Here is a 56,648-nt window from a genome sequence, read left to right as displayed (position 1 = left end):
CCTGCCCGAAAGAGGGGCCGTCCTAAATCCCACAGCTCTAGCTTAGAAGAGCCTCCCTCAAGACTTTCACCGAAGGCTATACCAGCTGAGGTGCCTCCTCTGGGGTGTAACGGGATTCAGAAAGCCCCTGTATTGGAGCCAAGTCCAATACTGCAGTGTGCCGCTCCATCTAAATCCAGCCCCAAGAAGCGTGGCCGTCCTCCCAAACGACCCCTCCCCGAGGACCAGAGTGGAGATGCACTGAATCACAATGATGATACAGACAGGAGTAAAGATTTTCACCCTCCTGAAAAGGGGAACAGGCAGCTAAAGATCAGGCGGCTGATTAATGAGATGAAGAAAAGAAAGAAGAGGAGACTTCACAAGGTAATGCTGTCTGGGTATGTCGGAGAGGAGGCAAGGGGAGGCGAGGCAGCAGATGGCGAGACCTCTCTGAGAATGTGTAAATCAATAGAGGCTACAACAGTACACACACTCTCAGCCCTGTCCTCGTCCTTTGGGAGTAAGCTGGGCCCTCAGATCAATGTGAGTAAGAGAGGCACCATCTACATGGGGAAGAGGCGAGGACGCAAGCCTAAAGTCCAAACGGCTAACCTGAACTCCAACTCCCAGAACCCCACTCAGTCGTCGTCTCTGTTCACCAATCCCTCTGAAACTTCTCTCTTCTTGTCCGCTCAGCCCCAGCCTCCTCCCTCTCACCCCTTTCCCTCTCCGTCTCTTACCCACTCCAGTGGGGCCCAGAGCCCTTACAGTGAGGGCAGCCTCACAGAACCACAGTCATCGTCCTCCTTACTTTTCCCTCACCCCTTCTCCCTCCCTTCGCCGTCATCCTCCTGTACCTCCCCGCGTCCTCCCTCCTCATCCTCCCTCTCTCCCTTTGTGAAGAAGAGCTGTCCATGTCAGGGGAGGCATCACTTCCCATTTCACCAGTCGTCATGTAAGCTCGCCTGTCCCACCCCTCCGCTGCATCACACGCCTGGCTCCCCTGGCCACTTGAAAGAGGCCACCCCCTCCCCGAGGAGTGAGTCTCACAGCGAAGAAACGCTGCCCAGCGACAGTGGCATTGGAACGGATAACAACAGCGTTTCGGAGAGAGGGGAGATGAGGGGAGCTCGAGGCATTCTCAGGTTGGGTCAGGGGTCGGGGATGATGCACGGGGGTCAAAGACACCCCCCCTCTCTTGTGGACCGTCCCTCTCCTGTCTCCTCACCCCCCTCTCATATTCCCAGACACGCTAACCCAATCAGCAAGTCAAGTCCTGTGGAGCGGCACCGAGACAGACACCGGCACAGGCGGAGGGATTACGACTGCTCGTCTTCATGCACTTGCCTGTGCCCCTGCCCCTGCCCGGGACACAATACGTGCACTCATTCGGACTATTATCCATGCCTTGGGCACAATGCACTGAAGAGACAGAAAAATAAACATAAGAAGAAGCACCAGCAGCTGCACATGCAGGATCCAGAGTTCCTGGCCGAACTAGAAGATCTGATCGGCCAGTTCAGCGAGGTCCATATCGGGCGGCGAAGTTGGGTGAGGACTGGACTGGGACAGGGCTTTGACGGGAGTGGGAATGCTCCTGGAGGAAGGCGCCATCACCCCTCCTCCCATTCTCTCCGCTCTAATATCTTCAGGATCAACCTGAATGGGTTCTACTCGCCTCACCCTTCGTCTTACCCCGCTAATCCCTCCTTCTCCCCCCAGCCTTTCTACCCCTGCCAGCCAGTGCATTGTAACAGGAAGCCGGACCGCAGACAGTGTGGCTGCCCGTCAAAGTTCCAAGAGACCATTGAAAATATGGGCTTTTACAGCAGCTATCCCCCAGCCACAACACTTTACCACCACCTCCCCAGCTCCTACCCCCTTCCATCTCCTCACCAGTATGCGCCCCATCAGCCCCACCATGCCCACTTCCTCCTCAACCCTGCCAGATTCCACAGGCGCAGGAGCAGGTTGCTGAGAGAGGGCACTTTGGGAGGAGAGGTGGAGGGAGATATGGGAGGAGGCAGCGGAGGAGGCCCACATCTCAGCTCAGGGTTCACATCCAGCCTCTCCTGTGGCTGTGGGAGGAGCGAACACAAACACAAACATAAACACCGGCACCGGCACTGCGAGAGGGACATGGATGACGAGGAGGAGCTGCACGAGGACGAGGACGAAGACGGCATGGAGAGAGAGGGGTTGGCCGGTTCAAAGCCGAGGACTGGGTTCATTCTGGGGCAAGGAGAAGGAGGAAGGAAGGGGACAAGAGGAATGGGGAGCATGCTGTCCAAAGAATCGCCCTGGTTATGTGAGAACGGAAACGATTCCTTCTCGTCCGCAGCTGCCGCGGCATCGTCATCCTCGGCGGAGAGGTACAAACACTCCTCTCTCACCTCTGTGGGGCTGGGCTCCTCTCACCTGTCGTCATTCGGAGGAGGCTGGGGAGGCCTGGGCCAGAGCTGGATGAAATTCGGGGGTCTCGGGGGGTCAGGATTTGGAAACTCAAACTCCAGCTGGAGAAGCTTCAGCGGGGAGCAACGTGCAGGCAGGCTGATCGCGTCAGACGGAGAGGACGAAGACGGCGAGGACGATCAAGAGTCACACCTGTACAGGGCGTCTCCCTCCCCGACACACACCAACCTGTTCACATCCGCTGCCATGGCAACAGGTGGGAGGGGTTCAAGGAGCGGATTGGCCAGTAGGAACTCAGGAAGTGAAGAGAGGTCATGGAGGAGAGATGAGCCGGCTTGGAGAGAGAGGAGAGAAGCAGGTGAGGATGCTCCAAACTATTTCATTAATAGATATGTGAATGAATAGATCAGTGACATGTCTGTGCTTCTGTTTGATGACTCACAATGAGGTAATGTTAGCATTAGAGCTAAAGCTGGTGCAGATACTTGGACAGAGAAGCAGTGTTTGTGTTTCACTGACTGGAAGTGAATGAGCTGTGAATGCACTGTTGAATTCTGCTTTTTTTTTCATCTCCAGAAATTATCAACATGTCGAATACTGACAGTAATCTAGACACTATGGGAAATCTAACATCAACCGCAATAGAAATACAACAGTAGCAACCAAATAATGACAGCAAGCTGAGTGGGGAGGTTTTATGCCAAGAGCCTCTTTTCACTCGCTGCGTATGACAGATTTTTTATATTTGCACAATGTGGAGACGAGGCTGTGGCACTAAGACTTTGCCCGCTATAGTGAGTGGCAGCGTTGCTTTTTCTCAGGTGTTGTTGAGCCACACATCAAAGCCTGGAGGGTGTCTGAGAGGAAATCAGACTCCGTTCTTTTTATAGCCAATTTCAGACTGCCTGTGCTGTGCAGTGGACGTGCCTGACACACACGCACAAACGCAACCGCTCAGCAACCACTCTCAGTTGGAATTTTTTAAAAAGTGTTATAGCAGGAGGGCATCATCTTGATGGGAATCTGCCAGAAAAATCTTTGAAACCTTTCCCCGTCTGCAGCAAACCACACACTGTTGCAGCCCGGGGCTACCCAGTGAACACAGTCATTAGTTAACCACCAGATTGGCTATTTAAAGCCTGGCCTATCCCTCACTGCTCGCCAACAGGGCCTATTTGACTTGGAAAAATCCAATAAGGAAAGAGTGGTCAGTCTTGTCAGGGACTGTGGAAAATGGAACAAAAAGATAGATGACCTCAGGAGTGATTGATGAAGGAATAGCACTGGGGTCAGGATGGGGGCAAAGAGAACTCATGAGGGGAAAATTTTTGTTTTTGCAAGAAGTGGAATACATTTGCCATCAGTTCATCGTCTAACTAAACACACATGTGTTTTAAAGTACAGCATACTTACAGGGGCAGACACACACACACTTTTCTCTCTCTCTATCTCTGTCTGCTCAGCTCTTCGAGATCATGAGCCACATTAACTGAATGTGCAAAAACAATTTGTGCAAAAGAGTGCATACGTGTGCACGCTCGCGTTAAAAACTATGCATGGCACACAGTGTTTTTGTCCATTCTTGTGGGGTTTTTTCTGCTGCGTGTGTGAGTGCGTACATAAATCACTTGTTAATGCATTTCCCAGAAGTGATCTGGTCAGAGGAAATGTGTCGTGACTCACCTAATCTGTGGGCCATCTGCATGACTCAGCCTAGACTGGCCTCACCTCACACCTCCTGCCGCCTCGATTGCTGATCCACATCTGTCTCATTTCCCCTCCGCCACTTAAACACCCCCACCCCACCCCCTCCGTCCCCCTCAAACCCCCCCCACCCCACCCCTCCCTCTTTTTATTCCAATGACTGCAGGTTTACAAGGTGACTCAAGGAGCCGGGGGCAGCAGAAAAGTGTGCCAGCACCAGACAGCGTGGTGGTCAAAAACAAAAGAAGGCCAGGACGGCCCAGGAAGCACCCACTGCCCTTCACTGCATCCTCCCCCACACACTCATCCGCAGCTCCTTCCATGTCATCGCTCGACCTCTTGCCAGGACGCAGCCAAAGCAGAGAGGGAAGAGAAGTGGGAGGGAGGAAAGACGAGCGAGCGCCAGAGAGAGACGGAGGGGGCGACACAGTGCAGCAGGTGACAGAGCTGGAGCTGCAGGCCAGGAGGAAGAGAGGACGGAAGAGAAAACATGGTGACTCCCCCTGTCATCAGAGGTAAACAAGCACAACTGCATTAAAAAAAAAACAACTAAAAAAAACACCTGAGCTGGTTGATTTGAAAATTCAATACAACCACTCACTATTGCTATATTAACCTATTGTTTTCAGCACTGTGTGCTAAACCAGTGCCTTTTCTTTCTTTCTCTTTTTCCTCTCTATCATTCTATCTCTCTCTTCATGCTTTCCTTTTAGTGTCGCCGTGGATAAACCTGACAGTGACACCCCCCCTGAATGCTTTAGCCAATCGGATGTGGACCAGGCTTCGTCCCAGCCAGTAACCATCCAAAGAGAGGAGAGAGCAGATGGTCCTCCCAGGAAGAAGTTTCTGATGGCCGGTCTTTACTCAGACGATTACAAGACTACAGAGTGAGTTGATAGATTTCATAAACATTTCACAACATTTTTTTTTCAGTTATTGGGTTTTGTGTTTATTTATGTACTTATGTCTTCCAGCCCTCCATCTAATGGCCAGCAGGTTTGCAAAGAGAGTTTGGAGTACACTCCAGGGGAGCACGAGTACACCCTGTTACCTGCTCCCCTACATGTTGGTGAGTATGTCGGAAAACGCAAACACTGCTGCTCACTGCTGTTGCAGCTGTGTCTGTCCAGCTAAACTGCCTGTGTGTCCTCTAGGGAAATACCTGAGGCTGAAGCGGATTCATTTCCAGTTACCATATGACGTTATGTGGCTGTGGCAGAACAACCAGGTATTGTTTTTGCCCCTTGACACAGACGTAGATTTGTGGAGTGTTACAAATATACATGGATGTAATTCTCGCGTTGTTTGATGGCAGCTTCACAGTCAGCCTGCTGTCCCACTGAAGAGGAAGCGGCGTTACTGTGAGTTGCCACTATCAGACGTGTTATCTTCCGCTCTACTTGATGGGTCAAATCAATACCCTCGTACTACATCTAACTGTTTTTCTTTCTCTGTTTCACGCAGGCCGGATGAAGGAGAGGATGGTTTCCTCTCATAAGATAACGGTAAGTTCACGTTGTTTTATGTCTGTCAAGATTGTAACTTTAATAGATAATTATCTGAAACTGTGAAACAAACTTCCTCCGTTTGTTTTTGTTTTATCGTACAGGAAGAGAGCTCTAGTGACATCACCAGCCTGTTCCCTCACCTCGACATGGAGCCTTTGACCAGCAGTGAGAGGTATGGAAAGAATTCACATTTCGAGTCACTGCTGAACTAATGTCACCTAACATTTCTCCCCCCCCCCCCTCCCTGTGTGCTGGGCCAGGAGCTTTGTGGTGAAACACCACGTGTTCCTCGTGAGGAACTGGGAGCTCGTGAGAGACAGACAGATCCGACTGAGGATAGAGAGGGAGAGGGAGAGAGACGCAGAGGGGGAGGAGACGGACTCACAACATCTGTCCTATGATGGAGCCAATGGGGACGACAGCCACATCAAGTCAGGTCCATGAAGCAAGTGTGTGTGTTAGTTTTTGTTTCTGTAGGTGTTTGTGTATGTATACGTGTATGTGGTTGAACTCTACTCTACATTTTTCATTTTTTTTTACTATACATCTGTACAGACTTCCTTTTGTGTCCCGTGTTGGTGTCTTTTACTATATGTCTGCATGCATGTGTATGTGTGTGTGTGTGTGTGTGTGTGTGTGTGTATGTGTGTGTGTGTGCCTGTGATCTGCTCACAGCCCGTCATACTCATATTTGGCTTGTCTCTCTATATCATATTCAGCAGCACAAACTAAGCAGTTTTCCAACCACAGAATTTCAGCCTGCAGAAATGTTTCCCCATTTCTGTCATCCACTGCTGGTGTCCAACAACTCAGCAGGCATCAACTTTCCCCATTAGCAGTGAAACCACACAGTTTCCATCAAAGGCTCCCTGACTGATTGCGGCTAGGAATCAAGGAGAAATAAGGACATTGGCATAATTACAGCTATATCTGTAAAAGAGATGATGTGCTGTTTTTTTCCCTCTTCCACTCACGCCTTCGCTAACATACAGTTTGCCCTCTGACCCTCAGATCAGCATGTGGGGGTGGAGGTGACGGTTATCAGCAGTGACCCCCACCATCAGAGTCAGGACACCTCCAGCTCGCTCACTGCCAGCCCCTGTGTGAGTTAACAACACTGCCCACGTTGAAAAAACAACAAAAATCCCTTAATGAATGCAAATTTCCACAAGGATACAAAATCTGCTTCTGCAATTAGTTGTACATACTTGTTGACCACAGCACACCAAAACCCAGAGCAGAGAAGAGGAGGAGGGAGAGGAAGAAAAACGAGGGGAGGAAGAGGTCTGCAGCAGAGAACAGAGGAGGAGACGGCTCAATGATTTACTTTTGACCCTGCAGCATTCATAAGCTAACAGAGGGAGGTAAGTAGTGCATCGGATACAGAGAGAGGGTTGACTCCGTATTGGTAAAGTAATATGCATTGTTTTACTGATAGTGTCTTGCCTTTATGTAGGTGGGACCACTCTGACAAAGGGACCAGGCCCACCACCGGACAGATGGACACAAACTGATGTCTCAGCCACTGCTATCGACAGCAGTTAGTGCCGCAAAGAAGGAAGCAGAGGATGGAGAAGGGATATGGGGAGAATTATTGAGACTGCAAAATGCAAGAAAGACATCTCACACACTGACAGATGAGTGTGTTGAACCTAGCGCTCTGAAGGGCATCACACCAAGGATGGAACCATGGCAACGCATCTTTTGTCCAAGCGGCGAGGGATGAGAGAGGCAGAGACAGACTGTCCCGGATAAGAGAGAGAGAGAAACAGACCAGCTGAAATGAATTTGCACTAGTGCTGGATGAACAAGCACACTAAAGACTGTATGTATGCTGAGTGGACACACTATAAACGCACACACATACACTTTGATCGCTCTGACTTCAGCACCTTAAGCAAACTGGGAAAGACAGACATCGCGCGGAGATTGAAAGTGGACATATATAGTACTCAGCATTTCGGCTCTGAAGTTTCCGAGAGACAAGGAGCTCACAAGCTGCCCGGGGGAACAAAAAATGTAGCCTGGGCCCCTAAGTAGGTCAAAATTGAACCCTCATTTACTCGTTAGGGTTTCAAAGTCATATTGCACCTTTGGGAAATGACACAAGGAGAAGTGAGCTGGTTAAACTCTGTTGAGACAGTGTTAGGGTTTTTTTTTTCTTCACTTTACCAAGACAGTGTCTGCTATGTACCAGTGAATAGGCAGGGGAGGGGGTGGGCTTAGTGATAGGAATTTTGGCATCGCTGCAAGAGAATTTCTAATGAGGTTTTAAGAAAGAAGTTATTTTTGAAAAAAAAAAGAGAAAAAAGAGCTTGAGAAATGTCTGCTAAAGAAATGGACAAAATATATTCATGATAGGAATGTTTATTGTTGACTATTTTCAGTATTGCTTCCTGGGGAAGGGAGAGAGGGGTAAAAAAAAGTGTTTCTGTTTACTTCAGACTGCCTTTGAGAATGTTTAGCTCTTTGCTTCAGAGCATTGACAATCAGAATGTCCTCGGGGGGAGAAAGGAGAGAGGAAAGGCAATGAAAACTAGAATTGATTCGCCCCAAATGCTCTGTAGAAGTGCCATGTTGTCTTGTGTACGTACCTAAGCGAACTCATGCAGTCTTTAAAAGCAATATCTCTGATAAGGACTATATAAGGACTTCTTTTGTTATGTTGTTGTGTTTTTTGTTTTTTTTTAAGTTGTGAATATTTGAGGATTGGAGGTCATTTTTTCTGTACAGATGCATCGTAGATTGTTCTCATCTTAGGAACATTGGGCTAATCCACCTAGTGGAAGTAACCATAAGCGTTTAGTTTCATGTGAATGTACATAGAGAGAGACCTGTTTTCCTTCTATCAGCAGTAGCGTGTAAAATTAGTACTATACATTACAATATTATTGGGATTATACATAAAGGTTAATAATCAAATCTTTCATTTTACTAAGACGTTTTTAACCAGTTATACAGCTGACCAATATATCAGACATTTCTCCTTAAAATTGACTATGATTGTATATGATTTTTTTCTTTTTTTTTGTAGGATTGCATAATTTGTCTTTTTTTTTTTAGCTGAGTGTACTTTTTTTAATTGGTCAGACAATCAGTGACGGTGAGTTAGTTTTTCCAGTGTTAAATTTCTGCTCTCTTTCAGTAGTGTGGCTTCTAATAACAAGCCAAGAAAGTGCAATTTCTTTGACTGTTTACATACTGTATGTATATTTTTCCTCTTTCCTTTTTTAACTAAGAGCACTACATTATTGCCAGTGGATGATTAACTTTATAGCAAAGGTACATATAAAGAGTTATTTATCTAGTTTGCATGACATGTAACCTTTGCCTGTTGCCTCTGATAATGTGCATCTGTAAAACAAAACATCAAAAACAGTTATAACTCAACGCCATAGAATGTCAGCTCAGACCTTTTGCCTATCCATAATAATAAAAGCATTTTATGTCTACTAGTACTAAATCCTGCAGAGTCTGTGTATCAGTCCACACAACAAGGCCTCCCTCTTGTTGTGTGTGTTTTTACTGCAGTGACGTTAATCAGCTTGAGCTAACAGTGCTATCTAGTGGTGTTAGATTGTATATCTCGCACCGTGTTGTCCTCCATAATGACCCACAATGGAGGACACTATCAAAGAAACACGGTTACAAGATGGGGGAGGGCTGCAGCTCGCTCTGGAGATTTACTCTCCTCTTCCTGTCCTTCACGACGGTCCGAGGGCATCCTTGAATCGTTTTGATCTGAGCAAAGAAAGCGAGACGAGTCTCCTGAAGTATTCCCTCAGCTCTAGCTCAAAAGGGGCCGAATGTTTCATTCGACATCTAGTGTTTTACAGAGAGCTCAATCACCAGTCTTCACTTCCTTTGCAATCTGATACATGCAGGTAGCTTCCTGTCACATTTCAGTCAACAACACATACAGGACGTCTCATTTATGTCAGATATTTTCAGAATTGAATCACCCCTTACTTTTGTTTTTCAGTGGCATCGTATAAACTGCTTATTAAAACTTTATTCCAACAATTATAGGGCAAAAATATGACTCAAACAGTTGAGCAAGACTGGTTTATAATGATGATTTTATTTGGTGTATTTACAAACAAGCACATGCAGGAGGAGGACAGTGACTGACACTAGAGGGGCACTCAACTAAATGCAATAGTAAGACACAGGGGGGAGGTCTACAGGCTACATGACACCAGTGAGAGAAAGAGAGGAGGAGAGGGAGGTACAGTACCCATTGTTACACACACACACATGCAAGTGAAAGTGCAGGAGGTGCAGACACGCGGATGTGCTCACACTCTTCCCTGCTTTCACTGCCTCATATGCTGCCATGTGCACGCTCGTACGCACTTACACACACACACACACACACACACACAAAACCCTAACCCAGATAGATAGAGAGACACTAGATGGGTGAGATAGAGCTATTCCTTTCATAAAACCTCAAGATCAATAAATACTACATCCAATAAATTAACAGCTTTCAAACAAACCCATTTAGAGTTATAATCTCACATTTGGAAAAAATAAATCCACAAACAAAGAAAAAGGCATTAACACAACAGCATGTGTCAACTCATATATTCTGTTTATCTAGACCATATTTCTTGTAAACACCTAGGTATCCATTTGATGGCATTTTATTGTGATCACAAGTTACAAGTCATGAGCACTGGTTTTAACATAATGCTACTGGACTGTTGCCATAGTGACAGTAAGATCATGCTACATGGCATTGACACAATAACATGAAGAAGCTTTGAAGGATGAGCTTTCCCTGATCAATAGCACTGAAAGGTTCCTGCTGAATTCAATGGAGGCTTTTTAGTATCAGGCCTTTTTTTTTTTTCAGACTCTTATTTTCACTTTGAACTACACTGCCCTTCCAAAAGAAAAAAGTCACACACTCTAATATTTCGTTGGACCGCCTTTAGCTTTGATTACGACACGCATTTGCTGTGGCATCGTTTCGATAAGCTTCTGCAATGTCACAACATTTATTTCTGTCCAGAGTTGCATTAATGTTTCAAAGATTCTCATTGGGGTTAAGGTCTGGACTCTGTGGTCACACTGGACCACATGTCTTCCTTGAAGATGATGGTTCCCCACTGTCCTTCCAGTTTGTTAATAATGCATTGGACAGTTCTTAACTCAATTTAGTAGTCTCAGAAATCTCCTTAGATGTTTTATTTGCTTGATTCATGCCAATAATTTGACCCTTCTGAAACAGATCAACATCTTTTCCACGACCACAAGATGTGTCTTCTGACATGGTTGTTTAAGAAATGAGACTACATCAGTTACGGTTAAATAAGTTGTTGCCATCTGAAACATAATCATCCATGCAGTAATTAGGCCTATCCAATGGGAGGCTCTTACCTATTAGCTTAGTTGAATCCAAGTGGTGACTTTTTTTTTTTTTTTGGACGGGCAGTAATTTTAGGCCTTTAGGTGGCAACTTGCATGAGAACATAAAAATATAATCATGACTTTGTGTAAAATAAACAAAAAGAGGATTTCAGTTGAACATTTAACCATATGCATAGTCATAAATACAGAATCTAGAGAATAACTAATAAACTTATGACACAAAACAACATATTTCATATGCGCAACATTAGAGTCAACATATCACTTCCACCACTACCACTTCGACTACCACTATCATAATATCAATGATTATGATCAGCAAACATGGCGGGAAGGGGTCAAAGTTAAATACAAAAGCTGAGGTACGAGGTGAAGACCAGCCACCAAACCTACAGACTTTACAGTAGCAGTTATGAATTACATACATTATGGATTTTCTCATATAATTTCAATAAAGTTCAGATAGTGTTGAACAAGAGCTGAGCATAGTTTGGTGACCCACGTTGGCCCTGTGAGGTTCTGGACGAGTGGAGGGCTTAGCTACAGATTGCTGTTGTCTGATACTATCCTCTTATAACTGTTTGGAACAGATAGATATTTGATGGCATTAATTCAAAGCATTCATGGCACATTGCAATGCATACAGTGTTTAACGGTATGAATAACACTATGTCTAGTTATTTGATGAATATGATGTCAAGACAATGGCAATACATAAAGCACACAAGAGGGAAGATACTGGATTTCATACTTAAAACAAACACATACGCGTCTCTTTTTGCATGTATGACAACCACTTAACGTGTGTGGAAAGCTGCAGATGTGAAGATAAAGATTTAATCCATTCATTATTAATCATCCACTTCCTCGGTGTGGCCACAGTATTAAGCTGCTGCGTGTGTTTCACTACCTGCTTTCTCTTGCTCATCTATCTTTCTATCTATCTTGGTATTAACAATCTCAATTTATGTATCTATATTTATATATATATATTTTTTATGTATATTTATACAGTCAAATATAGTAGCAGAAACATGTCCAACACACATGAACCAGGCGATAAAAGGTGAGACGTCAAGAGGGGTGGAAGGTCAATAGAACACAGATCTACACAGCTACAATTCACTACATTACTACGCAGTATGCAACAGGAGCTATGGCCCCACACCCTGACATGCTCTCTCTCCCCTCGACAGCCCGCGAAGATGTTACTACCGGGCTGTCAACTGTCGCCTCCTCGCGACAAGCAGCCGTTGATCTGACACCACTTGAATCTGATCGGTGGTCGATTGCACAGAATTACCCCCTGTGATCGTTTTCTCAGATCAGTGGCTAAAGGCGAGGAGGGCCGATATTGAGAAAAGGGCATCTAAAGGGATATTTCACAAAGGTCTTCCAGCGTGAAATGGTCTGAATTTGACTTGAGTCATTATTTCACACCATCTGCTGCATTCCTGCTGCTAAAATCCATTAGTTGAATGCTACCAGACTGGATGGATTGTGATGGGTGGGAAAAAAAACCTCCCATATGTTCATAAAAGGGAGAGAGTGCTGCAGACTGCTCTTGATGAACGTAAAGCACAACAGATGGCGTTATGAACTCAACTCAAACTCCAACCAAGCAAGTGTGAAATATCCCTTTCAGAGTAGAGGAGCCTCACCATCACCTCTCAATACTCGCCTAAAATATATATATATATTTGTTTTTTTTTATTTGTTTTTTTTTTTATTGATTGAGTGCAGCATTTATGGTGCCGAAGTCACATGATGAGGGACGTGTAGCCAATCGGTACCAGCCCCTCTTTGTCTCCCTGACGACAGCGAATCCAGTCTTGATCGACGCCTCCTAACACCACCAGTTCCTCTCCTCTGCAGAAGCTGAGCTCCGAGCCCGTTCCAGAGTGGTCACACAGCGTTCGTACTGACCTGAGAACAGACAGTAAAGACCCATTTAGGCAAAATAGTCTACATTATACCACTATACACCAGCTGTCATCCTCAGCTTAGGATGTAGTCCAGTCTGCGAGCCGCAGAGCAGGATCACTCAAAATCAGACTGGCGTCACCGATTATAGTCTTTTAAAAAGCAAAGATTATCACCAGTCCCTAGCGTCACACCAGCTGGTGATGGGACACAGAAGTCATTTTCACATGGACAAATCATGACTCAACAAGAAACCCAGAGGACGGCATGATGGACCCGGCCTAATCTATTACTTTCCAATCCAATTTCATTCTATCTCAGCCAATTAAAATGCAAAGCTCCATCCTTCAAATGACCATGTCCATCATTTGACTTCTCCTTTACCTGAGTGGTCTGGGTCTGTCCTTCATCTCCAGTGTCTCGACCTCTTTCTCTGACTCTGGCTCACTGTCTCCCTGAGGCTCCCCGGCCCTCCTCATCATCGGGGTGGAGCTGCTGCTCACCATTCTGGTCAGGGCCGTAACACCGGGGGCCAACCACTGAGAGGGACGCCTGGAGAGAAGAGGAGAGGGGTGGAACATGAAAATCAGATTTCACTGCTGTATTGCACTGTATATCACAGCAGGTCAGCATATTACACATTCACTGACTAACCTGGTTGGAGGTGTGGGACCTGTTGGGCTGTTGGGGCTTTTGGTGGCTCCAAACAGCCGACCCAGACCCCAGGGAACCTGACCACCGCTGCTGACCGGAGCGTAGTCACTTCCTGTCTGGGTCTGGAGGTCCGGCAAATCTGTCTTCATTTCCTCCCTCTTCCCTGCAGACAGGCTCAGCTCAGACAGGTTCTGGCTCAGCCGGCCTCCCCAGCGAATCACAGCCCCCCACCCCTGCTGGATCGCCTATGATAAAAAACAAAGCATGTAAAATCTGCAGGATGACACAATCATAAATAATTAAAACACTGCATAGTCAAATAAAAGTGGCTACCTGTCCTGCCTGCTGAGCCAGGCTGTCCTCCTCAACATCAGGAGGAGGTAAAGCTCCAATTTCCTTCTCCTGCACCCACAACAGCTGAGGACTCGTCTCACTGAGAGAGACTGAAGCCTTTATGGGTGCAGCACCGACTTGAGTCGACTCCCATGATCCTCCGTTCTTTGGATCAGCCAGTGATGACTGATGTTCTGGGCTTCCAAAGTCCACCTCTGAGAGGCTTTCAATGTATCTGCTGCCTGTGACTTTGGGCTGGGGGCCTTTGGTTGACTTGCCTGCATCTTGACAGGGTGGGCTGGGGATCTCCGGGCTGTGGCTGTCCGGCTCCAAGTGGTGGTGCTGGAAAAGCAGATCGAGGTTGAAGGTCAACAGGCTGAGAGGCTGCAGCACGAGCAGCAGCTCCTCGAACAGAGACTGGTAGGTGGTCAGGGACAGGCGTATGAAGGAAGTGGGGCGGTAGTATGCCTCCAACACATCTGAGAAAAGAAGAAACCACTGTTACACATCTGTATGCTCAAAACAGTCATAACATGGAAGTGAGGGAAACTTACCACTGCAGGACTGGAGGTGAGACAGCCAGAAGTCAAGAGACTTGATACTAGAAAAAACAGAGACGAGAAAACTTAGAACTCAAATTGAACATCTGCAGTGAAATAAATGTAATTTATTTTCTGGAATACGTACTTCAGTAGGCCAAGGAGGAACGCATTGAACCTGTGTTTGCTCTGTCTGAGCTGGGGAAGATCCCCCACTCTGACTTGTAGACTGAACAACGCTTGTGTTTTAGGACCTTAAAATTGGGTGGAGGGATAGAAGAGAAAATACACATGTAGAGTCAACAGAGGAACTTACAGAGGCTAGGGAAAAATTGCAGTGAGGCTTGGCACTAAGAGGCCAATCGATATCTGCAGCTGCTGTTCACTTTATTCAGCATTTTAGGCATTAAAATCAACAAGTATTGACTGATGTGTAGACAACCACACAAAGTCCAGAGCTCATTATTATCTACCAGGGAATAAATCCACCAGAAATAAGGGCTTAATATCCAAATCTGAATATCCACATCTAAACAAGTTAATTTTTCTGTGATCCTCGCTATGCTACCTGGCCTGGTGGAGGCCTGGACCAGGCCCCAGGCAGAGTTTGGCCTCCTGCCTGCAATCAGGTCACTCTGGTGGGGTTTCAATCCATCGGTCAGCAAGCTGTGCAGGGCGGGGCAGAGGCACTGCAGCACCAGACGGCCCAGAGATGGATTTATAGTGCTGTCTCCTGATAACGCCTGAGAGGAGAGGAGTGGAGAGGAGAGGAGAGGAGAGGAATGAGGAGCATGGGAGGAACGCATGGTGGGGGTGAAGTGGGATGGGATATGGGAAAAGATGTGCAGTGATGTGGAGAGACAGGAGAAGAGATCAGAAAGGATGACCCAAGACAGGGAGGGAAGGAAAATGGGACACATACATGGGGGGTTGAGAGAAACGGAGCGGTGGAGGATCGGTATGATGTGATGAGAGGTGATTTGGGAAGGGAGTTTGGAGTTAGTTTACATAGAAATTATTGCATCTACGGGACTGGGTTATCTAAAGATATTCTAGTACCTTGTTAACTGAGAGAGACTGAAGAGAGACGGAACAAAACATGTGGAGTCAGAACAAGAAGAAAAGGGAGGGAGATCATTTTCAGAGATGCACAAGACATTCATCACAACATGACTACATACAAAGACATTGATAACATATAATTAGAATGAAATCTGCCTGGAGGACAAGCCTCTTGACGTGAAACAAACAAAAACAACTCAATTCAGTCATTCAACACCGACTGACCTTCTGAACGACAGTCCGAGAAGAGCTGAACTGGGCCAAAATGGCTTCCACTGCCACACTGACCGCACTGACCAGAGCTGGAAGAAGAACAATGGTGTACAGTTACACACAGAAAGGATGAGTCGGGTCAAAGACAGCGATGCACAGCTGGGCAGGCGACAACCCACACCTTTCTTCTCCTGCAGACACAGAGAGGACAGGCCCAGACCTCTCATTGGAAACTTCACATCTTCGCCCATCCAGGACGTCTCTGCCTTCTGTACGGAGCCGGCGAATGAGACACTGCGAACAGCTGACAGCGACAGTGAGAGAGTGATTACTTGGTGTACAAATTATAAGGGAAAAAAAATCCAACATAAGCAAAATTAATCACCACAGACAGAAATGCCGTAACTAAAATATATCAATGTTATTAGTAAAAGCAATTAAGCAGTGGAGAAGCATTGGATAAAAGGCAGATAGAAGCAGATGGTGCTACTGACAACAAACAGAGAGTGAACACATTCTTGTTGACTGTGGTGAGCGTTCAACATCTGGATCTGTGAAGACAACTTCTTGTCTGCATCAGGAATAAACAAGATCCCATGCATTAACCTCCACTCCCACAAATACACTCCCACAAACACTCGCACGTACTTGATAAAAGCATAAGCATACACAGGAGAAACTGCTGAGCAAGAAGGGAAACAACTGAGCTACCACAAGAATCGGGTAAGATAAAATAACACATGTGCAAAAGGTGGGTTTTGTATATACATACTCATGTTTATATAAAAAGGAGTTATATAAACCAGTTACGTAAATGCAAACATTCATCTCATGAATGGGATGCGGTGAGTCACATTTATTTAACACTCCAGCACCAGCAACCAGCTATTTGGGTTGTGCTTTGCATGAAATGCATGTGTCAATTTCAACACAGCGTGCAACAACACAGAAACAGACAAGACAAGATGGACACAAAGACAGACAGATAGCAGAGACAAAGACAGAGAGAGAGAGAGAGAGAGTGATGAGTGTGACTCTAGACAACCTCCAACAAGAACAGCTGTTACCCTTCTGAAGGCCTTTTGCAAATTTGAAAGGACAGCGTAGATAAGATGTATCAGATGACCTGCGGGGAGCTGGCTTCTGATGCATAAAGCAGCTAGTTTCCCCCGTTCTTTCAAATCTGCAAATCCCCCAGGTTGACAAAAGTGACAAAAAGTGTGAGGGCAACCATACCCACAGCAGAAAACAAAGACAGAAACAGATGGTAAGAGAGACAGAGAGACAGAGAGATGGACAGACAGACAGACAGACAGACAGACAGACAGACAGACGGACAGACGGACAGGCAGACCCACAGACAGACGGACAGGCAGACAGACAGACTGACATGCATGCAAGCTAGGTGTCAGACAAAGAGAGAGAATGTAAGATGTAGGGAGGCAGAAGAGAGAGAGAGAGAGAGAGAGAGAGAAATCTTACTCGCCACGCGTGACTGCGGAGGAGCCTGGTTGAGTTTTGGGGGTAGGGGGGGCGCCCTGGGCGGTATAGGAGGGTAGAGGTTTGGATAGTAGAGGGGAGCAGCGAGGGCAGGCAAGGTGTGCGAGCGGGGGAAAAGCGGTGAGCTGAGGCAGGAGCCTGCTGAGCCTGGGGGGGGCGCTCCGGGACGGTGGGGAGGGGAGAGGGCTCCGATGGGGGAGAGACGAGGAGGAGCGCCCCTGTGCAGGGGGCAGTTCTTAGGGTGGTACAGGTAATAGGTGGGGAGAGGAGGAAGCTCTTTGGACGTCCTGGCCTTGTTGATGTTGTGGGTTTTGTGTGAGCGTGAGCCCTTCTCTGAATACAGGGAATCCTTAGCACTGATCCTGTTTGAATGCGTCATCATGACATCTATGTTCTTGTATGGAGTGGTGCAGCCTGGTGGCTCAGAGGTGCCGCCACAGACAGGTGTATCTGCTTCAGTGTGTGTGTCATGCTTCTGCTCTGAGTCACTGCAGTAGAGAGAGTCCAAATTACTAATAGAGTCAGACACAAACTCCCTTTCATTAGTTTTGGAATCGCTGATGGATTGGTTTGCAGAGAGTGTGTTTTGCTTCTCATAATCATGAGGCGAGTTTACGCCGAAATCAGCCAGGGAATCGCAGTTAAACCCAGGGCTTATATCAGTGCTGGAATCATCTCTGTGGATACGAGTCGAGCTGGCAGCGGGGGTCCACTGTGTGCTGCAGTGTTTGTCTGTAGACTCCCTGCCTACGTGGCTGTGGGGCCTGGGATCTGCAATGGGTTGAGAGTTACAGTAGCCTCGGCGATAGGGAGGGAGGGCATTGTGGAGGAAGTAGGGTTGGGAGGACTGGGCGAGGGACAGTGGGGGTGAGGAAACTGCTTATAGGGGAAAGGTCAAAAGGCCAGAAATTGTAAGGTGCAGCAGTTTAAATGGGGAGGGCAGGCGCACAAGCAAAGTGATATGAGGGAGTGAAGCAGAACCATGGACAAACAATGGAAACAACAGAATGGGATGGAGAGGCGAGGGAAATTAACCAGAGTAAAGTAAAAAAAAAAATGTGGCAACGAAATGGGAAGGAGAGAGAGATGCAGAAAATGTTAGTGTCAGTCGAGAGAAAAATGCACATTCATGAATGTATTCCAGCAGAAATCGTCATCATGTAAACATCATGCAGTAATGCGGTTTCTTGACGAGTCAAATAGTTGATTGACATTTACAAATTGACAGTGTATGACAGTCAATGGAGTTGACTCATGAACAGCAATAACGACAGTCTCTTCGCCCAGAGGGGCTAAAACACAAAAGGAAATGATACCACTGCAATAAAAGAACATTTCCCAGCTGGATAGTAGAGAAAAATAGAAACACTCAATCAGCCACTCTATTCATTCACCATAATGAAAATGCCACTATCAATCAAAGATGTAACATACTTCATTATACAAGTCTTCTTCACGGCATCTGCTTTCACTTTCTATTCCTACACACATGCATTTTAAGTTTTGAATACTAGGTATAAGACACCACAGTGAGTTAAGTACCGGTCCTTATGATAAATGGCTCATACTTTACTGCAGTGCTTGCCATCATCACCTCTGGATCACCTTCTCTTTCGCTTCCTGTTCTCTGCCTTTGTTTCTCTCTCTCTCTGTCTGTCTCTCCCTCTCCTACCCCGCCACCCCTCCCCTCTGCACCGGTACAGCATACAGTGTAATGCTGAGTCAGTCAACAGATAACGGAGTTCTGCCTGTTCCTGCTCAATCACCGTGACTGTCTCTGTGGCGCTCCAGAGACTGTGGCAACACAGTTTTCATTACACACTATTACCTGTGACGGACTGCTACGCTGTGGGCTACAAAATGAGCTAGAAAGCAACCATACCTTGGTTAGACTTGGGCTGTCTTTGAACTGTGAGCAACACATGATACTTCCTATTTTTCCCCTACACTGGCTCTCAGCCATTGGTCCATGTACTAAGATCCACCCCTTGGGCTCTTAAAGGTGTACACATCTGCTGCCTGCTACCATGGCCACCACACCTCAATGCAGTGATTTTGGGGAAACTTCTCCAGCATTTAAGTCGGTCATTATCATAATCATTAAGACTACACAGGCAAATGAGAAATAATGTTTAAGTACAGACACAACTGGCACAGAAATAGTTACCTTAACAAAATCAACAGCCAGTTGTTACTGGGAGAGGTCAGACAGTTTTTAAAATGACCACATCCTGCTGTATGTAGACATTGCCAATCTAATCTTTAATTTCTATGTGGCCTACTGCAGCACTGCCTGGGATGGGTAACTTGATCTGAGCTATCTGTGCCACCCTAGGGAGCAAGTGGGGGGTGGGTGAGGAGGCAGGATAGACAGCAAGAGAAAAACATGTAAACAACCTGAGCTGATGAGATTTAAAACGAGCCTACTACAACTGGGAAAGAGAAGGCGAATGTAAATTCACGAAATAAAGAAAACAAAATAGATATGAGCTATGTGTTGGAGGGAGAAAAGAGAAAGAGAAAGGTGGTGAGCTCAGTGGGGCCTCCATTATCCCCCTCCCCTCGGCCTGAAGTGGATGAATAATTGAATAAGGCAGTGGTGACATCACACTCTGATAACCAGTACAGGAAATACTGGCTGGAAAGTTTCCAACCTCTTCGTTCTCCTCATATTACCTTCACTCCACTCCCTGTCTTCATCCCTCCATCTCACTCCTCTTGTTCTGCTTCTTCTCCAGCTTCGATTGCCCTGTTTCTCCCATCTGAAATTGCCCTCTGTTTTTCCCTCACCATCATTTATCCATCACATCATCATCACCATTATGCATCATCCCTTTCTGACTCATGCTCATCCTCCATCTCTTTGCCTAACCCTACCCTCCATGAATCAGCTCCATAAATGTCTCTACATTTTCATCTCGCATTATTTTCTATTTCTTTCTATTGTCCCGTCCAAGGATGTTATTTGTGCACCACTGAGAATGTGAACAAGCTGACCGTCTTCCTCCATCTGTTTGTCAGTATCTGCCCATATCAGAGTTGTCATGGTGTCCACTAAGTTACACAAGCTTATTCTGATTATTATTTTCTCACATTCACACACAAAAGGTGTACACCCATGCACACACACACACACACACACACACACATAACATTATTACCATCATCATCATATAATTCATACTGACCTGAAGTTCTTGATTGGAAGGACCTTTCTCCATCGGCACATCCTCTCACCTCCACCTCCACCTCCTCTTTTTCTTCTTCCTTCTCTTCCTTCAACTCCCTCTTAACTTCCTCACCCTCCCACTCTCTGCCCATGGTCCACAGGCTGCTGTCACTGACTGAGCAACCAATTTTCTGCGAAGGGCACAGCTCCAGTTGACCGCCCTCCTCGTCAGCCCTCTGGAGCATTTCCTTCAGAGCAGCCATTGAGGTGAGAGCTGGCGGCGGCTGCATGAACAGGGCCTGAGCCTGAGAGGTGTATTCCCATGGGATGCCATCACAGCTTGCCTTCTCTCTTCTCCACTTCAAGTTGTACAGTATATCTGGATCTGGGGTGATGACTGTCGGGTCGGGGTCTGGATCAGTGATCACCTTTGTTGGCGGGGAACTGTTCTTGTTGCGGAAACGCAGCTCTTTGAAGGTCGTGACCTTTGGGGCCGACCCTGGAGATGACCCTGACGAACTGAGCTTCTTTTGGGTTTCCATAATAGATTTTCTCATGTCCGTGGCCGGGGGCTGCGGCGGGGCGTCACAATCTGGTGTGAATGCTATGAGCCAATCAAATCGTTCGGGTTGTGCAGAGTTGGCAGAGAGAGTGCTGACTTTGGGGGGTGGCAGAGACGGGGGGATTGGGGGCAAGGGGCGAGGAGGAGGTGGAGGGGGAGGTGAATCTGGTAACTCAGGAGGATAGTGGAAAGTCTCAAAGCTCATGTTCTTCACTTTACCCTCTTGTGTATTGCTAAAACCGGTGCTGTAGTAATGGTCGGAAGTCACGCCGCTGTTCCTCTTCCTTCTTCTTGCCATCTCTGTGAAGGAGGTGGTCCTGTGTGCGTCCTTGCTCTCCTCTTTCTTTTTGCCTTCTTCAACTATATCTACTCTCTGATCTCCATCCAACTTGGCTCTCCTGCTGCATACATCTCGATCCATGAATTCAGTGTCACCTTCCTTCTCCTCCCCGTCTTTTAGTCTGAACTCATGACGTGACTCCATAGATCTAGAAGAAAGGTGATTATCTCCGTCTCCCTCGTCCTCTAACCCTCCCACACAGACACCGAGCTCTGGGCTGAGTTTGAGGAGCTCGGCTTGGGTCAGTCCTGCAAGCATCAACAACTTCCGAATCTCTACATCCAGGGCGTGGAAGGAGGGGGGAGGAGGCAGGGCGGGTGGAGGTGGGATGGCCGGGGGAGATGTAGAGGAGACTGAGATAACAGGTGGAGGAGGAAGAGGCGGTGGCCGAGTGGTGGGGGGCGGTAGGGACAGCGGGGTCTTTTCCTGTTCGGCTTGAAGAGCAGCAAGCCGCTGTGCCTCCTTCCTGGCAAGGTGGCGCTTCCGAGGCGGGGGTATGGGGGGAGTTGGGGTTGGGATCGCTGGAGGTGGAGAAGGAGTGGTGTATAAGGTGAGATAAGGTACTGGCTTAGAGGCAGGAAGAGGAGGAACTGATGGTGGAGATGGAGGAAGGGGTTTCTCGCACCTAAAAGTGGTGAATGTGGGGGATGATGAGTTAGGAGAGAAAGTAGATAATGTCGGAGAGGTGGAGACGGCCATGGAGGTGGTCTCCCTGCTGATATTGATGTAGGTGTGGAGGTACGAGCTCACGCTAGCGTGACGTGCGGGAGGTTTAGGGGGTCTCGGTGGAGGCTCGACGGGGGAAGGGGTGAGGGAATCTGGAGCGAGAGGATCTTCGCAGTCTGATGGAGCAGTGAGGTCGACCCCGGCGTCTGAGAACTCCTGGGACTCTCCCATCATTCCCCCAGGATTTTTATACAACTTCCAGGGAATGTCGATGTTGCCCATTTCATCCATGACATCGGAGAGGTCCTGTTCCTCCAGATCAGCGAGATCAAATCCCTTCTCATGGAGTTTGGCGATGTAGGCCAGTTTTACCTCTCTGTTCACCTTCTCCAAGCGATCCAGGTGATCTAACCGATCTCTGAGAACATCCCAGTGCTGTTCCCCCTCCAGATCCCAACGAGCCACTTGGATCACCTGACTGAAGCGCTCCATTTTCCCAAACTCCCCTACTGACTCTAGAAAGTCAAGCAGACCTAGTTTGGTGGCTTCAGAATCCCCTACGACTCCGATATAATCAGGAGACGGGGAGTCCAGGGCTGAGGGGTAGCCCTCATCTGGGGAGCAAGGGGGAATCGGGGAATGAGACGCTAAGGTGAAGGGGTTGCGTCCAAGAGGAAGGGATGGGGGTGAACGTGCAGGAGGCTGGCACTCGGGGGCTTCAGGATGAGAACGGTCTTTGGGGGACAGAGCGACAGAAAGATTATCTTGGTCATGGGAAGAGCAGATGGAGGCGGATTGATCTGCACAGTCAGACTCCAGATCAGAGCAGGAGCTGATGGAAGTGGAGGAGGAGGAGGTAGAGGAGGTGAGCGAGAACTCCAGGAGGGAGGGGGGACAGTCACAGCATGAGGGCACCAGAGTGTCATCATCATCGTCATCGTCATCATTGTCATCGTCGATATCAATGTCCCCACTGCTCTCTTCCTCGTCATCTTCTTCCTCCACCTTCACGTTTTTCTTGTTGTCCAGGTTTTCGCTTTCATCTGCATTTTTGTCTTCGTTTTCCAGACCGGCAGCAGGGCAGGGCTCCAGCTGGGCCTGCGCTTGTGATGGAGGCTGACGCTGCTCCTTGGCCCCTGTCCCATCCTGCCCCTGGGGCAACAGGGCCGGAGGAGGAGGAAGCTGTAGTTGCTGTCTGATGGAGATGGTGTTGTTGTTATTGTGGTTATGGTTGAACATACTGTTGTTGTCTTGCGGGGAGCGGCCATCGCAGCACAGACAGGGGAGGCTCGGCTCGTTGCAATTTGGGTCAAGAGGGAGAGCGGCTGGAAGCGGAGGGGGCGGAGCAGCTGCAGGTGCAATTTTGGTTGCTGCTGATGCTCGAGAATTCTTGGGTTTGGGTTTAGCTGCCTTGGAGATGGTGGTACCCTGTTTCTGAGAGCTAAACCTGGACTGGGTCACCGGAGCTCGAGGCTGCACGCCTACCCTAGTCCTGGTGGGCGCAGCAGCGGGGCCTTTGGTGGCTCGGCGTGGGGAGGATGTGGTGATTGTGTTCATGTTTTTATCCTCCCTCTGAAATCCAGGGCCATGAGACTTTGGTCCGGCCAAGGTATTGGTTCGTCTGCTGACGTCAAAGCGCCGTGGCTTTGGAGGCTGAGAGGAACTGCTAGAGGACTGCATTGTGGGAATTAGAGTTTTTTAGGATGCGCTGATATTTCTGTTGCTATAGAAACTAGTGTTGTAAAGACTGGAGGGATCCAAACAATGACGCGCCGTGACGGTCACATCTTGGCTTCACTCCCAAGATCCTGTAACATCAAAGGAGACACACAGTGAATAACGACTACGAGCAAACTCTGCTCATCAAAGACCATTTTCTTGCTCTACGATGTTTTCATATTAGACTAAGACTTTGAAGTAAAAACCCATCGTCTGGACTATTCATTAAATCCCAATTTCTTTTAGGCTTTTTATAATTACCACGGCCCAAGTCCTGTGAGGACACATCGGTGATACGAACACACACAATCCAATAAGAACAAAAACACATCATGAAGCATCAGCACTCATGGTTAATAATTAGACCCGAAGTGTCAACTCATAAATTAACAGAAAATATAATCAACCACTATTACGATGAAGACTTGTTAGTCCCAGCTTCTCAAATCATGGCATTTTAAGATGAATGCTTTGAACATTTGAACTGAATATCATGAGACTGTTGCTCAGACATCTGAAAATAATGATTAAAAAATATGTAGTCTAATAGCATTACATTTTTGAAGCATCTTTTTGATGACAACATCGAGCTGCTACAAAAAATTGTTTTTTTGCTGTATTTCAGTAAATAAATACTTAAATATGTAGGTACATAACAGAAGTGCTGCTTAATTCGTGAGCTGTTTTTTCAGTGTATGCGTCCACAGTGTTATGCTCCTTGGTTTTTCAGGTATTATCTATGCAAAATCAAACACCCACCCACACACACATCACATAAAATGGTCCTCTATGAAAATAATCATCAGCTAATTTGTAGCTTAATAAATGTCACACGTCGCCTTCATCTGTTCTGTTCAGCTTCACTGAGCTCTGGTATTCATGAGTTTACAGTAGTCAAGCTGCCTCCATCTGTGCCATGTCCATTTTTACAAGCAGGCAAGAGGCAGCAAGATCTAGATCAAAAGAAATGACGTACAGTAGGCTATATACTATATCAAAAACACCATACCTGGGGCAATGACTGATCATTAGGCACATTTAACTGGAGCATGAAATAATCAGACAGCAGCACTGAACATCACCAAGTCTGTCTTTTTTTTTTAAAAGCCCATCCACCGAAGGCTATTTGCTCATATTCCTCCACAGTGCCCTTCACATCAGTGAGGAATACAAATCGCTCAAGTGCTTGCTTACACGGGGCCTTCGTCTGAATGGCCATTACGGACAATACAGCCTTGAAATAAAACAAAAACACAACGGATCATCATATGTAATCTAACCTGTCCCGAGCACAGTATTCACCCCTGCATTTATTGATCCCACAGACAGAGCTGATGGAGACAGGGAGGAGAGGAGGAGGAGGGCGAGGGGGGGGAGGGGGAGGAGGGAGGAGGGGGTACCTCCAACCGCATCGCCCTGATACACCTAGGCCCATCCACCCTGATCATAACTCAAAATAACGCTCCTATGTTCAGATGCGCATCGAAATGCATAATAACATCTAACGCATTCACGCATAAAGAGCGTTAAAGACACATCAGTGTTGAGAGCGGAATTGCATGTTTCCAGATCTACGCAGCCTCTGTGTGGGAACAGGAGGCTAAATAGCTCAGACCCGAGGCAGCCGCGCAGGCTCATTTTAAAATATAACATAAAACAACCTAAATACATGGCAGAAAATAAGATGGCACTCGACTCACGATCAGATTCAGGAAAAGATGGATGAAGGTCTCCATCTCGTCGGGCTCTCTCGCATCCCAGTCTGTGAGAATGTGAGGCTCTCTGTCGACGCTCACAGCCTCAGCATCCGTCTTCTCGCGAGCATCCAACAAACCAACTACCCCCCCGCCCACCCCCTACGCCGACCAAACCACACCCCTTCCTTGCCTTATCATCACATCCAATTTATCTTCAGTCATTTTCAGTTTAACCTCCTTTCAAGAACTAATTTTTGAGACCAAGTGTTAAGTGGGAGACGCTCATTTCCTTTCTTTAAAAAAATAAAATAATAATAATCACACCATCTCCCATTCACTCATGCATTCATTAGTTTGCCTTTACGGAAATTAACTTACAGCCAGCTACCATTCATTTTAGTCACTGATCTGATCTGTCGATAACATTCTTCATGATACACTAATTTAGTTAATTTGAAAAAGTCAAATCTCAGAGTCAGTAACCCAAACATATTCAGTTTATTCTCAGCAATGAAATTAAAGGGATAAAATCATTATGTATCATGATCCTAAACCAGAGAACTTAATCTTTGTGGAAGAAATTGTTGCATTAAAAATGTTGATCATCTTTTTAATAATTGATTGATTGACAACACACACAAAAAACCACCAGGATGAAAAAGACTGAATAATGCTGGGCATATATTATTTATTTAAAACAATGACATCCAGAATCAATATAAAAAAATATAGAATTAACACAGCTGATCAGCTGATCAGGCTCGAACCTCTGTCCACAATCAGGACACATCTACTGTCCTGTCTGTGTTGTCCCTCTTTGTTCATTACCAATTAATACATCTATTATTCTATCACCAAAACTGTTTCACTATAGCATTTTATTTGTATCTTTATCTTGTCAAGCATTCCTCGAGGTAGATAAATGGGAAAGCTTTCTTAATCCATGTGACACTGCCCACTAGTCATCCTCATGTCAGTGACTGGTCACAATGCACATTATGCACTACAGTAGGTTCAACAAATAGAACTGAAGAGAGAGGCTGTTTGATGACAGCAACATCCAAATATCTACAAACCACTGAAAAGCTAAGAAACTTTCTGCAGGATTTCAAAACATAATAGTCCTGTTTGGGAACCTTGTCTCATCTGAGAGGAGCTCATTTGTCCACCATGATGAGTCAAAGGTGAACCTGGCCGATTCTCGACACAACGTTTAGGCTAGCTTTCAGTCATTCCCTTTCACTTGTTCCTCTTGTAGATTTTCTTGGCAAAGTTGAGGAAGACTGAGTGAGGAAGGTTCTGAGCGTGACAGGCGATGAGTTTCTGTAGCCGCTGGTAGCTCTCATCTTCATATTTGTGGTACAGTGTCGGCATTTGCAGGGTGTTGTACAGTGCTTTGACCTTTTCTACACTGGCTTCATCGTGGCGTGCGTAAGATGCCTGAGTAGAAGATAAAGATGAAGTCAACTTTTGCCTGTGTTTCAAAACATACCAAATACTTGGCGAGTTCAAATTTAAAAACAAAGGCAGTACCGTTCTGCAAATAGTTTGACTGTAATCATCTATTTCACAACTAATAATGACAAAAATTACAATTTTTGTTTGTACTGCTTGGATTAGATTGTTAACCTCCGTATTTCTATGGATGGCATTTGTTATAGGTACACAGTTTCATTTAGAATAAGCAACAGTGCTATTAGAGTCATTTACAATTGGCTGATTGAGACTCATTTCACAACAGTGGAAGCGAGCAATGAGCATCAACATCATTTTTTAAGATGGATAACCACACTTCCTTAGTTTAATCTGAATATATTTTAGTCACAATATTTGAGTCTTTGCACACGACTCAATTACATTATATCAAAGCCTATCCTAAGTGTTTAAATAGAAAGGGCTGTTAGTCTGACCTCCAGCTCTGCTCTCTGTGCAGGAGTCATAATTTCCAGGGCAGTCACCACCAGCCAGCTGCATTTGTTATCTTGGATGTCTGTACCAATCTTTCCTGTCACCGCAGGGTCACCATAACAGTCCAGGTAGTCGTCCTGTAAATGACATACTAATGGTTATTGCATATTATCCAATATGTGGTGTGAAAGAGAGACAATGTGCAAAAGTAATTACCTGTATCTGAAAAAACTCTCCCATCTCAAGCAAGATGTGTTTGGCATTATTGTGTTCCTCCTCGCTACTGATTCCTGCCTACATCGGGATGGTAAGATAGTTTACTCAAAGGTTTGTAACATCAATATCATCACCACCATGCCCATGACTTTGTTGTCATGTGTTTACAGGATAAACACACTTACCATGTACATTGCAGCTGCTACTGGGAGGTAAAACGAGTAAAAGGCAGTCTTGTACTTTACAATAGCTTTGTACCTGAAAGACAAGGAGAGAAATCTTTACATTTATTTGCTATGGTAAACAATATTCTTCTCTCTAAATTTACCTAACTGTTTTCACTTCATTACCTTTCCATTGTGAACCTGTTGAGATCAATCTGACCAGGAGGGGCTGTCATGAGGTCCAGAGCTTGGCCGAGCTCCGTCTGGAAAGATGTCTGAAGCACACGGAAATATAGTCAACATCCTGTGTTTGTATGCGTGTGCCCATGTAATCAATCAGAGCTTTTAATACCTCTGTAAACAGCTCCAACAGGTGGACATAGTATGGCTGGTCCCGGCAATGTCTGCGTAGTAGTCTGTAGATTGACGCCTCCAGAAGAAATGAATCATTGATGGCATCCAGACCAATTCCATCCTTCAAAATAAGCAAAGCAGGATTGACATGAGAAACTGAGCAGACCATTAATAGAGAAATATAAATCATTACACACTAGTCTGACCTTCTTATACCAGCAGGGCTGTCCCCTCCGAGTCACAGATGCATCCATGATATCATCTGCCACAAGGAAAAATGCCTGAAGCTGCAAGAAAAAAAGAGACACAGCTGTAACACTTAATGACTTACAGGAGGTAACACCCATTACAAAATGTTATTACAACAGTCAGTCTTACTCCGTGCTTAAGAGATGAAGTTTTAGTGACACTTTAGGCAGCACTTGAGAATAGACGAAAAAAAACAACGCAAACGAAAATATGGATCTATAAGGCCAGAGTCTGAAGAAAGTAAATACATCAGCAACGTTAAAATGGGAAGTAGACGAATAGATTGTGTAAATTAAGTGGTTTAAACTTTAAAGAACTCTCAGAGCTCAACTTGGCTCACCCAGTGTATCACAGTTGTTGGACTCCTATAGACTTAAGACTGAGGTATGGCCATGAATAACTACACAAAAATATACCGAAATGTGCTACAGACTGACTAACAGAACTGATGTTATACTATATTTCATTATTGTACAATATCAAATTATATTTAAGGCCTATTTGTCCTTACAAAAGACACAAATCTTTTACCATAAAATAAGGGAAGGACCTATTTTTTTTTACAGTCTATGGGAAGGACCTATAAGGATTTCGTGCATATTTAAAGCAGTGGGACAAAGCATGTGGAAAATTCATGAGGAAAATTCATGAGGACAACAGCACAATGTACAGCCTTTTGACGACAGTGCACCTGTAATGAAGCAATGTGATCTTTTATCACTTTAACATACAGGAACATACACTTACCAACTCTATGCACCAGCCAACCAACAGGGCCCGCTGCACAGTGTCCTGGGTGAGCTCAGTGGGTGGGAGAAGCTGCCTCAGAGAGCCAATCACAGACAGGCCTCGGTTCCTCTTTCCTCCGGGGGCATTGTACACCAAGACCTATGGGCAAAAACGTGCAGGGAAAGGGGGGGTTACGCGAGGGGCAGTAGTGTTTAGCACTTGACAGACAAGAGAGGAGTCATCATCATAACTTAACTTACCTCTCTCAACCTGTTCAGAGCGTCCGACAGCGCGGGATCAGCGAGGTCCCTCTGTGTGAGCTCAGTGACCAGCTCATCAAACTGGTCCTCAAACAGCCGAGTGTCCGACAGCAGCGCTTTCTTGGTGTGTGTCCCGTTGCAAGTGCCGTCTCCCTGGAAAGACGAGGTGTACAACAGAAGAGACGTGTGTGGTTTTAACCTGAGCGGTGACACAGCTAGCCACATTTTTGTGGTGTTAATGACCACGCTGAGCAGTCGTCTCATTCCCGACCAGCCGACGAAGTGTCCTACTACTACCAACCAGCGGTAAACAAGCTGCGGTCTGTCAGACTGTACCAACTGGTCCAGACATCACACCGCGTTACAAACTTGTTGTTCCGGGTGAGGAAAAACACTGAGTTAGCTCCATGGCCTCATATCCCTAATACCAGTTAGCAAGAGCACGGATTATGTGAAGAGAGTTACTATTATTAGCTAGCAAGTTCCGTTGTCAGGAGAAGAAACGTTAGCTGCCGTTAAGTCTACATTTTCATCCTGCCTCCACCCGTTAACTAAATTAGCAATAGCATACCGAATCAACACAGTTTTTGTTCGTACACATGCCTCTACATACCATGATGATACAATCCTGTTATCCCAAACTGTTCGCTGAAATGTAGAAGAAAAGCTTCTCTTGAGTTTTTTGAGTCTTGATGTACACCTGAAGCCTGTGAACGTCTCCTGAAACCAGGATGTGTAAACTGTAGTTCGCTGTCCCGCCACCGTCCGTTTTATTATAAAGCGACAGAACTAGGTTTCCCAGGATCCCTTGCGAGTAGTGCAGTGGGCGCGGACTTCGAAGGCTCCATTTGACATTGAGCGTTTTCATTGGCTGATGGTATCGAACCAGGATGGGCTTTCACGTAGCCTGGCCAATAGGATTTGAAGAGAGGCGGGGTCTAAGTGGAGTGGTCTGCTTCAAGTATTGTCATCAGAGTTTTACTGACTGAGGAGAAAAACTTCAATAGAAAAAGGGGATTTTCCCTTAAAAATGTATAAAACATAAACATTGGTATTTTATTTTATGTCTATTATTTATTTCATATGTTGAAATACATAACTTGCATTGGAAGTTTTGTCATTTAAAATCTGGAATAGGTGTCATATTTAGATACATTTATTATTCAGGTTTCAAGGCTCTTTCCTCTTAAGCCTGCCATACAGATATACATCTCTTCAAATAAATAATGTTTTATGCAAGACAGGAGGTAGAAACACAGTTCAGTGCCTTTATAATGTTGTGTATGCATGTGCCTGTGTTTGTGTGTGTGTGTGTGTGTGTGTATATATGGGTGTACATTTTTAAAATTAGTTACATACATATGAGTGTCTTCAAAATGTGCCTTTACTGATATGGAGTCAATATCATCACTTAGTGAACACACCAAAAAGACTTTCCAAAGATAAAAACTCCAATCTGACACACATATATTGATTGAGCTGCCAGACCCAACACATGTTCAATGTCACTAGAGTGTCAGCAGCCCCAGGTGGCTTCTTTTTTCCCCTTTTGTTCATCTAACCACCCACTCACAACCTCCTGCAAGTGTAAAAGGGAACCGTGCCAATAGTGTGAAGCTTGACCTTGTAACAAAAAATGTCTATAGCCTACATTTATTGCAAGAGACTCTTCATTTCATCAGAGTCACAGTGCAATTGACACCTCTTTTTCTTACAGGACTGGGGTGTGTTAGCCAGTATCACAGATGTGCATGTGCACTTGAACCATCCTCAAACCCTATCAAAATCAAATTAGGATGCAGAGGCCTGTTCGGGGCCATCTGGCAGTAAACTATGGGAACACTTCACATCTTTGACTCTGACCTCTCCCTTCAGCTATTTATTTAACACAAACACATTTCAAATGGCTACTATCATAGGTCTTGGGTGCAAGAGGAGAAAAAAGTAATAAGCATTTTCAAAACATGCAGATAAAGACATTCTGAGGACATGTTACTTAGTTACACAGACGGTCAAGATCTAATGCATAAGGTTCCTGCTGTAGTCGGGAGGCTGTAGCAAAACATGCACATATGCAAATCAAACCATGTCCATGGGACCATCCACAGAGAATACATTGCAAAGGCTGAACATATGCCTGTGGCGTGCAGTATTGTCAGTGTTAGAAATGCTGGCTGCCTCTCCTTGAAGGCCAGTGTGGAGGTGTGAAAGTGTGAAAAGTGGGGATCTGAATTGCAAAAGAAAAAGAAAAGGTAGCAAAATTAGCAACTTAGTCGAGGGATTTTAACATAATAAGCATTTGATTTGTCCTTGAGTGCAACCTCATCTGTTTATCTTACATTGTACTCAGCTAACTATATGTTTATTGAGATGCATTTTTTTTTATCAATGGAAGACAAAATAAGGGTTTCCATGATCGCTTCACCTGAGCGATCCTGTGGATATATAGCAATGTACAAAAGGGCCAGATGCATATTGCAACCCATTATTATGTAATAGATTGAATATACATGTGAGTAAGTGTTGCTGTAGCATGAAGATTTGGTTGAGTTCTGTCTCCAGTCTTGAGGAGAAGATGTGTCCAGATGACTCCTGAGAGGGAGGAGGTGGAGGATACAGCAGAGAAGATGCCTCTGGTAGGATGCTCTCAGCCGATAATGGAAAGACCACAGCCAGGAATAAGCATCAAATGACTGTTTCACTGATGTTCTGCAGTGAATATAGTGTGAGCTCGGGGTTGATGTTCCAAGTGATAAAGAGCACCACTGAATAAGGCCATTTGCACAGTTGGCTTTAGGAAATGGGAGGACTTTTAAGATATCAATACTAGATGTTTTCCCTTGACTAAATCCTTCTTTAACCCCTTTCCCCTGCTGCAACCATCTTGTATTCCTCTTGTTTTCCTCCCCAATCCCTCCTTTGCCCCCCTCCCCTCCTCACAGTGCAGACTCTGAGTAGAGAGCTCCCGATGACCCATGCGGTGGATAAGGTGTCACCAAACGACGTAGTGATGCCGTGGAGGAGGAGCTTAAATCCCCACAGCTGCGCAGGTGGATCCCCTCTGGTGCTCGGCTGCTGTAGTGCCGGTTGTGTCGACTGTCACTATGGGAATGGTGGTGTCCACGATGATGAGGAGGATGATGGGTGTGCTGGTTGGGCTGTCCTCGTCCAGAGCTCCATGGAGTCCGCAACACCTGGAAATAATTGAATTAAGCAAACATCAGGGCAAAAGCTAGAAAGTCCATAAATAAAACTGGCTTGATCCCAGTTTGGTGTCATACTTGTTCCAGGGGTAGGTGGTTGGTGGCAGCACCCTCAGCTCCACTCCGCCTCTTAGGCCCCTGCCCTGTGTTCCCAGCATGCTCGGAGGACGGAGCAAGGTTGCGTTTGGATCGCTGCAGGAAACGAGCCACCAGAACACGAGTCACCTGAGGGAAAAGAGAAAACATCAGTGTAGAGGAAGCTGAAATAAGGCAAGAAAACAAAAACAAATACGAAAAACAATATGACAAGGGAGGGACCTTTGACCTTGTCTTTTCAAGACTTGCCTTAAGGTCTCCAAGTGAACGGTGGCAGTCTTTAGGTAAACGCAGTGGCGATGTGGGTGGAGGTTTTGCGGGGACCTCCACCCCTGTGGCTGTTGATTTCATGCTGCCTTTCCTGGGCAAAGCTACAGCAGGAGGCAAAGATGTGCGGGGCAACAGACATGCCTCAGAGGATGGACCTTAGGGGATGGAAAAAAAAAAAAAAAATGGAGAAAGCTTTTTACCCCCAGCAGACAATATTTACCATCTCCATATCTGTCATAGTTGTGGGTGTCCTGTGTATTTGGACAATGTTTGGAAACATACATGACATGCCCGATTGTTATCATGCACTGCAACAAATAATAAGAGCATTATCATATTTTTCAATTGTGCAATGAAATATTCAGCAGGATAAAATGTATTCTTATGAATCCAGGCCACTTAAAATCTTGATGTAGAGTAAGAAGCCCAATAACCACGGCTTATCTTCAGCTTTGTTTTAATAGGAAAAGTGTCGACAAACAGTCATTAATCAGAGAGCATATAAATGTTAACGAAGAACTGTTGTGGCAAATTGTTTCCACAGCAGAATCAAATTTATCAATCTGTTATCAAATCACCATTGTTCTAGATGTTTGCGGAGGAGTTTCATAAGTCACATCCACAAGGGGACAGCTTTCTACATTTCCGATGCTTAAATCCACATTAGACTCTGACTGTGTTTGATAAATGACGGCCATTAGCTGTTGAGACGTGTCTCATCAAAACAATTTGGAACAATGTGTTTTCTTTCTTTAATTCTATGGTGAATGTGGACAATATAATGCCAGATTTTAGACCAGTCAAACTCCTGTAGGCTACATAACATCTTGAAGCCATTAAGATAAAAGCTTTTACCTGTATCTATAGATGCCTTGCTGTCTCCAGAACCATAGTCAACTAGAGAAGAAAAAGGACAAGTTATGGAAACTTAGAGACTTAGGTGAAGACATGTCCTTATGTTGGTGTCTGAATCACCTGTATCAGTCGAGGAGCCGAGCCCTGGTTCACTGTGTGACCTCACCAGACGTAGCAGCCCCTCACCATCCCCTCTTACGCTCTCTCCATCCTTCTCACTCTTCCCTGCCCTTCGTCGAAGGTACAGAGGTTGGTGAGGAACAGACGCTGCGCTGCCCTGAACGCCCCCCTGCTCACTGGTAGCTGAGGAGGACGAAGTGGGAGGAGCAGAGGAGGTTGGAGCAGCTCCTTGGCGTGAGGGGGTGGAGGGGCGAATCCGAATCTCTGGGATGGAGGATCGCTGTTGAGATGTGGCTCCCCCTATTGCTTCCAGTTGGGAACAGCTACTAGCCAGCATGGCCTGACGACGCAGCACTGGAGACCTGGAGGACAACACAGGAGAACTCAGAGTATGTGCACACGAGTTATGAGCTTAATTATAATCAGTTTATATCCCAGTAACTTTTGCACGGTGATAAGGATAATGACACCGTGCACCATGGTGTCTCTGTCCTCACCTGTATGTGGTGGTGGCTGTGCTGGGAGAAGAGCAGGAGTTGGATCTCTCTCCTCTCAGGAAGCGCCTGGCTCTCGGCCCTCCCGCCAGAGGACTTTCTGGTGTTTGAGATGGAGGGCCGCGGAAGCTGAAGTACTCCCCTCCATCTCCCCCATCTCCCCCCTCACCAGCAGTCCTGTTGCCCCTCTCTCCCTGGGGCCTTAGCCCAACCTCCATCAGGCAGGAGTCCTCTGATGGGGAGGAATCATCAGGGATGTCCACAATCTCTGACATCAAGAGAGATCCACTGTCCATGGACACTAAAAATAATAATAATAATAAACTTTATTCATAGAGCACTAATCAAACACATATACAAAGTGCTTAACAGAGAAAATTAGGAAACTAGTAAAAGTAAAATTGGAATCTGTTATCATCAAGACCAGAAGCTCTGTATGTAGAGCTATGTAATCTGAAACATGTACCTCTGTGTGACAGGTAAAGTTCCTTTGTATACTCCCTTAAAGTAAACAAGTCATTCTGATCACGCTTTTTTCTTTTCTTCTTTTTCTGGATTTATGAATTCATTGTTTTTTAATAATAACATTTTTTGTGTGACTTTTTAGCCTTTTAGGAATTTAAATATGAACATTTTGTCCCATAATTGCATATTAATTGAATCAGGGCTGCGATTAACATTCATTGTCATTAGCAGCTGTTACGCTATAATGAATTGATCATTTAATCTATAGAATTTCTGAAAATGTGAAAAAAATATAGATTTTACAAAGCTGTTTCTTTAAAAAGACTTCAATTGTCAATGAAATATTGAGTTGGCAACAACTTCAAATGGTGTGTTTAAAGTGTCAAATCTAAAAGAAACATCACAAAGAAAGCTCCTCCTCCTTTTAACTATTGTAAGTGAAACTGTCAGATGTTTTCTCACCTTCTCCACTGAAGGCAGTGGAAGTTCCTCTCTCTCCCGACAGCTCAGTGCCGTGGGGATCAAACATTGTCGCCTTAACAGTCACAACAGAGAAACATCAGCATGATCACACAGAGCAGAAACACAGAGAGAGAGAGAGAGAGAGAGAGAGATAGCAGATACACAAACACATGCTCACCTGGCTGGCAGCTCTCTGTCCCATCACAGCTTCATAAGGAGGAGGGCAGTCAGTGGGGTACAGGGGAACGGGGCTCTCCATGGAGCCATTATAGGTGATGCTGGACATTAACAGAAAAATTATTTTCTTACACACTGTAATCCAGGATGCAGATGTATATAAAAACACTGACAGCGCATGTTCTATGTTTCTTACCTCTGAGCATCTGTCTCAGAGCTGCAGGTGTACTCAGGAGGGTAGTAGGGAGGTGGAGGGATGGGTGGGACAAACTCCTCAAAGTCCATGATGTTGGTCAGGAAGGCATCCTGAGGAGTGGTGCATTCTGGGTTAACTGACCGAGAGCGATGGGGAGCCAGCTAGGCAGGGAGTAGAGGAAGCACAGCATCATCCAACAAATTGGTAGTTATAGACTGTAATATTTATACAAAGTATTTTTAAACTGTTAACTCTGGTTTCTTAAGCAGTATAGCTGAGTTGCACAATACCTGTCGATGTTAAAAAAAAAAAACTAAAAAAAAAACTGCCAGTGTAGTCAATGTAAAATGTGCTGTGTCTGTACTCACCAGGTGCACAAGGTCTAGGGAGAAAATGTGAATACTGCAGGTCACGGTGGACAAAGTGCAGATGATGGTGGAGAGAATGCTGAGACCACAAGCACTGAACAAAAGGTCCTGCAGAGAAATATGCATTCAGAAAAATCCCAGCTCCACTTTAAATGAGCAATTTATTAGCAGCACAGGATACGGCGTGTCATTCAATAGTTAACTTGGGCAGTAAAATGAGTTCATGTCTAAATACACACTGTACCCACCTTAAGCTGATGACGGACCGAGTGGCAGTCAGGATTAAGGTAGAGGACCAGGTTCTCCTCCTCTGTGATGGAGCAGGTGTGAGGGGGCACGCAGCACACACACAGACCGTCCTCCACCTACACACATTGTCATACACAGAGGATTGGTGTGAAGCACACTAAAAACATATCCACTCGATACAAAAACAAAAAAAAACTATTTCTGGCATGCTCCCCGTGCATCAGGCTGTAAGTGCATTCCAGCATGAGGCAGCAGATAACACTTGCACAATGTTGTGTACCTGGCAGGTGAGCATTGATTTGACCATCTGCGCGTTCTGACAGGAGAGCATCGAGCCGGCCAGACTGAGGATCACACACACTGCAGACAGCAGCATGAACAGTGACACCTGTGGAGGAGCAGGGAGAATAGGTCTACAGCAGGGTGCTAAACCTGTGTCATACAGTCCCATACAAGTGTTGTGTTCTTCCAACCACAGATTGCAGCCTGTGATTGTATAAACAGACGGGTCTTCATCATAAGTTCATATTGGTGTTCAAGTCCCCATAAATATTGAACATTTACAACTGGGCAAACCCAATTTGCAAAGAATCAAGCTTCAGTTCTTATTGTTTCATATCACATGCATCTAAACAATCTCACCACAACCTGGTTGAAATGCAGTGAACCTGGATTGGGGCCATGAGGAACTATTTGCCAAGTTGGTAGTCCAGCCTTCCTAAATCTAAACCTTAAGAGACTTGAACGCTCCTTGTATCAGATGGAGATAGCCTACATACCACCAGTGTCAAAGGTCTCCTCCATGAGATGATCCCCACTATTCCTGATGCGACGACCTGGTAACAGACACCACATAGACAAGAAAACACACTCTAACACCTCTGGTTTCATTCTTAATGCTAAGTGTTGATGCCAGATTTACACTTACAAAGAATCCAGCCCAAAATGGACAGGACTGCCTCACGCGAGCTGAGGAGGTGAAGGCCATGCTGGTGAAAGAGAAGGCCAGGACCATGGCCCCTAGGCCCAGGTGGCAGAGCCCCAGGTACAGGAGCAGCCGTGCACCACCGGGCCCCCGGCCTGACATGCCCCTGCGGCTGTCCGACCAGCCTCGAGACCCCGAGGCGGAGGCCACGCTGCTGGAGTCGGACGGTGAAGGCATGATGGAGCTTGTGTGTGAGCGGAGGAGGCTGGGAGAGGTCTCACACTCACTCTGGGTTCATAAAACCAAGTTCAGTTGTGTGGATAGAAGCACGGGACAGCAGAAGAGGGAGGACATAAATGCTGGCTTCAGAGCTCCACTCTGTCACAATTATGCACCAAGCTCTCCACTGGCAGGTGCCATAGGTGCTGCGCAGTGCTCCATGGTGTATGCACTATAAACCAGTCAGTGAGCCCAAGAACTTTGTCAGCAGAAAGTTGAGAAATGAGCAGCGGCTACACACTCGCAGCCACCTTACTCTCCTCATTTGACGTTTTAGCTCTGATACTAATGTTGCTTCAGTCAATACAGAGTCTCTTACACCCCATGCAGTTCACAGGCCATTACAGCCTATAGAGTACAATCTATATCATTCTCCTCTGATTATATCACAGTCACACAAACTGGGCTATTAGTGTTTTGCAATCCTCACATCATTGTTATACTCATTTGCTTTTTGCTGCTCTCTCTCCTCCCCGTCTCGTGCCTTCCACCTCTCCCTCCTCTCGCCAGTGGCATTGCGGTAACTGGAGAACTGAGCAGGCCGCAAATTTTGAAGCATCCCAAAGAAGAGCCAGCTGATCAGCAGCGATGACATGAGCCGGTGGCTCCGTCCGTGGTCTGTGCATCCAGTCAGGAGGAGCAAATGCGCGCTCCCCTCACGCGACCTTATGTTCGCTCCTCATCCTGTCACCGACCAGAAAAAAAGAGAAGAAGAAAAAGAGAGATCAAAAGCCCCAAGATCACATCGGGTTCGTGCGGGAAACGGGACTAATTATTACCTCGACATGAACAGGAAATAAATATCTTCCATCGATTTCCAAACTGCACCAAAAATAGCAGCAGGGGGCTGAGGATGAATCTTTCCCCGCAGGTTTCGATCTTTGACAGCTCCACCTCGGGGGTTTTGCGGTGGTCCACACATACACACGCACCTAGACCCCCCCGCCCCCCTCCTCCTCCTCCTCTGGCCCCCGCTCCTCCTCTTTCTCCTCCTCCGCGGCCTCGTTCCTCCCTGCAGTCACGCGGGCATCCCGTTCAAGCCCGTGTGTTTGTGTCTGTGTGTAGCTCTCGTATCCCGGACGTTTACCTCGCTGCCTCCCACCAGACGTCACATGGACATAACAACACAACCAGCAGCCCACCTATGTCCGGCATAACATGTCTGAAATCCTTCCACGATGATCCGTTAATTGTTCTTTCCACTTGCCCCTCCCTCCGCTGCCCTCGCGCCTCTCCTCTGTTCCTCGGAGCAGCTCTGACACTGGATGAGGAATGTATCGTGTTTGCAAACCGAAACCAGCCCGACGTGATGACAAGGCACGCAGAACGTGCAGGCAACTTCAAGATGCGGCAGAGCGCGCGCACACCGTTGTGGTGCTGATGCTGGGAAGGAGGGGCGGTTGCCTAGCGACATACTCCAGCTCCGGCTCCGGGTGCTGCAGCAACCAGGGGGGCGGGGGTGGGGGGCGTCACCGTACTGGGAGGACAGTAGTTAGACAGAAGGTGACTGAGGGTTCAGTGTCCTAGGTGTCTGGTCTGTTGGAACCACAAAGGGAGTCCATAGTTGTATTCCTGGTGAATAGACATCATTGCCGTAGAGATTCATTTTAAACTTTAAAGAGAACGACTTATAGATTGCCAGGTTATGAAAAATCCCCCTACAGCATGACACATTTGCCTTTTTACTAAATAAAGTGTAAGGCAAGGCAAGGCAATTTTATTTGTATAGCCAGTTTTAACAAACAGTTTGTCTCAAAGGGCTTCACATGGCATCATAACAACATCCTCTGTCCTTAGACCCTCACATCGACTGAGGAAAAACTCCATGGAAAACCCTTTTAACAGGGAAAAATCGGAGAAACCTCAGGGTGAGCAACAGAGGAGGGATCCCTCACCCAGGACGGACAGACGTGACATAGATGTTGTTACAGACAAGAAAACAGTTTACAACAGAGAATGTGAGAAACATGGAAATGTTAACAAGAGCTGAAGAAGGAAGCTTCTGGTAGGCAAGGGAGACAGTCTCCTTCGGACAGTTACTACTTCTTTTCTGACAAACTGCTTGACTTGACTCCATCCATACATGGAACGAAAATACAAAATGTATGACTAGACATATAAACCACAACACACCCATGTTTACAGTTTTGCATTTTTATTCAGCAAGTGACAAAGTCTTGTGGCAGGACTAAACAGACACAGAATGTGAAAGAAACTTGGTACAGGGAAAAGTATCTCTGGGCAGATAAAACTGTCAGGACCAGATGAGCGCCTGTAATCAGAGTCATTGTGAATGATCTGAAAATTTCCTGAAGAGGAGGACTGTCAAATCTGATGTAGCTAATGTGTGGTTGTGTTTAGTAAGAGATTTACCAGGCACTTCAGATAAAAGGCAAGATCCACTAAATCAATTCCAAATGAGGGACAGATGAGCACCACTGCTTCCCAGCCTCTCACATCCTGTCCATCCACGTGCTTTATCCATCATTCTCTTAATTCTCTCTTCTCCTCTCATATTGCACTTATCTCACTTTCCATCTTCTATTCTCAATCCATTCATAAAGTCTTTTCTTCAGCTCCAACAATTAACCAACATCAACATATTTAATTCATTAAATGCAAAGAAAATGTTTTCAATTTCTTAGGGGATGTAACCATGAAATGTCCATGTTATCCACTCAGTGTGTTCAGAGTCATCTGGCACTGTAGGGATGTACTGTAGGGTCATAACAGCATTAAGTGATAATGCAGTGCACTACTGAATATCAAGGGATATTCACAAAATAAGGATAATGAAATGTGGATATAACTTGAGCCAACATTTAAAACTCAATCTCCAGATAATGACTCTCTGCAATGTATTTATGTACAACAAAAAGGACGTCCTTTGTCTCCACATATAGGACGTCTACTTCTCTATTCTCTTGTAGTATTATCCAAACCATCTGAATTTGAAAGTTAACCGACAAAAGTGAAATTGCATTACTTATTATTCAATCATTTACCATCTAATTGAGTCACTGAGGTGCCCATGGCCCTTGAATTACTGACATTTTCAGTCAAACACAACAACCAAGAACCTGCTGTGAACTGTATGCGAGTCAAAACATTTTAAAACAAACTCCTCCTCCTCCTCTGCCACTGAACTACTAAAAGCTATTTATTACTGCACATGCTCACACTAATGCCATGCCATCCATTAAGCTGAAGTGTGATTTCCTTTTTACTACAGAGCTCAGTCCAGAATAGACTTTTAAAACACAGCTGAAGTTCTTCCAAGACATTACACAGTGCTATTGCAGGGTTCATAATGTGGTGATAAGCTAGAGAAATACAGAGTGAAAACAGAAATGTACAGCTGTAATAGACATGGTGGGGACTGGTTGTTGAACTTCCATCAGGGCTCAGTTTAGGGTCTAATGTAAGACTCCACTTCACTGACTTCATGACTTTTACACACAGTAGATGCTGCAGAAAAATATGTCCCAAGTGAAATACAGGCACTGTCTCAAATGAGTAATTCATAAATATTCTATGACAAATTCTTTTGGTAGAAAGGTACAAACTCTTGTAAAGGGAATATCAATTGTTTAGTTATAAAAACACTTTTTTTTGGCACCTCTGTGTAAATGACGTTTAAGCCCACAAGATGGAGACAGAAATTGTGTTGCACTCTACCCCCAGTTGTACTGCTGTGATCTGTAGATCTGTATTTGTATGGCACTTTCTTGTGTGTGTGCTCGCCGCTTCATCTAGAGAAGAGCACACTTGGAGGATTTTTTCTCTGTGCTGCTGGTGATCTTCACCTCTCGCCCGGTGGGGCCCTGTCAAATTAGGAAAAAAAGACAAAGAAAAAGAAATTACATACACATGCATCAGCGAAAATCATGGCTACATCACTAATCCCATGCTCATGGAGGAACACAAGCATCATTTAGGTGTTGTTTTGTGTAACAATTCAGCTCTGACTCACTGGTTTCTTGTTGGATTTCTGTAGTATGTCACGTGCCAAAGCCAGAAAAGACTAAAGAAACCAAAATGAGAAAGAAAAATTAAAATCAAGGTTTAGTAGCTTTGTGTTCTACTGTAACAAAACCAATGCATATGTTAATGTTCAATGATTGACAAGATAGTGTTTCTGTGATCAATGTTTATTTTCCAACTCACCTCCTCAACGTTAATGCTGGACTTTGCACTCGTCTCAAAGAACCTGATGCCGTGATCCTTCGCCAGCTGTCAACAACAGACACAAAGCTGGTTATAGTAGGGCGTGGTGTCAGTAATAATCACATCCCACGTCTTATCTAAAGGCAGTTCAAAGCTTGCACATTAAATATATTTCATACTCTGTCCCTTCCTTCAGTAAGGGGACTCCTCTATTTAATAATCTATTTTTTTCATTTAAACTGTTTCTCACTGTTAAATGTTTGACTTGTTTTACTCGATGATCCAGCAGCTCAACAACAGCAATTTCTCTACAGTTATGCTTCAAAATTACACTTACATCTTACAACACATTGGCTGTAATTATATCCCTGTGAAGGTCATCTCACCTTCTCTCCTGTCTCCTTGGAAACTTTCCGCTTTGCCTCGATGTCGCACTTATTACCTAGCAACATCCGACTGACCCCAGCTGATGCATTCTGGGAAAGAGGGGATGCAATCAATTGATTATGGGCAAGTTGAGTTGGGGTGCACTTAGCAGACACTGATCAAAAGAATAAAGGGATTGGAGATCAGAAGTTTAGACATGAAAGTCTGACGTGAGCAAAGACTATGATCTGCACTTGAACGACAATAACGGCAGCTGTTTGCAGCGGAGGAGAAGTTTCTGTGGTCATTGAATAAGTATTAAATAAGATGAAACAAAAGTAAATGTAGGGTATTGTGGGCTCTGACTGTCTGTATTTACAGTAATCAAAAGTTGTTGATTTTCATATCACGAATGTGGCCGTGTATTTGTGTCAATTTTATGAGACTGTGTGAGGGTGTGCATTCTTTATATGCACGCTTTCATATTTTCCTTACATTATGATAGAGTGTCTGACAAATTATATAAGGAATGAGGTACTACACTGTCACAAAACATGATACATTAAAAACCTTTGCAGTAACAGTTTTATAATTTTCTGGCAGAAAAGTTGGAGTCAGCTAACTCTTAATCCCTTGTATTTTTAACAATGTTTTGGTCCTCAGACAATTATCATGTAAAAAATAATGTTGCATGTTTTTAGTTGTTATGGTCCTAAACCTTCAGTCGAAACAGGTTTAAGGGATACAATTGCACAAGACCTTTGCTTTGCTGTTGCAGAGAGTAACGGCTCACAGTCATGACTAATGTAGTTCCCACTGACTATGCACTATTTTTTTTAAGTGTTTCCTGCTTGTCTTTGTCATGGATAAGTGGAAACAGTCTCACCTCTTTGATGCTCTTCATCCAGTTCTGAATGTTTTCGAAGGACTTCTCGTCTGTGATGTCGTACACCAGGATGATGCCCTGACACACAGAGACGACAGAGGGGGAGAGTGGAGAGTCAGTCAAAGGTACAGAGCCAACACAAAGGGCCAGTGATGTCAGCCTGATTATCCAGTCTGCTTGTTCTGCAAGCGTCCTGTGCTCACCATGGCCCCTCTGTAGTAGGCTGTTGTAATGGTCTTGAACCTCTCCTGCCCAGCTGTGTCCCTGCACAAAGCAACACACATTGAAAGTAAAAAAAAAGAAATAAAAAGTGCACTGATTGCATGTGTACTTAAAAATACAACAGACAGTTTTGAGGGCCATACTGTAGCAAAAAATAGCAGAGTGGTGCATTTAATGTGCATTTTACACTGAATTTAAACGCTGCTGTAACAACACCCTCACATGACACGAAGTGGCACTCTGTGGCAGCCATGTGTGATGGATAGTTGGACAATAAACCCTGTCATAAAGTCCTGATTTGGCGAACAAGAGGGAGGTTCCTCTTTCCTCTCAGAGGATAGAGAAGCAGAGCAGAGAACAGAGGAACTCTGCTTGATCTTCACCAAAACAAAATCACAAAACAACTCCAGAAAGTAACCAACTGCCACCTCTTACCAGACTTGTAGTTTCACTTTCTTTCCATCCACTTCGATGGTTTTTACTTTAAAGTCGATGCCTGAGAGATAATGAGAGGACAGGAAGGAGTGTAAAGTAGGAGGAGGGGGCAGAGAATGAGTTAAATACCTCAGATATGAACTAAAAACACACCCACCCAGGCACACACACACACACACACACACATTGCAGAATATAGGTCACCCTCACTTGGGTGGAGACTGATTCATGGTCATTTCCACTGTGATTTTGACCCCTCAGCGCAGTCCCCGTCCACAGACAGATGTGAGGGAAAGATGTACAGGCCTGAAGGACACACCGTGTCTGTGAGTTTCCTGCTGCTGCATGGACAGGCTGACAGACAGAAAGACAGCAATGGGATAGGGGAGGGGGCTACCCTGAGCATGTTAGAAAGCCAATCATTCTCCTGGGAACGTTGAGATGGTAAAAGAGATAGGAATGAGGGTGGGTGGACCTTCTGAGAGCCAAGTGAGAGGAATGAGATCTGAGAGAGAGATCAGGGAGAGAGGGTCAAGGAAGAGACAGCACACACATTCAGCAAGGAGGAGGAAAAAAGATAAAGGACAGAATGAAAATAAGAACAAATAAGAGAGCACAGACTAGTTGAGACATGAAAGCACGTCTGGTCTGACAAACCAGTTTGAGCAGTGCCTGGGCATCATATAGAGGAATAGTGAAATGTCAGCAAACAATGGTCCTGCTCTCATGCCAGTTTGCACACAGCTGGTGCAGAAATGTGGTGTAGGTTATAAGGAAAACATTAGACTGAAACAAACATACCGATGGTTGAAATGTACGTGGAGTTGAAATTGTCCTCAGCAAAACGAATGATCAGACATGTTTTTCCCACTCCGCTGTCCCCGATGAGCAACAATTTGAAAAGGAAATCATACTTTTTCGCCATGGTTGGAGTTGTTCGTCAAATTTAAAGCAGAACTCAAAGGGGATAAGTTGGATAAGTTGGAGTTGTCCCTTTATAAAAGATCCTTTTCATCCACTTGAGGCTTCAAATGTCGATTTCCTTTCTTGTGGTTTAAAACAAACAAGTTTTTTTTGTTTTTTAACAATGTTGCGCCATGTAGCCTAACGAGTGGATCAACTTTTCCTTTTTTCCTCGCAGACTTGTCACCGGTAAATTCCGATCCCCCTCAGTGCTTCTGGATAGACAGCGCTGGATAAAGAAATACACTCCATCCAAAGTTCAACTATCTACTGCAGATCGGCCTTCATCGCGGAAAATCTATCCGAGATGCATTTTACAGTCCTTCGCAAAGTCAGAATCACTCCATTTACAAACATACCGGGGTGGCTACGTGTTTTTTTCAGCCTCCAAAAAAAAAAAAAAAAAAAAAACTTGCTGTCGTCCCGGATCCCAGATCCGCTGAAAGGCTACGTAGTGTGGGAGTGCTTCATGGGAGTTAAGGGCTCTGACCTGCAGGCAGCCAGCGTGCTCACTAGATGGCGCTGTTGGATGTGAAATTTTATGGGCTCTTCTTAAAAAGTTGATGATAAACTACAGGTTAAATCTGCTGACCTTATCACTTCAGCCAGTGCTCTGAAAACAACCCCATGCTCACAGCCTATAGGCCTATATAAAATAATAATCAAAATAATCAAAAGCTAGCCTACTAAAGCACAATAAATACTAACAAAACAATCATTATTGTTGGAAATGTAATAGAAATTTGTTTTCCTTCTCTTCTTTCCCCTCGCTTCTGAACATAAAATGCATCATGAAGCAGACTGAGTTTTCCTTTGGCTTCATACTAATAGTAGAAGATGAATGTGCCATAGCCTATAGGCCCCTGCTCTGGAGGCCTACATTTTCTGTAAATAATTTGGGTTTCATAATTTCATTAATTCCAGTTTGTGTATAATTTGCACCACTGAAGTGTTATAGCCTACAGCTATAACTATACAGTAGCCTATATAACTATAACTTTAATACAGCCTTTGATTCAAGTTTTAAGACTTGCAGTAAAACAAAAACTAAGTTAGTTTTTTTTTATGGGTATTTGAGCATGTTTGCGTCCAGTCCAACGCTGTTATGTAATTATATAACATTGTTTATAATAACAGTGAAACATGTTTTGACATGTCAACCTTCAACTATACCTACAGTAAAGATAAAGCTCAGGCAGAGATAGTCCAAAGTTTAAATGATTAGTTAATTGATCAATATAGATGGTTGACAGCAGCACTGACAGGTATTTCAATTACAATTTATGAGAGCACAAACTCTCTGATGTTTCCTGACATTTGTTCAATTACAGCCTATTAGAAAAAATAATGTCAATTAAGCCTGTGATGGGCTAATGAAAATAATTCTTGGTTGGAGCCTTAAAATAGCTTCCTGCATGAAGGGATATTAAAACTGCGCTTGGGGGTTTATTTGTGAGTGTGTAAAACTGTAAAACTCGCTGTTGTAGTTTTTTCTCTCCTCCGGATCTTTGTGCCACAGTTTCCGGTACGTGGAAGAAGAAGTAGTCCTATTTCCGGCGAACGTCCTCACGCGCAGACATGCCTGTAAGTAACGCCACAGTTTCTTTTTGTCGTTATCAACCATTAAAAAGTATTTAGACGGATATAATTTAATATCGTATTAATAAATGACTAGTTTCTGTGCGGGTCCACGTGTCGATGTCGCTGTAACGTAAAGATCTGAAAACAGACGCAATAATGGCGAAACACGTGGACAACAAAGCAGCACGCGCCACTGCGTGTCAGCACACTGCCAACATCCCTAAATCTGATTTTGCTTAGTGATTTAACTCCGGCATCGGGATCATTATAAGTTAAATTGATTTTGTGGTTTGATTTGACAATAACACGGTTGTTAGCGTGAGAAATGTGTGCGATGGTTGGATCTGGTTTGGAGCTGCGCGTTTCCTTTTCCTTCACTTTCTGTTTTCTGTTTTACCTCGTGATCGCATTTTTTTTTTAACTTAAGATATCTCGACCTTTGGCGTCCTGTTAGGGTTATAAAGTTTATAACTGTGACTTACTGGATAAACTTTAAATGTTAGTGCTGATTTTTGTTCTTATGGTTTGTGTTTGTGGTGTTTTTTCAGCTCGCTAAGGATTTGTTGCACCCAACCCCCGAGGAGGAGAAGAGGAGACATAAGAAAAAACGCCTCGTGCAGAGTCCTAATTCATATTTCATGGATGTAAAATGTCCAGGTCAGTTTGTTTTTGTGGCTGCCTCCGCCCAGACCCGTAGACTGGCATCATAAAGTAGGCCGCACCACGAGATAAACAGGTGTTCAATAACCCAGGACATTCACTCCAATGCTCTGCTTGTTTACAGTTTGGTGTTATAGTGGTACTCCACTAAAAACTCCTTTGTAAACGTTTACACTTATTTATACTGTTCTTCTATACCACCCCATTGGAGTAATGGAAAACTAAACACAAAAGCAACTGTTTCAGGGCCTCAGCCAGTAGTTATTATGATTAATTGGTCTGGTGGTTGTATTTTTTGATAGTTTGACCTCTCAAGTGTCAGAAAATAGTGATTTGTTCATATCCCAACTTCTTTAAATGTCTGACAGATCACACTGGAGACATTCAGTTTGAGTAACGGAAAAATGGACAATCTTTACTTTTGTGAATATGAAAGCAGCGTTTCACTTGCACTACTAATGAGTAATGTAGATGGTCTCTAATTTATCTCGGTTGAATAATAGGATGATCATAGCAGGGAAAGGATTTCTAAACAGTTATTTTTCATATCTGTGTACAAACTTACACAGCATATATTTTACCCCAAAATGCAAGACCTGTGTGGTGTTGTGTAATTTAACTATGTTTTCAATATTTTATCTAAAGTAAAATATAGATAGTGACAACTTGGACACATTTGTGTTATGACTATTTGAAGTCAGACACATTCAGTTCCCTAAATTGATGCCGATGCCATCAGCTTGCAGTTGTTTTCAAAATAAGTAGTAATAACTTACAAAAAAGCTGCTTCTCTGTTCATTTGATATATCACTCAACTGATAAAAACAAAAGCAGAATATTGCTCTGCAGGAATACTTGTATTACACGCAAGAAATAAAGTACTTACAATCTAATGGTTATTCAATATTTCCAACTGTTAAAAACTTGCCTTTATGTGTTGCCCTTTCATTGTTTCCCAGTGATCGGGGTGTCAAATAAGGCATACAGTGACACTTGTGGTTGTCTGTGAAATGAGCCTCAAGTGACTCCTTTACACAAACAGCTGCAAGGACACGGCAGTGATCAAGAGTACATTTGATCATGTAAATGTTGTAAAGTGTAACATGCACTCTGATGTTGTTGTTTTTTTGTGTAGCCATTCAATGGCATCATTATTTGTGTGTTTCTGTGCTGTTTGTAGGCTGTTACAAGATCACCACAGTGTTCAGTCACGCTCAGACTGTAGTGCTGTGTGTCGGCTGCTCCACAGTCCTCTGCCAGCCGACAGGAGGGAAGGCTCGTCTCACAGAAGGTACGGGAAAACATGTTCATTTTTCATCTTAAATGAGTTGCAATGCACATCTATATATACACAGACTAAATATGCATACAGATGCCCTAAATGCATCACTTACACCATGGAGATACTGTATCTATGATTTATTTTTGTGGGCACGTGTTACACATGCTCGAATAATTGATAACTCAGCGATTGTGAGCATGGGGCGCATGTGACACTGTATGACAGAAGTTGATCACATGCTGTAGTACAGTGGAGTTCTGCACAGACCTAATCATGTCTGTACGACCCAGACTCCCTGCATGCAACATCTGAGGCCAGATTTGAGACCTGAACCTTACCTCAAATCATATATCAGCTTTGTTTCATCCATTATTGTTACGTCACCACCAGGCTAATGAAGCATGAGCACCAGTAACATAACTTAGATTAACAGGTGGATACGTCAGACCTAAAAGTTCTCAGGTCTTCTGAACATTTTGAGCTACAAATCTTTTAAGACTTAAAATTACAAAAGTATATAATTGAGTGTAAAGTGGCCCTTAATCAAAATGTTATTGCAAATCCTTAATCACTGTATAAATCTGTTGCATACAGCGCACATTCTTAAAAGGTGTTAACATCAAACATGCAGGAAACCTGGAGATCTACAAGCCTGAATAAGGTCTAGCAGTGGGTTTCTGGGTGCAGCAGGTGCTGTTTAGGCCATTAGCACTGTAGGAGGTAGAAAAACCGAAAATTATTGAATATAACATTTAAAAATAATCGCAGATGAACTTCAATCAAGCTCAAAACAAACAGCAGATTTTCCCAAAACCCAACATTTTGTCTGGGCTTGTTGGTAAAACTTCACTGTAGAACATCTCTTACACACACCTGCACATTTGCCTTTGTGTTGCCCTCTCATTGCATCGTTCATGAACAGGGTGTCTACTAAGGCATACAGTGACTCTTGTGGTTGTGACAGAAATTCATCATCACTGATCCATTTCTTCACAGTCGGCTGCAAGCACAAACTCTCACATACATGTTTTTTTATTCGTAAAGATGTTTCTTCAGACTTCTGGGAACGAGTCGTGAGACAACACGTCTCCTCTGATTGAGGACGATGAGAATTGCTTCACCACTCAAAGTACAGTGGAGAAATGTTCACACACTGTGTACGGTGTGTCTGTGAATTAGTTGAGCTTTAAGGTCAAGGTTTCTCACTGACGCTCTCATTGTCCCACCCACACTATCCTCTGCTCCGCTGCCGTGGTAACCAGGGGCTTCTCAAAGCGCTCAGCTCTGAGTTACTATGGGTGCAGCTGTAACCCTTGGCACTAAAACCACTTTGGCGGTGATTCAGTCTTTGAAAGGGCAGATAGCAACATGAATTTCAGTGATTTCTGATGTTACGTACTTGTCAGTTCATACACCCTCACTGCTGCATTGACTGGCTCTGCTGCTCTTCATTCTACATTAAAAAAACACTCAGCCATTTTATCATATGATGCACAATTTGTTTATATTCACTTTTCACCCTTTTCCAGACATTTTCCAGGCTTTAATTTATTCCGCTAGCAAATGTATTCAATAATAAAAACAATTTAGTCACATCTCTAATTGCTTTGGGTTTCACTCAAAGGTTATGTCTTATCTTTATTCTGTCCTCATTTGCACAAACAGGATGGACAAAATATTAGTCAGAGCCAGAACAGCCAGCAGCACCACCATCTTGTTTTTTTTTTTGTGAGTTTTATAATTAATCAGTCTCTCTGCGTCTTTTCCCCAGGCTGCTCATTCAGGAGGAAACAGCACTAGGTTGACCAGACATGGCTGGACACTGTCGAGGACAAAGAGAACTTGCAACTTGCTGGACATCAAGTAACACTGTCGCGGAGTGGATGCGGCATACAGGGAATGGAGAGTGGGAATGCAAATACTAGAAGGAATCTATCTAAAGAAAAGCTTTACCTTGTTAAAATCCCACTACGACATAAATTCTCTTAATAAACATAGGTCGTTTTTTCTCCTGGTAACATAATCTTGTATGTTTGTCATCCACTGTTTTGGTTTTAATCTCTTAAGGGTTCTTTGATGTAATTTGTCTGGTAAAGATCAGGGTGTCTGAGGACACGCTTGTGGCCTCAGTGGGGTTTTGTAGCAAGTGTTTTGCGTCTCTTTGCATTTCACCCTTCAATGATTAAGCACAAACATTAAAAGAGATGCGAGGGTTTAAGAAGGGCCGTGCAGATGGTGTCTACTAGTCGCTCAGCACTTTTTAAAAAAAAAAAAACACTTGACCATTTCCAGGAAAGGAGACATGAGCTGAGATTGCAACTGCCCCCTGATGAATACTGATGTAAGAGCTGGTGATAAATCCAAATCATTAACACAGAGTTGATGCTACAGTGAAGTCAACATTTTATTTAAAAAAAAAAAAAAGGTAAATGATGATTTTTCTCAGTGCCTGCTCCAAAGCCAGCTCCCCCCTCCCCTCCACAACTACCACCACCACTGCCAGGGTTGATTCAGGGGAAAGTCATCTCCGGCTCTTCCTGTGTTTCCTGCTGCTTGTAAAGCAAACACAGCACACAGTGATGCGACGCTAAATGACTGCGGTGAACGTCGTGGATGTGAATTAACACACGCTCAGAAGCTTCCTGTGAAAATGATAATGTGGAATGAATTTTTGCGAAGCTGTGAAAAACGGGAAAAAAAATCAAATAAAAATAGCTTGAAAAGAGTGGGAAAAGCTCAAGAAATCAAGCTATTGTATGATTGTTGACCCACAGCTTTTTGTTCAGGACTTGTGGGGATGCATGCTATTTGTGTCTGTATGTGACAGCTTGTGAGTTGTACTCTGAATAAATACAAAATTAAATCGGGGAGAGAGTGATTCAATGATAGCTTTCTTGTTGCTGGTGACATTTTTCTTGTGTCTTGCTTGTATATTGGACACAGCTCACAAATAAAATCAAGGGAAATATTACTCTGAATCTGCCTCCTGGTTACTGAATGACTAATATGAAATAATGATAAAAATATCGTTCTACATTCATTGATTTTTTACACCATGATCTGCCATTTTAATCTCATTTACTCCATAGTCTTTAAGTGTTTCAAGGGTTTTACAATTGTGCGCAGCATTTTCATGCATCCATTGCCTGGTAAATAACTTCAAACTCCAGATTTCACAGTTTTCTGTTGAAGTGTTTTAGGACAGCTTTGAAAGCTGACGGATTACAGTACAGGTATGTGTACTAACAAGCAGACATGCGAGTAATTACCTATTTGATGGACAACAATTTCAGTAATCACAATGGGCTGAAAGCTCAGGAACTGAAAACCACAAATTATTATTTGGACACAGTAATAACAAACAGATTGCGTTATCTCCTGTTCCACTGTGAACAGATGATTGCACGAGAAGCTCAGACTCTGACCTGTGGGCGCCCGGCGGCCTGTAAGGTCACTGACTGTGTTGATGTGTGCCTCCCTGATATAATTATACAGGTGGAGTGTGGACGGGGTCTGAACCCTGTCCATCGAGGCTGTGACAGACAGCTCTATTTATGAGTCCTACTCCATGTGTCAGGACACACACATTACAGTATCTGTGGGAATATACCCAACTGGAAACATGGCCAATCACATCACATCTTTTCAAAGCAGGTATTTCAAAGTAATGATTACATTTAGTCATTAGAGCATGTTGTAATTGGTTAATTATGTTTAAATTTACATCAATATAAATGCTATTTAAATTCTCTTTAGCCACTAAGGGTAATTTGTTGTCACCTCTCCAATAAAGAAAATCTTAAAACAAAAACAACATTGACTTCATGAATATCTTACTTACCGGTATTTCAAATAATTAACCAATATCTTACTGACATTAAGGTGGTGTATGTGCACTGACACATGAAAAACAGTAAAACTGATAATAACTATACTTAGTTGAGCACTGACTTCCCTTTCAACTTTCAGAATGACGAGTCTACAGAGGGCTGAAGCTCAGAGCAGGTTGTTTCATCTGTGAATGGAGGTAATTCAGGTTAAGGCTGCAGATGCAAAGATTCAATACTGAATAGCTGAATTTGCTTTGAGCGGCTCACCAGACTGCAAATACACTCCCAGGGTCAGTGAAGAGTTTTAGATGTTTGTGTAACTAACTCTGTGTATATTTCTTTCTGTGTGCTTGTGTGAGCCGCACCTTGAAGGATGAAAGCACGTCCTTGATGCCCATCACGATGCGCTCCACCCCAGACTGAGGGCCAGTTAGGGACAGGGTCGACATGGAGCGGTGGAACGCCAGCAGGTAGGGTTGGTGTTTCTGGGACACCTGAAAGCAGCTGTGACAGCGAGGGGACTGACCCCACCAAGAGGCTCAGAGAGAAGTGAGAGGGTCGGCAGAGAGCAGCTGGAAAACAGACTTCTCCTGAGAGTAGACAGCCGCTCGACATCTGTACACATCTGCTGTGATTGTGAATAAAAGATAGAGGGGGAGTGCGCCTTATTAGTCTAGCGAAACTGTGTGGTGCCAAGTATAAAGATTCTGTGATTATGGTGAGGTAGTGGTCTCAGCAGTTGTAGGCAGGGGGAGCTGAAGTGCAACTTCTCAGGGAGCAGCTTTGCTCTGTGTTGCTTTCCTCTTTGACAAGCTGCACAAACACACACATTAAGAACAAAAAGAAAAGATACATAAGGGTGGGTGTGATGGTTCATACTGATTTAGTCTCATCACACATGTTAATAACTGTAAAAAACTAAAGTTCTGTTATTTTTGTCTGTCAGTTTGCTGGGTTTCTTATGAACAGTGTAGTATAAGCTGTTTGGACAAAGATTCATTCTCCATGTGTGAAATGACAGAGGAAGTGTAATCTCCACTTTAAGATGGAAATGCAGATTGTGTTTCCATCTTAAACATGCATCCGTAAACTCCACTTGTGTCAGGACATGTTGTTCTACCACTGATGAGGCAGCCCTGAAACCTCTGATGAAACAATACCGACCTGACAGACAGTCTTATAAGTTGCATGCTCCTCTGTTTGTGTAGTAGGTACTGAGGTCCACCATCGTACCTGCAGATACAGCAGAGAGGACACACTGAGGAGTGCAGTCAGTGGTGGGAAGTGCTGGTGGGGTCGCCTCGGCGTGCTTCGTCCTGCTTCGTCCTGCAGACAGAAGCTGGACACTAAAACCGACTGTCAAAATCTGACGTCTTCTGAGCCAAGTTGCCCCCTGAGTGGGAGGCAAAGAGGAGGATGGGGCAGCGGGATTGGAGGATCGATGAAGAGCAGAAAATTCATTCTGAGACATGGGCCATATGAGTTGTTACAGTATTGATCTGAGTAGTTTGCATTTGCACCCCACCAACATGGCAGAATGAAAAGGAGAGATGAAAGAAGAACCATGGATAGTAGAGAACACAGGGGCGTAGGGGTAAGAATGTGTGTGTGTGTGTGTGTGTGTGTGTGTGTGTTGAACTATTGTCTGAGGTTGTCACAGAAGAGCAACCTGCAGACAAAGGGAACACTGGCTGACTTGGCCCTGTCCTGCTGTAGAGGGATGAGAAAACCCTAAAAAGAAGCAGAAGCCACACAACAGAGACCCTATAGTTGATCAACACACGCACGCACGCACGCACGCATGAACGCATGCACGCACACAGTATTTTTGTGGGTTATTTGAGTTTCTCCTTTGCCAAGGACAGAGCCATTACACATCATTAGTATCCGTTGCACAATTAACTGACCTGAACACTGATGAGCAGGGTCTGGCTGACCCCACACGTCTCCATGGCAACGACCTCCAGCAGAGCAGAGCCACTGTCTGGGCCACTTGTCAGAAGCCCCCGGGAGTCCACAGTGACAAGTCGCGTCCTGTCGTACACTGACACAGAGCGTGGTGCACAGGGCAGATGGTGTCTCTGGTACACAAGACAACAACACACAGTGTGACAAACAGACTCTTGATTTCTGAGCAAAACTCATATTCCACAGCTCAGAGTTATTAAACCTTTTAGCTCCGAGTATCAAGGACACTCCAGCAGGTGCTCACTGTTGTAAAACTTTAAACTCAGCGCTCAGTCTTCCAGCTCACCACTTCTTTTTCCATAAAAACACAAACGCACACACACCAGAGACACATACACATACACATGCACATGCACATACACACAGAGAATCTATTGAATCTTCAATATGAAGATTAGAAAAACAACTGAAAATGGGATAAAAAATTATTAATGCCAAAATGAGCTGGTGCTAATTGGATTGTAAAAACACCATTTGCAGCACATTCAGTTTAATTGCTTATGTAGTTGTAATGACTTTGAAGACTCTTGGATGATCTATAGCATAATCACCAGGTCATTTACTTTATCTTCCAGCTTCCCTCTCTTTCTATAATTCTGAACTGTCATAGACATACGACAGGATCCTGTTTACGGCGTTGAGCAGAGTCTTTTTGCTCCAGAAAACTTTCTCAAATATGTTGGAATCATTTTAAAGGTATCGACTACAATTAGCTTTTGCTACACGAAGAGACACTAAAGTAAATAAGGACAGAAAAAGTTAGATATTTTGATTTGACAGGTTTTACATCATCCATATCCAGGTAAAGGGAATATTTATGATGAAATATGAGTGTAAGCAGCAGAGGTTTATGGTGTGTCTGATGCATACAAGACACATGTAAAGCATGCACTGTGTGCTTGCATGCACATGGAGACAGGGAGGAACACACACAGCACACACCTCGGCAGGGGTGAGGGTCGGTGTGATGGATGCTATTCCTGAATGGCCGTGAGCATTAACAGCATGGCGACCTGGTAAAAATCACTCATGTCAATTTGTCACAGCTTGAAATGAATCATCCCTTGGTTTGTGATCATGTCCTGCATTAATTATTCTGACCATGCAGCTCAAATAGTCCGTGTGCTGTGAGTGCATCGGCCAGCAGCATGTGTGAATGAACATTTAGGCAGATGAAGAGGAGTTTGAGGCATTGCTGTGAAGGGAGTGAGGCCATCATACCTGCACCCTCTTTTGGTCAAACCCATTTAACTGAGGGTCTACACTACTACTACATGACACTGAGAGGGACATGAGAGGATAAAGGTACAGAAGGACGGTGGGAAGAGACATATATCATTTTCTGGCGTGGCCCTTTTCGGTGGTATAAATATGAAAAGTACCAAAATATTTGTTCAGCTCATTTAGCAAAGCAGTGATTAAAGCTGTAGAGAGAAATAAGCTGGAGGCAGAAGAATAGCGTGGCAGAGAGAAGATGTAAACACAGGCTGTTCCTACCACTGAGGATGTTTGACGAACTGCTTTGTGTTGGCTAATTAAAGGCTGGCTCCTAATAGAGACGACAGATAACATGTTAGCACTGTTGTCAATAGTTTGCATAGGCTCAGAAAATGTAAATATACAGTATAATCACTGGTCAGACGGCTCTCAGTTATTTTGGATAGCCACGTTGTCACTGAGTGTTTGCATGGAGGCTGCAAATGGATTATTTCTCCTGTCAGAAAAGTTCTGCTGTCAGACAAGTACATTTGATGGGTGTACTTTCATAAACACAAGAAGACAGGTTATGTATTTGAGCAATAATTTATGAAGGACGCGTAGTACTTGTAAAAATATAAAAATGATGAAATTAAATGACAGAGCACCAATAAACTCACAGAAATGTCCCAGGGTCAATTTAGCTGCATCCATTCATAAATTGATCCATTCACTGTATTTGTTTATTGGCTATACATACACCCAATCAATCCATCTCAACGTCTGAGAGTTCTGAGATCTATCTGTGTAAGTGTTTAGGGAAGGTAACACAGACACCAACACACTCACAACAGAAAGGCAATTTACAGTCTCCGGTCCACCTGACCTACATTCCTGTGGAGGGCGAGACAGAACCAGAGCAGAGCAAAAAGACGGACACAGAGACGTCAGCGACACACCAGACAGAGATGCAGACAAATCAAACACAATTACTGTCTATGTAACACAAGTAGCCCAATCTGTGCAGTACAATAATATTATAAAGAGGCGAGCACTCATGTTGTTAGTTTTCAAATTAGGAAATCATGATGAAGTGATGGAAATATACTTAAGGCATGTGTATATTCATCCTCTAATCCAATCTAATACCCATTCACCGAGACCGCTAATGGCACTACAGTGGAATATGGGATAGAGATTCACAATGATTTTTTTTTTTCATATTACATCATGCGCCACAAAATCAATTTGACTTGAATGTCCAATTTGTACTATAGTCAAGACTGTTCCTGTTTGAACCGCCCAATCAACAGCTTTCTCTGGGCTCATTAAAAATAAACAGTCGGTGTGAAGGACACACTGATTGCTAATCAACACTTTCACAAATGAATGCATGCGCTCGTGTTTTTGTGACTCCCCTCGCTCGGAATCCTTTCTAGTCCGTATAAGGAAACTCCCCTCTGATACAGACACAGGCGGTTACTATGGAAACCATCATCACTTTTCAGGGAAGCAACTGGGGAGGGATGGAAGGAGGTAGAGAGAGGAAGGAGAGAGGGGATGAGGGAGGGGGGGTGAGCACAGAGCACAGAGTTCAAATGAATATGAAATTCTGATGTAATTCTCAGTGCGTGTGTATCTGCATGTCCGCTTGTGCTCGTACGTGCGCACGTATCAGTGTCTGTCTATG

General features: G+C 44.5%; 6 protein-coding genes and 1 non-coding gene across 20 annotated transcripts in view; 3 read left to right on the top strand and 4 right to left on the bottom strand.

The window, feature by feature from the left end:
• Positions 1-9,069, top strand: part of LOC146971810 (uncharacterized) — a 15,605-nt gene extending 6,536 nt beyond the window's left edge. For 2 of the 8 annotated variants that reach the window (XM_085801320.1, XM_085801321.1), the window contains exons 3-14: positions 1-2,752; positions 4,265-4,613; positions 4,812-4,985; positions 5,073-5,167; positions 5,253-5,326; positions 5,414-5,459; positions 5,563-5,603; positions 5,708-5,778; positions 5,867-6,042; positions 6,618-6,709; positions 6,828-6,970; positions 7,063-9,069. The exon at positions 1-2,752 is cut by the window's left edge and continues 1,425 nt beyond it. In XM_085801320.1, coding sequence (XP_085657446.1) covers positions 1-2,752; positions 4,265-4,613; positions 4,812-4,985; positions 5,073-5,167; positions 5,253-5,326; positions 5,414-5,459; positions 5,563-5,603; positions 5,708-5,778; positions 5,867-6,042; positions 6,618-6,709; positions 6,828-6,956 — 3,999 coding nt within the window. In that variant the 3' untranslated portion in view covers positions 6,957-6,970; positions 7,063-9,069. Of the gene's footprint in view, positions 2,753-3,857; positions 4,614-4,727; positions 4,986-5,072; positions 5,168-5,252; positions 5,327-5,413; positions 5,460-5,562; positions 5,604-5,707; positions 5,779-5,866; positions 6,058-6,617; positions 6,710-6,827; positions 6,971-7,062 lie in introns of all 8 variants that reach the window. The other 6 variants (XR_015037826.1, XR_015037827.1, XR_015037830.1 and 3 more) reach the window with 6 other exon arrangements.
• Positions 9,070-11,942: 2,873 nt separating this feature from the next.
• rusc1 (RUN and SH3 domain containing 1) lies at positions 11,943-25,494 on the bottom strand. Of its 6 annotated transcripts, none has more exons than XM_085801323.1 (13): positions 25,366-25,494; positions 20,398-23,754; positions 17,192-18,088; positions 15,891-16,013; positions 15,722-15,798; positions 15,494-15,511; positions 15,003-15,177; positions 14,583-14,688; positions 14,450-14,496; positions 13,896-14,374; positions 13,563-13,807; positions 13,293-13,460; positions 11,943-12,911 (listed from the first exon to the last, which is right to left on the bottom strand). In XM_085801323.1, exons 2-13 carry the CDS (start codon positions 23,624-23,626, stop codon positions 12,746-12,748), a joined length of 5,730 nt encoding a protein of 1,909 aa, XP_085657449.1. In that variant the 5' UTR covers positions 23,627-23,754; positions 25,366-25,494; the 3' UTR covers positions 11,943-12,745. The 6 variants fall into 6 exon arrangements, with proteins under 6 accessions (XP_085657449.1, XP_085657450.1, XP_085657451.1 ...); XM_085801324.1 differs by having other exon boundaries at positions 17,192-18,085; XM_085801325.1 differs by lacking the exon at positions 15,494-15,511.
• A 539-nt stretch (positions 25,495-26,033) lies between these two features.
• Positions 26,034-29,991, bottom strand: fdps (farnesyl diphosphate synthase (farnesyl pyrophosphate synthetase, dimethylallyltranstransferase, geranyltranstransferase)). 2 transcript variants are annotated; one of them, XM_085801319.1, is made up of 10 exons: positions 29,856-29,991; positions 29,243-29,395; positions 29,001-29,141; positions 28,211-28,291; positions 28,003-28,125; positions 27,837-27,925; positions 27,672-27,744; positions 27,487-27,564; positions 27,273-27,407; positions 26,034-26,802 (listed from the first exon to the last, which is right to left on the bottom strand). In XM_085801319.1, the coding sequence occupies exons 1-10, from the start codon at positions 29,856-29,858 to the stop codon at positions 26,602-26,604; spliced, it is 1,077 nt and encodes a 358-aa protein (XP_085657445.1). In that variant the 5' UTR covers positions 29,859-29,991; the 3' UTR covers positions 26,034-26,601. The 2 variants fall into 2 exon arrangements, with proteins under 2 accessions (XP_085657445.1, XP_085657444.1); XM_085801318.1 differs by lacking the exon at positions 29,856-29,991 and having other exon boundaries at positions 29,243-29,616.
• A 311-nt stretch (positions 29,992-30,302) lies between these two features.
• entrep3 (endosomal transmembrane epsin interactor 3) lies at positions 30,303-38,697 on the bottom strand. The gene is made up of 14 exons (XM_085801317.1): positions 37,126-38,697; positions 36,977-37,033; positions 36,478-36,585; positions 36,197-36,313; positions 35,949-36,056; positions 35,581-35,741; positions 35,386-35,485; positions 35,208-35,280; positions 34,284-34,581; positions 33,787-34,148; positions 33,667-33,708; positions 32,791-32,966; positions 32,524-32,670; positions 30,303-32,436 (listed from the first exon to the last, which is right to left on the bottom strand). Exons 1-14 carry the CDS (start codon positions 37,357-37,359, stop codon positions 32,179-32,181), a joined length of 2,241 nt encoding a protein of 746 aa, XP_085657443.1. The 5' UTR covers positions 37,360-38,697; the 3' UTR covers positions 30,303-32,178.
• A 2,432-nt stretch (positions 38,698-41,129) lies between these two features.
• Positions 41,130-44,829, bottom strand: rab13 (RAB13, member RAS oncogene family). Its single transcript, XM_085801316.1, has 8 exons — positions 44,279-44,829; positions 43,478-43,538; positions 43,024-43,084; positions 42,821-42,898; positions 41,955-42,044; positions 41,569-41,634; positions 41,375-41,425; positions 41,130-41,225 (listed from the first exon to the last, which is right to left on the bottom strand). The coding sequence occupies exons 1-8, from the start codon at positions 44,400-44,402 to the stop codon at positions 41,154-41,156; spliced, it is 603 nt and encodes a 200-aa protein (XP_085657442.1). The 5' UTR covers positions 44,403-44,829; the 3' UTR covers positions 41,130-41,153.
• A 1,154-nt stretch (positions 44,830-45,983) lies between these two features.
• rps27.2 (ribosomal protein S27, isoform 2) lies at positions 45,984-50,675 on the top strand. Its single transcript, XM_085801314.1, has 4 exons — positions 45,984-46,024; positions 46,570-46,678; positions 47,862-47,972; positions 49,735-50,675. Exons 1-4 carry the CDS (start codon positions 46,019-46,021, stop codon positions 49,761-49,763), a joined length of 255 nt encoding a protein of 84 aa, XP_085657440.1. The 5' UTR covers positions 45,984-46,018; the 3' UTR covers positions 49,764-50,675.
• Positions 47,607-47,737, top strand: LOC146971805 (small nucleolar RNA SNORA13). Its single transcript, XR_015037973.1, has one exon. It is a non-coding gene; the product is annotated as a small nucleolar RNA SNORA13 (small nucleolar RNA).
• Positions 50,676-56,648: the final 5,973 nt, after the last annotated feature.

This window comes from Trachurus japonicus, chromosome 16 (genome assembly GCF_045865225.1).
Source record: "Trachurus japonicus isolate A0001 chromosome 16, Traja_1.0".
Classification (NCBI taxonomy): domain Eukaryota; kingdom Metazoa; phylum Chordata; class Actinopteri; order Carangiformes; family Carangidae; genus Trachurus; species Trachurus japonicus.
The sequence above is the reverse complement of the archived record's forward strand: the minus strand, read 5'-3'. Positions and strand labels throughout refer to the sequence as shown.

Bases quoted from the DNA above. Each gene is read 5' to 3' on its own strand.
- rusc1 (XM_085801323.1), bottom strand. From the start codon at position 23,626: ATGCAGTCCTCTAGCAGTTCCTCTCAGCCTCCAAAGCCACGGCGCTTT. The intron at 14,689-15,002 runs GTAGCATAGCGA...CCCAATTTTAAG, and splicing joins CCAGGCCTCCACCAGGCCAG to GTCCTAAAACACAAGCGTTG. The intron at 12,912-13,292 runs GTAAAGGAGAAG...GTCTGTTCTCAG, and splicing joins GACAGACCCAGACCACTCAG to GTCAGTACGAACGCTGTGTG.
- fdps (XM_085801318.1), bottom strand. From the start codon at position 29,506: ATGAGACGACTGCTCAGCGTGGTCATTAACACCACAAAAATGTGGCTA. The intron at 28,292-29,000 runs GTAAGTGTATGT...TTTTTCTTGCAG, and splicing joins TTGGCTGGTGCATAGAGTTG to CTTCAGGCATTTTTCCTTGT. The intron at 27,408-27,486 runs GTAATTACTTTT...TGTCATTTACAG, and splicing joins GAGAGTTTTTTCAGATACAG to GACGACTACCTGGACTGTTA.
- entrep3 (XM_085801317.1), bottom strand. From the start codon at position 37,359: ATGCCTTCACCGTCCGACTCCAGCAGCGTGGCCTCCGCCTCGGGGTCT. The intron at 35,742-35,948 runs GTGAGTACAGAC...CTCCCTGCCTAG, and splicing joins CCCTAGACCTTGTGCACCTG to CTGGCTCCCCATCGCTCTCG. The intron at 35,281-35,385 runs GTGAGCATGTGT...GTGACTGTTAAG, and splicing joins GACAGAGAGCTGCCAGCCAG to GCGACAATGTTTGATCCCCA.
- rab13 (XM_085801316.1), bottom strand. From the start codon at position 44,402: ATGGCGAAAAAGTATGATTTCCTTTTCAAATTGTTGCTCATCGGGGAC. The intron at 43,539-44,278 runs GTATGTTTGTTT...ATTATCTCTCAG, and splicing joins CACGTACATTTCAACCATCG to GCATCGACTTTAAAGTAAAA. The intron at 43,085-43,477 runs GTAAGAGGTGGC...TGCTTTGTGCAG, and splicing joins AAAGTGAAACTACAAGTCTG to GGACACAGCTGGGCAGGAGA.
- rps27.2 (XM_085801314.1), top strand. The intron at 46,679-47,861 runs GTCAGTTTGTTT...TGCTGTTTGTAG, and splicing joins CATGGATGTAAAATGTCCAG to GCTGTTACAAGATCACCACA. The intron at 47,973-49,734 runs GTACGGGAAAAC...TCTTTTCCCCAG, and splicing joins GAAGGCTCGTCTCACAGAAG to GCTGCTCATTCAGGAGGAAA.